General features: G+C 45.8%; 1 protein-coding gene across 1 annotated transcript; it reads left to right on the top strand.

Annotated features, from left to right (window-relative positions):
- The first annotated feature begins 29,751 nt into the window (after nucleotides 1-29,751).
- GTF2A1L (general transcription factor IIA subunit 1 like) lies at nucleotides 29,752-57,567 on the top strand. Its single transcript, XM_007064893.4, has 9 exons — nucleotides 29,752-29,883; nucleotides 32,639-32,740; nucleotides 33,078-33,201; nucleotides 39,748-39,803; nucleotides 41,317-41,410; nucleotides 46,073-46,668; nucleotides 51,595-51,879; nucleotides 53,498-53,587; nucleotides 56,627-57,567. Exons 1-9 carry the CDS (start codon nucleotides 29,863-29,865, stop codon nucleotides 56,732-56,734), a joined length of 1,476 nt encoding a protein of 491 aa, XP_007064955.2. The 5' UTR covers nucleotides 29,752-29,862; the 3' UTR covers nucleotides 56,735-57,567.
- The last annotated feature ends 14,289 nt before the right edge of the window (nucleotides 57,568-71,856 follow it).

Below are 71,856 nucleotides of genomic sequence, written 5' to 3'. Positions count from 1 at the left end.
AAAATTTCCATAAATCACTTAAATGTGAAGGTCTTGGCCATTGGGTTTCATTTGAATATATGGTATTGTCTATATTTGGGTAGGTTATGGGGGGTGGTGGTAAGGTTAATGGGGGAAGGGATGGTGGGGGTGATGGTTGTGGTAGCAAGGTGTTTTTCATATTAATTGTCTGGAAGCCAATTAGGGAGAGCAGTACATCCCCAGGGTACTTGCGCAACAGCGCATTGTGCGGCCCCCAGGAGAAACCCTAAATACCAAGTAACACCAAAATCCCAAGCAAAGAGTCCACAACTTCCTCCTTGTCAGTGTACAACACTCCGTCTCTTCCACCAGGGTCAGTTCTCAGTGTCTTTTGTGGTCAGGAATTCTTGTACCTTGGCTCCAGCAGAACAGATGTTCCTTTTCCTTTCTTGGAACGTCCCTGTTTTAGCATCATACAAGGGAGTAGTTACAGGCGTTGCAACCGGTTCTTCAAAGGGTCTTATTGGCGAACTGCTGGTGGCTTTGTGCATCCAAAAGAACATAACAGTATCATGAAAGTTCAGCAATAGTAGCAAGAACATAGTTACTCATAGGAACCAAACAGAAGGCATTAGCCATTTTTGCACCATGGCTGATTCCTTTATTCTGACCGCGGGGTTGGTCATGGCAATCGGGTGCCAGCAGGCTCTAGGCTCTCCACTGGACTTCTAAAGGCTTTATTCTGGCCTTTGATCTCTAGAGTCCCCTTTACCAGCAGGCCTGAAGCCTTAGCTGGCTATAAAGGCGAATCACTGGAAATATCACTTTCTCTTCCTGAGGTTGTACTAGGTTCCCTTTTGGGGCCTGAAGCAGGGTTGCCATCATGATCACTCCGGTTGTTTTTGGGAACTGGATCTGGCGGTTGAAAATCCTCAGCGTCTGGGTTCAAGGGTGGAGTTATTTTCTTGCAGTGGGAGGCGTGGATCCAGCTGACAAATCCCATGCACCTGACCGCTGTATGGGTGGTCAGTAGGATCTGGTAGGGGCCCTTCCAGCAAGGTTCTAAAGAAGTCTTTCTCTGAAAAACCTTAACATAAACCCAGTCTCCAGGCTGAAGGGGGTGGCATGGTGTGTCAGCTGGTTCCACCAGGGCACTTTGGACCTGTGAGTGGATAGACCTAACGCAATGAATTAGCGTCTGACAGTATGTTATAACAGTATCATCGTTTAGTTGCAGGTCCAATTGGCGAGGGAGTGGGGGAGGGGATGCTGGCGTATGCATAGGTCTGGCCTTAAGGATTTCATATGGGGACAGGCCATGTTTGCGTGTAGGTGTGCTCCTCATATACATGAGAGCAAGGGGTAGGGCATCAGGCCATTTAAGGCTGGTTTCAGTACAGATCTTAGAGATTTTGTTTTTTAGTTCTCCATTCTTGCTCTCAACTGCCCCTGCACTCTGGGGGTGATGGGCACAATGCAAGTGTTGGGTGATGTTAAGAGCCTTGCAAATCTGTTGCATGATTTGGCCTGTAAAATGGGTACCTCGGTCACTGTTAATAGAAAGAGGTAGACTAAACCGAGGAATAAAGTCTCTTAACAATTTTTTTGCTACGGTGAGGGAATCAGCCTTAACACAAGGGTAGGTCTCTACTCATCCAGAATACACAAACAAGAACATATTCATAAGAACAACACTTTGGCATATTGATAAAATCGCTTTGGATATTTACAAAAGGTCCCCACGGAGTCGGGTGCGCAGCGGGTTTTGTCTGAACTGGTCTTGTATTGTGGGCTAGGCAGGTCGGACAAGAATTGCAGTACTGCTGTGCCATAGTGGAGAAATTTGGGGCATACCAATGATGCAGTACTGAAGCGATCATCCCCCTTTTGCTCACATGCGCCAATCCATGGGACGCACGAGTGAGATAGGGGAGCACAGCCTTGGGGCCATCTGGGGAGTGCCAAAAGGCATCTGGATGCAAAGTACATCCATCCCGCCTCCATCTGTCCTTCTCTGGTTCTGGGGACAAATCTTGCATAAGAGCTAAATCGTGGAGAGAGGCAGGCATAGAGGGGAACTGTGAACTGAAGAAAATAAAATCAAATGGAGCTGGACACCCAGAAAGGGCCGCCTGTCTGGCAGTAGCATCTGCCAGTGCATTTCCTCTGGTAACATCATCATAAGGGTTCTGGGGAGCAGTACATTTTTACAATGGCAATGGCAGAAGGGAGTTGAAGGGCAGAGACAAGGGCATCAACAAAGGGCCCATTACTAATCTTTGCCCCCCCCCCGAAGCGAGAAATCCTCGGTGTTTCCACAGTCGCCCATAATCATGAACCACCCCAAAGGCATATCAAGAGTCTGTGTAGATGGTAACAGACTTGTCCTTGGTTAAAGTACAAGTATGGGTAAGGGCGACAAGTTCTGCGACTTGGGCTGAGTGTGCTCCCCTAAGGGAGTGGGCCTCCACATGCTTGTGTTGGGAACAAACAGCATAGCCAGCCACAAGTAGGCCTGCAGGATTTCTGAGGCAGGACCCATCTATATAGAATAGTAGATCAGGATTATGAAGCGGGGTATCCTTTAGATCAATTCTAGGAGTGGAGAGTTCTGCTGTCTCAGCTAAACAGTCATGGGGTTCTCCTTCAGCTGCTGTGGGAAGTAGGGAAGCGGGGTTAAGGACAGGTCAGCGAGTAAGAGTTACATTTGAAGCATTTAAAAGCAGCATTTCATATTTAGTTAGTCTGTAGTTAGAGAGATGCTGGGTTTTGCTTTTTAGAAGCAGGGTGGTCACAGCATGTGGGACGGCAACACATAAGGGGGAACCCAATACGAGAGTAGCAGAAGCCTCCACAAGGGAAGCGGCTGCAGCTACCGCCTGAAGACAAGGAGGGAGTCCAGCAGCCACAGGGTCCAAAGGTGAGCTATAATAAGCTACGGGGTGTCGTTTGTCACCATGAGTTTGAGTAAGGACCCTCAAGGCTTTTCCCTCCTTCTCGTGGCAATAGAGAGTGAAGGGCTTCTGGTAGTCAGGTTGGCCCAAGGGGGCCTGGTAAGAGCTTCCTTAATCCTAGTAAATGCTTCCTCGGCTTTTGGGGTCCATGGAAGAGGTTCAGGGAACTTATCAAGGGTTAATTCTTGCAGGGGCCTAAGAATAGCTGTATACCCAAGGATCTACTGTTGGCAATACCCGGCCATACTTAGGAAGCCATGCATTTGTTTCTTAGTGGTTGGTTTAGGGACCTGGAGGATGGCCTGTATTTGTGCAGAGGACAGGCTTCTCTCTCCAGCTGAATTATCATGTCCCAAATAGTGGACTTTGGGCAGACAGAGCTGCAGTTTGGATTTGGAGGCCTTATGACCCTTCTCAGCTAGAGCTTGCAATAGCGTAAGGGAATCAGTTTTGGAGGCCTCTAAAGATGGCGATGCCAACAGCAGGTCATCTACATACTGGACCAGAGTGGACTCCATTTTGAACTCAATGTCATCCAAATCCCTTCTGAGGATCTGCGAGAACAAGGTAGGCGATTTGGTGTAACCTTGGGGTAACCTCGTCCAAGTGTATTGACACCCTTGGTAGGTAAAAGCAAACAGGTATTGACTATCTCTGTGGACAGGGATAAAGAAGAAAGCTGAGCAGAGGTCAACAACCATGAAATAAAAGGCAGAGGGAGGAATATAGGAGAGAATAATTGCAGAGTTCGGGACAACTGGGTAGGTAGGGAGAAAGGCGGTATTGACAGCACAGAGATCCTGGACAAAGCACCAAGTCTGCTTGCCAGGTTTCCTTAAGGGTAAAATGGGGGTGTTACATTTACTGACTGTGGGAATAATAACTCCTTGCCTAATTAGGGAGGTAATTACTGGGTGGATTCCCTCCTCGACCTCCCTTGAGAGAGGGTATTGCTGAACTCTAGAAAGGGGTTTTGCTGGATCTAGGCGAATTTGAACCGGTCGGGCAGTCCTGATGCAGCCTACCTGGTTGGTATGCTCAGCCCACAAACAGGGAGGAACCTTGGCCAACAATTCCTGTTGCAACAAGGAAGGCCTGGGGTCGGTCTTCGCCTCTGGAGCACCCAATTGCAGGACTGCCAGGATCTCATTTTGACTGGGATCTGGGACATCCAAATACACACCATCTGGGGTGCAATAAATTGTACAATTTAATTTGCACAGCAAGTGTCTTCCCAAAAGATTAACAGGTGACCAGGGGCTGAGGAGGAAAGCATGGTGCTCAGACAGAGGACCGATAGAGGCAGTCAGAGGTGAGGAGACCGGATGGGGAATAGGAGTGTTGTTCACTCCTACTGCATTCACTATTTCTGAGGTTACTGGAAGGGAAGGGAAGGGAAGTCATTCGTGCAGAGGGTGGACCGCGAGGCACCGGTATCTAGCAGGCAAGAGGTAGGGGTGCCATTAATTATACAGTTTACATATGGTCCTGTCTGGTTTAAAGGGACAAGCAGAGCGATGATGTCACCCGTCTCCTGGCTATCCTAACGGCTTTGAGGGCACAAGGGAACAGAGGAAGAATATTGCGGTGCAAGGGCAGGGTCGATTGGTCGGTTAAAGCAATTGGGACAATTACTTTTCCAATGGCCCACCAGTCCACAACAGTAACAGGCATCATTGCCTTGCCCCTGAGTAGGGGGACAGTGGGGACCTCTGTTGGGTCTCCCTCCTCTTCCCCTTAATGGGCGGTTGTTGTGGGGTTTCTATATGTTCTGGATCAGGAGGGTCATTAATTTAGTTTCGATGTCATCCTTTTTCTTTTCTAACTGATGGGAGTAATGCTGGGAGGCTACCAAAATTTCATTAGGGTTTTTTCCCTCCCAATCCATGATACCAAGCTTTAAATGGTTTGCTAATTGTGGATTGAGTCCCTGGACAAAGGCTGCCACTATGGCTTGTTTGGGATCTTCCTCTGCGTTATCTATGCCAGAATATCTTTCAAAAACCCGCTTAAGGTGCTGCATGTAATCAGCAGGGTTTTCGCCTTTATTTTGTCTACAAGCACTAATTTTAGTCCAATCTGCCTTTTTTGGGCAGATTTTAAGAACTGCATCCAGCAGGTTGTTCTGGTCTGTATTTAAGTCCCTATTATGGCTTTGGTCATTGTTGGGCCACTGGGCCTCTTGTAGGAGGTGATTTAATGTTTCCCTGAGCACGGCCCCTCTCAGGAGTTGATTTAAATCTGCCCAATTAGGGTTGTAACAGCTTATGACTGTTCTCAATTCTTCTTGAAATTTGACAGGGTCTTCTCTTATTTCAGGAAATTTTTCAATCAAGTTAAACAAATCCGTGGGAGACCAAGGGGCATGTACGGTAACCAGGGTTGCCTGACCCGAAGCATCAACACCTGGGCCTGGGAGTTGGTGCAAGGGGAACACTGCTTCATGATGGGAAAACAGGGGCCGAGGGCTGGACATGAGGGGCCCCTGGGATCATAACTTCTGTTGTCTAGTATTCCATGTTGGCGGTCCGGATGAATTTTCCTGCAGTCCGTCTAATCGGTCATATGGGTATTGGACCTAGACTGCTGGGAGTGCGGTCTATAGGAGAACTTCCACCGAGACTGTCCCTACATGGACTGAAATTATGGACAAATCTGTGTAGTCGGCCAAAGGTTGACAGGGTGCAGAGAAGCTGCTGGTCCTTGTGTGAGTGGGAGAGATTGCAACAACTGCTTTAGTCGACTTGGGCTATAGTCAGGCAATCACCTCAGTCCCTGGAAAAATCATGGAGCAGGTCCTCAAGGAATCAATTCTGAAGCACTTAGAGGAGAGGAAAGTGATCAGGAACAGTCAGCATGGATTCACCAAGGGCAAGTCATGCCTGACTAATCTAATTGCCTTCTATGACGAGATAACTGGCTCTGTGGATGAAGGGAAAGCAGTGGACGTGTTGTTCCTTGACTTTAGCAAAGCTTTTGACACGGTCTCCCACAGTATTCTTGCCAGCAAGTTAAAGAAGTATGGGCTGGATGAATGGACTATAAGGTAGGTAGAAAGCTGGCTAGATTGTCGGGCTCAACGGGTAGTGATCAATGGCTCCATGTCTAGTTGGCAACCGCTATCAAGTGGAGTGCCCCAAGGGTCGGTCCTGGGGCCGATTTTGTTCAATATCTTCATAAATGATCTGGAGAATGGTGTGAATTGCTCCCTCAGCATGTTTGCAGATGACACTAAACTGGGAGGCGAGGTAAATACGCTGGAGGGTAGGGATAGGATACAGAGGGACCTAGACAAATTGGAGGATTGGGCCAAAAGAAATCTGATGAAGTTCAACAAGGACAAGTACAGAGTCCTGCACTTAGGACAGAAGAATCCAATGCACCGCTACAGACTAGGGACCGAATGGCTCGGCAGCAGTTCTGCAGAAAAGGATCTAGGGGTTACAGTGGACAAGAAGTCCATATGAGTCAACAGTGTGCCCTTGTTGCCAAGAAGGCCAATGGCATTTTGGGATGTATAAATAGGGGCATTGCCAGCAGATCGAGGGACGTGATCGTTCCCCTCTATTCGACACTGGTGAGGCCTTACCTGGAGTATTGTATCCAGTTTTGGGTCCCACACTACAAGAAGGATGTGGAAAAATTGGAAAGAGTCCAGCGGAGGGCAACAAAAATGATTAAGGGACTGGAACACATGACTTATGAGGAGAGGCTGAGGGAACTGGGGATGTTTAGTCTACGGAAGAGAAGAATAAGGGGGGATTTGATAGCTGCTTTCAACTACCTGAGAGGTGGTTCCAATGAGGATGGCTCTAGACTGTTCTCAGTGGTAGCAGATGACAGAACAAGGAGTAATGGTCTGAAGTAGCAGTGGGGGAGATTTAGGTTGGATATTAGGAAAAACTTTTTCACTCGGAGGGTGGTGAAACACTGGAATGCGTTACCTAGGGAGGTGGTGGAATCTCCTTCCTTAGAAGTTTTTAAGGTCAGGCTTGACAAAGCCCTGGCTGGGATGATTTAATTGGGGATTGGTCCTGCTTTGAGCAGGGGGCTGGACTAGATGACCTCCTGAGGTCCCTTCCATCCCTGATATTCTATGATTCTATGATCATCTGGGAGAGATTGACCCCTGACTTTATATCTTGACTTTAGCAAAGCTTTTGTTACTCTCTCCCACAGTATCCTTGTCAGCAAGTTAAAGAAGTATGGGCTGGATGTATGGACTATAAGGTGGATAGAAAGCTGGCTAGATCGTTGGGCTCAACAGATAGTGATCAACGGCTCGATGTCTAGTTGGCAGCAGGTATCAAGCGGAGTGCCCCAGAGGTCGGTCCTGGGGCCATTTTTGTTCAACATCTTTGTGATGTTGCACTCCCTAATGTTTTATGGAAATATGCTTATGAGTGTGAATATGATGTAACTGGAATATGCTTTATGCAAATGATCTCTTGTAAGGTATCTTTACAAAGCTTATGATCTACTGAGTGTGTTCATCCCATTTGTTTGCATGTATAATTTCTATGTCTGAAGTTAGGAGAATAAGATATAAACTAGTATTACTGATGTAAACATATTAAATGGAAGCCATTAAGGGTGCTTCATAATCAATGATCTGTAAATGGCTCTGTTTACTTGCAAACCTTCCTGGGTACTTGCAGGCCTGCCTTGGAAGAATGGAGGCTGGGGTCTTGCAGGACATGTGAACATGTCACCTGACACTGGAATCCATCTTCAACCTGGTTCTTTTCCAGTTAGAAGGAGGGACCCAGAGAGACAAAAGATTCTTGCCTTGTGCCAAAGCTATAAAAGGGGGTGGAACAGAACAAAGGGGGCTGCCAATCATGAGAACACCCCTGCTTTTCACCTAAGATGTTTGCTGGAACTAACAAGGACTATGCCAAGGGAAAGTATTGGGCCCAGATTAGGAAGGAGTCCAGGCTGTGAAAGGTTTCAGAGTGGTAGCCATATTAGTCTGTATCAGCAGAAAGAACGAGGAGTACTTGTGGCACCTTAAAGACTAACAAATTTATTTGAGCATAAGCTTTCGTGGGCTAAAGCCCACTTCATCAGATGCATCCAGTGGAAAATACAGTAGGAAGATATATATATACAGAGAACATGAAAAAATGGGGGTTGCCATACCAACTCTTAACGAGACCAATAACCTAAGATATTATCAGCAGGAGGAAAAAAACTTTTGTAGTGATATTCAGGATGGCCCATTTAAAACAGTTGACAAGAAGGTGTGAGTAACAGTAGGGGGAAAATTAGCATGGGGAAACAGTTTTTAGTTAGTGTAATGACTTATCCACTCCCAGTCTTTATTCAAGCTGTTTCTCGTTGGAGTCTGTTTTTGAAGCTTTTTGTTGAATAATTGCAACTTTTAGGTCTGTGAAAGAAGCTTATTGGAACATCTCTGAGGGTGAGATATTACCTGTAATCACAAAAAGAAAAGGAGTACTTGTGGCACCTTAGAGACTAATCAATTTATTTGATCATAAGCTTTCGTGAGTTACAGCTCACTTCATCGGATGCATAAAGTGGAAAATACAGTGAGGAGATTTATATACACACAGACAATGAAAAAATACACATTGTAAGGAGAGTGATCACTTAAGATGAGCTATTACCAGCAGGAGAGTGGGGTTGGGGGAGAGAAAACCTTTTGAAGTGGTAATCAAGGTGGGCCATTTCCAGCACATTCCAGGAGTTAACAAGAACGTCTGAGGAACAGTGGGGGGGCGGAGGGGGGGGGGAGGAATAAACAAGGGGAAATAGTTTTTACTTTGTATAATGACTCAATGACTCCCAGTCTCTATTAAAACCTAAGTTAATTGTATCCAATTTGCAAATTAATTCCAATTTAGCAGTCTCTCGTTGGAGTCTGTTTTCAAAGTTTTTTTGTTGAAGAATAGTCACTTTTAGATCAGAAATCGAGTGACCAGAGAGATTGAAGTGTTCTACGACTGGTTTATGAATGTTATAATTCTTGACATCTGATTTCCTATACCGAAAACGTCTTTCCCCCCAAAATCCTCCCCAAACCCTACACCCCCTTTCCTGGGGAAGGTTTGATAAAAATCCTCACCAATTTGCATAGGTGAACACAGACCCAAACCCTTGGATCTTAAGAACAATGAAAAAGCAATCAGGTTCTTAAAAGGAGAATTTTAATAGAAGAAAAAGTAAAAGAATCACCTCTGTAAAATCAGGATGGTAAATACCTTACAGGGTAATTTGATTCAAAACATAGAGAATCCCTCTAGGCAAAACCTTAAGTTACAAAAAGACACAAAAACAGGAATATCCATTCCATTCAGCACAGCTATTTTATCAGCCATTTTAACAAAACAGAATCTAACGCATATCTAGCTATATTACTTACTAAGTTCTAAGACTCCATTCCTGTTCTGTTCCCGGCAAAAGCATCACACAGACAGACAGAGCCTTTGTTTCTCCCCCCCCCCTCCAGCTTTGAAAGTATCTTGTCTCCTCATTGGTCATTTTGGTCAGGTGCAAGCGAGGTTATCCTAGCTTCTTAACCCTTTACAGGTGAAAGGGTTTTTCCTCTGGCCAGGAGGGATTTTAAAGGTGTTTACCCTTCCCTTTATATTTATGACAGTCCCTGTAACCTCAATAAGGATTCTTTAAAATACAGCCAGCTCTTCTGGACTCCTTTCCCCCTCATGTTATTCTCCCAGGGGATCCTGCCCATCAGTTCCCTGAGGTTCTCAAAGTCTGCTTTTCTGAAGTCCAGGGTCCGTTGTCTGCTGCTCTCCTTTCTTCCCTGTGTCAGGATCCTGAACTCGATCATCTCATGGTCACTGCCTCCCAGGTTCCCATCCACTTTTGCCTCCCCTACTAATTCTTCCCGGTTTGTGAGCAGCAGGTCAAGAAGAACTCTGCCCCAAGTTGGTTCCTCCAGCACTTGCACCAGGAAATTGTCCCCTGCACTTTCCAAAAACTTCCTGGATTGTCTCTGCACCGCTGTATTGCTCTCCCAGCAGATATCAGTGTGATTGAAGTCTCCCATGAGAACCAGGGCCTGCGATCTAGTAACTTCCGTTAGTTGCCGGAAGAAAGCCTCGTCCACCTCATCCCCCTGGTCCGGTGGTCTATAGCAGACTCCCATCACGACATCAGCCTTGTTGCTCACACTTCTAAACTTAATCCAGTCTAATAGTTTATGATACTATGATTCTGACCTCAAAGTCTCTGGGGACAAGATAGAGCTACAGGGTATCCATGGGGACACCCGAACCTACCCAAATGCCTGCGTAAGGCTTGAGGTCTACCCTTAGAGGAAGTGTTACAGGTCAGCGTGGTCCCCTGGCTCGCTTACCTGGTGGTATTAGGGTGAATTTGGCTGGCATTTGGGGAGATTCTACAGGACTTGGAACCATGTCACCAGATCCCCAAGAAAGGAACTACTCGGACACCCCTCAGGAGCTGACCCTGGGAAGGGCTGTCCAATCCCCTGAACTGGCCGTGGACTCCCACCTGGACATGGATCAACCAGTGGAAAATGCCCAAACAGACCTTGAGAGAGATGGAGATTTCCTACTGTAGCAAAGGGAGGACCTGACTTTGAGTTGAATCTGGGAACAGGCAGTGGTCCCAGATGCAGAAGAAGATGATGTGCCGAAACTCTCACAGGGGCCTCTGTTTGAGATCTGGAGAGACCTCATATATCGAGTGGTTAAGGACCCCCAAACACGAGAGGCTATCCACCAGCTTCTGGTTTCCCGGAGATTGTGCAGGAGTCTCCTGCATTTGGCCCATGTGACGCCCTGGGCGGAACACCTGGGTAGAGAAAAAACTCTCCAGGGGATAGTCTGCTGCTTTTTCTGGCTGGGCATCCACCAGGAGCTAAGGGACTATTCTGCCTCCAGCCCAAATGCCAGGGTGCCTGAGCTAAGGAGGTGCCCTGAGGCCCCCCCAAGACTCCTCCCTGTGGTAGGCATACTGTTTGAATGCGTTGGAATGGATCTTATTGGACCACTAGAGAAGAGCAAGACTGGGAACCATTTCATCTTGGTGGTTGTCAATTATGCAACACGGTACCCTGAGGCTGTCCCTCTCCTCATGGCCACGGTCCCGAACATTGCCACAGAGTTGGTGAAGATATTTGCTCAGGTGGGGATACCCAAGGAAATTTTAACTGAGCAAGGCATCAATGTGTCCTCCAAATTAATAGTGGAGTTGTGCCGCCTCCTACATATTCGAACACTCAGGACATCAGTATATCAGTATATCACCCCTAAATGGATGGGCTCGTTGAACGTTCCAATGGAACTCTGAAGTCCATCCTGTGCAAATTTGTAGAGGGTGACCCCCAACATTAGGATTCACTCCTGCCTGCCCTACTCTTTGCGGTACAGGAGGTCCCCCAAGCCTCTACCAGGTTCTCCCCTTTCGAGCTCCTCTATGAGAGGCAACCTAGAGGTACCTGTTGAGGGTAGACTGGGAGGCACAAGAGACATAAGTCCTGGAAACTACCCAGTATGTACTATGTCTCCTGGAGTGACTTGGCCTTGCGGGGGCCTTTGCTCGGGAGAACCTGATACAAGCCCAGCAAACCCAGGAGCGACAATACAACTGGGGAACTAAGGTACGCATCTTTGAGCTGGGAGACCGGGTGTTGCTTTTGTTGCCCTCTACAGAATTGAAACTTTTGGCCAAGTGGCAAGGCCCCTGTCAAGGTTCCTTCCCCACTCTGAACTCTAGGGTACAGATGTGGGGACCTGCATGAAAACCTCCTAAGCTTATTTTTACCAGCTTAGGTTAAAACTTCCCCAAGGTACAAACTATTTTACCTTTTGCCTTTGGACTTTCGCTGCCACCACCAAACGTCTAACACCGGTTACTGGGAACGAGTCCATTTGGAAACGTCTTTCCCCCCCAAATCCTCCCAAATCTTACACCCCAGTTCCTGGGGAAGGTTTGATAAAAATCCTCACCAATTTGCATAGGTGACCACAGACCCAAACCCTTGGAGCTTAAGAACAATGAAAAAGCATTCAGTTTCTTAAAAGAAGAATTTGAATAGAAGAAAAAGTAAAAAGAATCACCTCTATAAAATCAGGATGGGCAATCCTTACAGGGTAATTAGATTCAAAACATAGAGAATCCCTCTAGGCAAAACCTTAAGTTACAAAAAGACACAAAAACAGGAATATCCATTCCCTCCAGCACAGCTTATTTTCTCAGCCATTTAAAGAAATCAGAATCTAAGGCATATCTAGCTAGATTACTTACTAAGTTCTAAGACTCCATTCCTGTTCTGTCCCCGGCAAAAGCATCACACAGACAGAGAGAGAGGCTTTGTTTCTCCCTCCTCCCAGCTTTTGAAAGTATCTTGTCTCCTCATTGGTCATTTTGGTCAGGTGCCAGCGAGGTTATCTGAGCTTCTTAACCCTTTACAGGTGAAAGGATTCTTCCTCTGGCCAGGAGGGATTTTAAAGGTGTTTACCCTTCCCTTTATATTTATGACAGCCTCTGTCAAGGCTGATTCCTAAAGGGAGAGGGAAAGAATCCCCTAATTATCCTTCATGTGGGAACAAATGATACAGCTAGATTCTCGCTGGAAAGTATTAAGGTGGGTAAGTATTAAGTATTGAGTGGGAGTTTGAAAGGGGAGTTTGTCTTGTGGTGCTTGGTTAGGGTTTGTTTTTGCTGTGGGTGGTGGTGTTTTGGTGTGGTTTGTGTTTCCCAGATTAACAGGATTTAGGTGGGAAGGCTATGACAGATACAGAGGCAGCAGTGGGAGTGACCCATGTAGTGGAAGACACAATGAAGATGACTGGATGTGGAAGCTGTGGTATGTACATGATCCTGGAGGGGGTACCCGGTAAGAGTTTTGTCTGTATGAAATGCCGTCTGATAGAGCTGATGGAGGAAAAGATCTGAGGTTTGGAGATGCAGGTGGAAAGTCTGGTTGAGTTTAGGAAGGGGTTTGAGCAGATTATGGAGCAAAGACATGAGATATCTGAAGGGAATATCAGACTTGCAGATGGAAGCAGGACTGGGGAATCTGAGGGGAGACTGTATGAGGAAAGTGGTCAGTGGAAGCATGTGACTAAAAGAACCAGGCAGAGGAAAAGATGGGCTAGTGAAGGAGAAATAGAGCTTAAGAATAGGTTTGCAGAGTTGGAAAATGAAGAAGGGGCTGAGAAGGTAATCACTGAAGGTGGAAGGGCAAGGAAGAAGAGAAGAGCGGCTAGTCCTATAGGAAAAGGGGAAGAATCAATGGAGACTATACCAAATATGACCCCAGGAGGATACAGGATGGGTTGAAGAGGATTACAAGGGAGAATAGGAATGGAAAGAACTTGCAGCCCAGAGGGAACAGGGGATGATAGACTGGAGAATAGCACCATCATCAGGAAAAGGCAGGTCTATGTGATCGGGGACTCTTTACCGAGAAGAATAGACAGGCCTGTAACCAGAGCTGATCCAGAGAATAGAAGGGTATGCTGTCTTCCAGGTGCTAAGATACGGGATGTAGACCTGAGGTTGAAAAGGATCCTAAAGGGAGCAGGAAAGAATCCCCTAATTATTCTTCATGTGGGAACAAATGATACGGCTAGATTCTTGCTGGAAAGTTTTAAGGGAGACTATGCTAGGCTGGGGAAGACGCTTAAGGAAATCGAGGCTCAGGTAATCTTTAGTGGGATTCTGCCTGTTCCTAGAGAAGGGCAACAAAGGTGTGACAAGATTATGACTATCAATAGATGGCTTAGGCAGTGGTGCTATAAGGAGGGCTTTGGGATGTATGTGCACTGGGAGGCATTCATGGACAGAGGACAGCTCTTTCGGGATGGACTTCATCTGAGTAGGGAAGGAAACAGACTTCTAGGATGGTAGCTGGCACAACTGATTAAGAGAGCTTTAAACTAGGAATTCGGGGGAGATGGTTGGGAGATGTCCAGGTAATCTCCACGCCGGATTTTAGCATTGAGAGGGAAGAAAACGAAGTAAGAAAGGATACAGCCGTGGGTAGGAGAATGTATATAAGGAGGAAGGGCAGTGTGGATACCAGTCTAATAGGTTATACTGGCTGTAGAATGACTGTGCCTAATAGGGTACAGAATGTGAGTGAGGCCAAAAAGAGAAAATTAAGATGTTTGTACACCAATGCGAGGAGCCTAGATAACAAAATAGAGGAACTAGAGCTACTGGTGCAGGAAGTGAAACCAGATATTATAGGGATAACAGAAACATGGTGGAATAGTAGTCATGACTGGAGTACAGGTATTGATGGGTATGTACTGTTTAGGAAAGACAGAAATAAAGGTAAAGGTGGTGGAGTAGCATTGTATATCAATGATGAGGTAGAATGTAAAGAAATAAGAAGCGATGGAATGGATAAGACAGAGTCCGTCTGGGCAACAATTACATTGGGGAAGAAAACTATTACAGCCTCACCTGGGATAGTGCTTGGGGTGTGCTATAGACCGCCGGGATCTAATTTGGATGTGGATAGAGCCCTTTATAATGTTTTTAATAAAGTAAATACTAATGGAAACTGTGTGATAATGGGAGACTTTAACTTCCCAGATATAGACTGGAGGACAAGTGCTGGTAATAATAATAGGGCTCAGATTTTCCTAGATGCAATAGCTGATGGATTCCTTCATCAAGTTGTTGCTGAACCGACTAGAGGGGATGCCATTTTAGATTTGGTTTTGGTGAGTAGTGAGGACCTCATAGAAGAAATGGTTGTAGGGGATAATCTTGGTTCAAGTGATCATGAGCTAATTCAGTTCAAACTGAACGGAAGGATTAACAAAAATAAATCTGCGACTAGGGTTTTTTATTTCAAAAGGGCTGACTTTCAAAAATTAAGGAAATTAGTTAGTGAAGTGGATTGGACTGAAGAATTTATGGATCTAAAGGTAGAGGAGGCCTGGGATTACTTTAAATCAAAGCTGCAGAAGCTATCGGAAGCCTGCATCCCAAGAAAGGGGAAAAAATTCATAGGCAGGAGTTGTAGACCAAGCTGGATGAGCGAGCATCTCAGAGAGGTGATTAAGAAAAAGTAGAAAGCATACAGGGAGTGGAAGATGGGAGGGATCAGCAAGGAGAGCTACCTTATTGAGGTCAGAACATGTAGGGATAAAGTGAGACAGCTTAAAAGTCAAGTAGAGTTGGACCTTGCAAAGGGAATTAAAACCAATAGTAAAAGGTTCTATAGCCATATAAAGAAGAAGAAAACAAAGAAAGACAGTGGGACTGCTAAACACTGAGGATGGAGTGGAGGTCAAGGATAATCTAGGCATGGCCCAATATCTAAACAAATACTTTGCCTCAGTCTTTAATAAGGCTAAAGAGGATTTTAGGGATAATGGTAGCATGGCAAATGGGAATGAGGATATGGAGGTAGATATTACCATATCTGAGGTAGAAGCGAAACTCAAACAGCTTAATGGGACTAAATCGGGGGGCCCAGATAATCTTCATCCAAGAATAATAAAGGAATTGGCATCCGAAATTGCAAGTGCATTAGCAAGAATTTTTAATGAATCTGTACCCTCAGGGGTTGTACCGTATGATTGGAGAATTGCTAACATAGCTCCTATTTTTAAGAAAGGGAAAAAAAGTGATCCGGGTAACTATAGGCCTGTTAATTTGACATCTGTAGTAAACAAGGTCTTGGAAAAAATTCTGAAGGAGAAAGTATTTAAGGACATTGAAGTTAATGGTAAATGGGACAAAATACAACATGGTTTTACAAAAGGTAGATCATGCCAAACCAACCTGATCTCCTTCTTTGAGAACGTAACAGATTTTTTAGAGAAAGGAAACGCAGTGGATCTAATTTACCTAGATTTCAGTAAGGCGTTTGATACCGTGCCACATGGGGAATTATTAGTTAAATTGGAAAAGATGGGGATCAATATGAAAATTGAAAGGTGGATAAGGAATTGGTTAAAGGGGAGACTACAACGGGTCCTACTGAAAGGTGAACTGTCAGGCTGGAGGGAGGTTACCAGTGGAGTTCCTCAAGGATCAGTTTTGGGACCAATCTTATTTAATCTTTTTATTACTGACCTCGGCACAAAAAGTGGGAGTGTGCTAATAAAGTTTGCAGACGATACAAAGCTGGGAGGTAATGCCAATTTAGAGAAGGACAGGGATATCATATAGGAGGATCTGGATGACCTTGTAAATTGGAGTAATAGTAATAGGATGAAATTTAATAGTGAGAAGTGTAAGGTTATGCATTTAGGGATTAATAACAAGAATTTTAGTTATAAGCTGGGGACGCATCAATTAGAAGTAAGGGAGGAGGAGAAGGACCTTGGAGCATTGGTTGATCATAGGATGACTATGAGCCACCAATGTGATATCGCCGTGAAAAAAGGTAATGCGGTCTTGGGATGCATCAGGAGAGGTATTTCCAGTAGGGATAAGGAGGTTTTAGTACCGATATACAAGGCACTGGTGAGACCTCACCTGGAATACTGTGTGCAGTTCTGGTCTCCCATGTTTAAGAAGGATGAATTCATAGAATCATAGAATCATAGAATATCAGGGTTGGAAGGGACCTCAGGAGGTCATCTAGTCCAACCCCCTGCTCAAAGCAGGACCAATCCCCAGTTAAATCATCCCAGCCAGGGCTTTGTCAAGCCTGACCTTAAAAACTTCTAAGGAAGGAGATTCTACCACCTCCCTAGGTAACGCATTCCAGTGTTTCACCACCCTCCTAGTGAAAAAGTTTTTCCTAATATCCAACCTAAACCTCCCCCACTGCAACTTGAGACCATTACTCCTTATCCTGTCATCTTCTACCACTGAGAATAGTCTAGAACCATCCTCTTTGGAACCACCTCTCAGGTAGTTGAAAGCAGCTATCAAATCCCCCCTCATTCTTCTCTTCTGCAGACTAAACAATCCCAGTTCCCTCAGCCTCTCCTCATAAGTCATGTGTTCCAGACCCCTAATCATTTTTGTTGCCCTTCGCTGGACTCTCTCCAATTTTTCCACATCCTTCTTGTAGTGTGGGACCCAAAACTGGACAGAGTACTCCAGATGAGGCCTCACCAATGTCGAATAGAGGGGAACGATCACGTCCCTCGATCTGCTGGCTATGCCCCTACTTATACATCCCAAAATGCCATTGGCCTTCTTGGCAACAAGGGCACACTGTTGACTCATATCCAGCTTCTCGTCCACTGTAACCCCTAGGTCCTTTTCTGCAGAACTGCTGCCTAGCCATTCGGTCCCTAGTCTGTAGCGGTGCATTGGATTCTTCCGTCCTAAGTGCAGGACCCTGCACTTATCCTTGTTGAACCTCATCAGATTTCTTTTGGCCCAATCCTCCAATTTGTCTAGGTCCCTGCCCTCCAGCATATCCTATCCCTGCCCTCCAGCATATCTACCACTCCTCCTAGTTTAGTATCATCCGCAAATTTGCTGAGAGTGCAACCCACACCATCCTCCAGATCATTTATGAAGATATTGAACAAAACCAGCCCCAGGACTGACCCTTGGGGCACTCCACTTGATACCGGCTGCCATCTAGACATAGAGCCATTGACCAATACCCGTTGAGCCCGACAATCTAGCCAACTTTCTACCCACCTTATAGTGCATTCATCCAGCCCATACTTCTTTAACTTGCTGACAAGAATACTGTGGGAGACCGTGTCAAAAGCTTTGCTAAAGTCAAGAAACAATACATCCACTGCTTTCCCTTCATCCACAGAACCAGTAATCTCATCATAGAAGGCGATTAGATTAGTCAGGCATGACCTTCCCTTGGTGAATCCATGCTGACTGTTCCTGATCACTTTCCTCTCGTGTAAGTGCTTCAGGATTGATTCCTTGAGGACCTGCTCCATGATTTTTCCAGGGACTGAGGTGAGGCTGACTGGCCTGTAGTTCCCAGGATCCTCCTTCTTCCCTTTTTTAAAGATGGGCACTATATTAGCATTTTTCCAGTCGTCCGGGACTTCCCCCGATCACCATGAGTTTTCAAAGATAATGGCCAATGGCTCTGTAATCACAGCCGCCAACTCCTCTAGCACTCTCGGATGCAATGCATCCGGCCCCATGGACTTGTGCACGTCCAGCTTTTCTAAATAGTCCCTAACCACTTCTTTCTCCACAGAGGGCTGGCCACCTACTCCCCATGCTGTGTTGCCCAGTGCAGTAGTCTGGGAGCTGACCTTGTTCGTGAAGACAGAGGCAAAAAAAGCATTGAGTACATTAGCTTTTTCCACATCCTCTGTCACTAGGTTGCCTCCCTTATTCAGTAAGGGGCCCACACTTTCCTTGGCTTTCTTCTTGTTGCCAACATACCAGAAGAAACCCTTCTTGTTACTCTTAACATCTCTTGCTAGCTGCAGCTCCAGGTACGATTTGGCCCTCCTGATTTCATTCCTACATGCCTGAGCAACATTTTTATACTCTTCCCTGGTCATTTGTCCAGTCTTCCACATCTTGTAAGCTTCTTTTTTATGCTTAAGAGCCGCAAGGATTTCACTGTTAAGCCAAGCTGGTCGCCTGCCATATTTACTATTCTTTCGACACATCGGGATGGTTTGTCCCTGTAACCTCAATAGGGATTCTTTGAAATACAGCCAGCTCTCCTGGACTCCTTTCCCCCTCATGTTATTCCCCCAGGGGATCCTACCCATCAGTTCCCTGAGGGAGTCGAAGTCTGCTTTTCTGAAGTCCAGGGTCTGTATTCTGCTGCTTCCCTTTCTTCCCTGTGTCAGGATCCTGAACTGGACCAACTCATGGTCACGGCCTCCCAGATTCCCATCCACTTTTGCTTCCCCTACTAATTCTTCCCGGGTTGTGAGCAGCAGGTCAAGAAAAGCTCTCCCCCTAGTTGGCTTCTCCAGCACTTGCACCAGGAAATTGTCCCCTACATTTTCCAAAAACTTCCTGGATTGTCTATGCACCGCTGTAGTACTCTCCCAGCAGATATCAGGATGATTAAAGTCGCCCATGAGAACCAGGGTGTGCGATCTAGTAGCTTCTGTGAGTTGCCGGAAGAAAGCCTCATCCACCTCATCCCCCTGGTCCGGTGGTCTATAGCAGACTCCCACCACTACATCACTTTTGTTGCTCAGACTTCTAAACTTAATCCAGAGACACTCAGGTTTTTCTGCAGTTTCATACCGGAGCTCTGAGCAGTCATACTGCTCCCTTACATGCAGTGCTACTCCCCCACCTTTTCTGCCCTGCCTGTCTTTCCTGAACAGTTTATAACCATGCATGACAGTACTCCAGTCATGTGATTTATCCCACCAAGTCTCTGTTATTCCAATCACGTCATAATTCCTTCCCTTCACCAGAACCTCCAGTTCTCCCTGCTTGTTTCCAAGGCTTTGTGCATTTGTATATAGGCACTTGAGATAACCGGCTGATCGCCCCTCATTCTCAGTATGAAGTAGGAGCCCTCCCCTCACAGACGTTCCTGCCTGTTCTTCCTCCTGGTATCCTGCTTGCCCACTTACCTCAGGGCTTTAGTCTCCTTCCCCCGGTGAACCTAGTTTAAAGCCCTCCTCACTAGGTTAGCCAGCCTGCTCGCAAAGATGCTCTTCCCTCTCTTCGTTAGGTGGAGCCCATCTCTGCCCAGCACTCCTCCTTCATGGAACACCATCCCATGCATTCAAACTGGAACAGGTACAGAGAAGGGCTACTAGGATGATCTGAGGAATGGAAAACTTGTCCTTATGAAAGGAGACTCAAGGAGCTTGGCTTGTTTAGCCTAAGTAAAATAAGGTTGAGGGCAGATATGATTGCTCTCAATAAATATATCAGAGGGATAAATACCGGAGAGGGAGAGGAATTGTTTAAGCTCAGTACCAATGGGGACACAAGAACAAATGGATATAAACTGGTCATTGGGAAGTTTAGACTTGAAATTAGACGAAGGTTTCTAACCATCAGAGGAGTGAAGTTTTGAAATAGCATTCCAAGGAAAGCAGTGGGGGAAAAGATCTATCTGGCTTTAAGATTATCCTCGATAAGTTTATGGAGGAGATGGTATGATTGGATAACATGGTTTTGGTAATTAAATATTCATGGTAAATAGGCCTAATGGCCTATGATGAGATGCTAGATGGGGTGGGATCTGAGTTACCCAGGAAAGAATTTTCTGTAGTATCTGGCTGGTGAATCTTGCCCATATACTCAGGGTTTAGCTGATCGCCATATTTGGGATCGGGAAGGAATTTTCCTCCAGGGCAGATTAGAAGAGGCCCTGGAGGTTTTTTGCCTTCCTCTGTACATGGGGCACGGGTCACTTGCTGGAGGATACTCTGCTCCTTGAAGTCTTTAAACCACGATTTGAGGACTTCAATAGCTCAGACATAGGTGAGAGGTTTTTTGCAGGAGTGGGTGGGTGAAATTCTGTGGCCTGCGTTGTGCAGGAGGTCAGACTAGATGATCATAATGGTCCCTTCCGACCTTAGTATCTATGAATCTATGGATAAGACAGAGTCCGTCTGGGCAAAAATTACATTGGGGAAGAAAACTACTAGAGCCTCACCTGGATACTGCTTGGGGTGTGCTATAGACCGCCGGGATCTAATTTGGATGTGGATAGAGCCCTCTTTAATGTTTTTAATGAATTAAATACTAATGGAAACTGCGTGATAATGGGAGACTTTAACTTCCCAGATATAGACTGGAGGACAAGTGCTGGTAATAATAATAGGGCTCAGATTTTCCTAGATGTGATAGCTGATGGATTCCGTCATCAAGTAGTTGCTGACCTGACTAGAGGGGATGCCATTTTAGATTTGGTTTTGGTGAGTAGTGAGGACCTCATAGAAGAAATGGTTGTAGGGGACAATCTTGGTTCAAGTGATCATGAGCTAATTCAGTTCAAACTGAACGGAAGGATTAACAAAAATAAATCTGCGACTAGGGTTTTTTATTTCAAAAGGGCTGACTTTCAAAAATTAAGGAAATTAGTTAGGGAAGTGGATTGGACTGAAGAACTTATGGATCTAAAGGCAGGGGAGGCCTGGGATTACTTTAAATCAAAGCTGCAGAAGCTATCGGAAGCCTGCATCCCAAGAAAGGGGAAAAAATTCATAGTCAGGAGTTGTAGACCAAGCTGGATGAGCAAGCTTCTCAGAGAAATGATTAAGAAAAAGTAGAAAGCATACAGGGAGTGGAAGATGGGAGGGATCAGCAAGGAGAGGTACCTTATTGAGGTCAAAACAGGTAGGGATAAAGTGAGACAGGCTAAAAGTCAAGTAGAGTTGGACCTTGCAAAGGGAATTTAAAAACCAATAGTAAAAGGTTCTATAGCCATATAAAGAAGAAGAAAACAAAGAAAGAAGAAGTGGGACCGCTAAACACTGAGGATGGAGTGGAGGTCAAGGATAATCTAGGCATGGCCCAATATCTAAACAAATACTTTGCCTCAGTCTTTAATAAGGCTAAAGAGGATCTTAAGGATAATGGTAGTATGACAAATGGGAATGAGGATATGGAGGTAGATATTACCATATCTGAGGTAGAAGTGAAACTCGAACAGCTTAATGGGACTAAATCAGATAATCTTCATCCAAGAATAATAAAGGAATTGGCACCCGAAATTGCAAGCCCATTAGCAAGAATTTTTAATGAATCCGTAAACTCAGGGGTTGTGCCGTATGATTGGAGAATTGCTAACAGAGTTCCTATTTTTAAGAAAGGAAAAAAAAGTGATCCAGGTAACTACAGGCCTGTTAGTTTGACACCTGTAGTATCGCAGAATCATAGAATATCCGGGTTGGAAGAGACCTCAGGAGGTCATCTCGTCCAACCCCCTGCTCAAAGCAGGACCAATCCCCAATTTTTGCGCCAGATCACTAAATGGCCCCCTCAAGGATTGAACTCACAACTCTGGGTTTAGCAAGCCAATGCTCAAACTACTGAGCTATCCCTCCCCCCATGGAGTATGCAAGGTCTTGGAAAAAATTTTGAAGGAGAAAGTAGTTAAGGCCATTGAGGTCAATGGTAAATGGGACAAAATACAACATGGTTTTACAAAAGGTAGATCGTGCCAAACCAACCTGATCTCCTTCTTTGAGAAAGTAACAGATTTTTTAGACAAAGGAAACGCAGTGGATCTAATTTACCTAGATTTCAGTAAGGCATTTGATACTGCGTCACATGGGGAATTATTAGTTAAATTGGAAAAGATGGGGATCAATATGAAAATTGAAGGGTGGATAAGGAAATGGTTAACAGGGAGACTACAACAGGTCCTACTGAAAGGTGAACTGTCAGGCTGGAGGGAGGTTACCAGTGGAGTTCCTCAAAGATCAGTTTTGGGACCAATCTTATTTAATCTTTTTATTACTGACCTCGGCACAAAAAGTGGGAGTGTGCTAATAAAGTTTGTGGATGATAAAAAGCTAGGAGGTATTTCCAATTTAGAGAGAGAGCGGGATATCACACAGGAAGATTTGGATGACCTTGTAAACTGGAGTTATAGTAATAGGATGAAATTTAATAGTGAGAAATGTAAGGTTATGCATTTAGGGATTAATAACAAGAATTTTAGTTATAAGCTGGGGACGCATCAATTAGAAGTAAGAGAGGAGGAGAAGGACCTTGGAGTATTGGTTGATCATAGGATGACTATGAGCCACCAATGTGATATGGCCGTGAAAAAAGCTATGCGGTCTTGGGATGCATCAGGAGAGGTATTTCCAGTGGAGATAAGAAGGTTTTAGTACCATTATACAAGTCACTGGTGAGACCTCATCTGGAATACTGTGTGCAGTTCTGGTCTCCCATGTTTAAGAAGGATGAATTCAAACTGAAACAGGTACAGAGAAGGGCTACTAGGATGATCTGAGGAACGGAAAACCTGTCTTATGAAAGGAGATTCAAGGAGCTTGGCTTGTTTAGCCTAACTAAAAGAAGGTTGAGGGGAGATATGATTGCTCTCTATAAATATATCAGAGGGATAAATACCAGAGAGGGAGAGGAATTATTTAAGCTCAGTACCAATGTGGACACAAGAACAAATGGATATAAACTGGTCATTGGGAAGTTTAGACTTGAAATTAGACAAAGGTTTCTAACCATCAGAGGAGTGAAGTTTTGGAATAGCCTTCCAAGGGAAGCAGTGGGGGCAAAAGACCTATCTGGCTTTAAGATTAAACTCGAAAAGTTTATGGAGGGGAGGGTATGATGTGATAACATGATTTTGGCAATTAGTTGATCTTTAAATATTCATGGTAAATAGGCCAAATGGCCTCTGATGGAATGTTAGATGGGGTGGGATCTGAGTTACTACAGAGAATTCTTTCCTGGGTATCTGGCTGGTGAATCTTGCTCATATGCTCGGGGCTTAGCTGATTGCCATATTTGGGGTCGGGACGGAATTTTCCTCCAGGGCAGACTGGAAGAGGCCCTGGAGGTTTTTTGCCTTCCTCTGTAGCATGGGGCACGGGTCACTTGCTGGAGGAGTCTCTGCTCCTTGAAGTCTTTAAACCACGATTTGAGGACTTCAATAGTTCAGACATAGGTGAGAGGTTTTTCGCAGGAGTGGGTGGGTGAGATTCTGTGGCCTGCGTTGTGCAGGAGGTCAGACTAGATGATCATAATGGTCCCTTCTGACCTTAGTATCTTGAATCTATGAACCTATGATTCCCCACTCTGGCACATTGAGTGCAGAAGGTGGGCGCCCGCAAGGATTCTAAAAATTAATACTGGCTACTCCAGGCTTGTAATAAATTCTCAAGGTTACAGCTTTTTTCTGACCTTAGGTGGGTAGATGCTGCCACCACCCAAGTGCAAAAACCCCTTTGAAAACCCAGGAAGGCGCACTTGGGAATTCCTTCCTGTTGGGTACCCTCAAGCACTGTCACCCTCCCTCCGTGAAAGAGCTGAGAAGGAAAACAAAGGAAATCAGCCGTTGCCACCAGCTAATTAAACAACAGATTAACAAACATCTTAGGACACAAAAATCCAACCCTTTTCTTAAATAAAGGTTAATTTTATTTTAAAAAAAAAAGAACGAAAATACATTTGGAATTTAGGCTTTTTGCTAGATTTTAAAAAAACAATTATAAGAATTAAGCATCAAGATAGCTCTCTTGAGGTCTATCTTAAAGGTTACAAGCAAAACAAAAGCACCTGGGGTTAGCACAGAGGAGTCCACAAGCCATAAAGAAATAAGAGATAAACCTAATCCTAGACATTTCCTGATCTATTTACATATCTGGGGTTTCAAATGAGTAGTTTCTAGGTATGATCTAGTGATTTTTCGTACCTGGCCCAAAGCTTTTTACAGCATAGTTCCAGCCCTGTCTCTGCTCTCAAGGAGAACAACACAGACAGACAAAGGGGAAGTTTTTTCCCCCCAATTTTAAAAAGTTCTAGCCTTCCCATTGATCCTTTTGGTCAGGTGCCCAGTCCCTTCCTTTTACCTATGCAGGGAGACTTTTTAACCCTTAAGAGGTAAAACAAGTAGAGAAGAACTACCAAGAGGGATTTATAGCTATCTGGCTGGCTGGGTGTCCATAAAAGGGACCCCCCCACCATTTCATTTATCACAGCCCCTTCAAGGTGTCCCATCGTGTAGGACCCATGGACTAGGAGATCAGGTTGCCAGGCTGAAGGAAGGAAGTGAGCATGTACTGTGTGAACCTGTTGAAAGCCTGGATGAGCAGGGAGGCCTTGTTCATCACACTGTCACCCCCTGAACCAGAACTGGGGCTCCTAGTGGGGGAACCCCTGGACCCAAAACTGGTGGCCTCAGCCCCATGAAGCAGGAACAAGTACAGCACATCCTGCAGGGTTTTCAGGACATTCTATCTACCCACTCCAGACGGACCAACCTCATAAGCCACAACTTTGCAACAACTCCGGGGTAGAAAGTGAGGGATGACTACCAGCCTCTCTCCTGGAAGATGTGCGCTGCCACCCTCCAGGAACTCGACACAATGCTTAAGATCGGAGTAGTCAAAGAATCGCAGAGCGAATGGAGGAACCCAATCGTCTTGGTACCAAAACCAGGCAGGGCCATCTGATTTTGTATTGATTTCCGCAAGGTCAATGCCATCTCCTGGTTTAATGTGTACCTGATGCCACGTATCAAGGAACTTCTAGAGCACCTAGGGAGAGCCAAATATCTTTCAACCCTGGATTTAATGAAGGGTATTGGGAGATAACCCTGATGCCTAAATTCTGGGAGAAGACTCACGTTCCCATGCAATATGGCCACTTCCAGTTTATAACCCATGCCATTTGGGTTGCATGGAGCAGCTACCAGCTTCAAGAGGCTAATGAACAAGGTTTTACAACCCCACGACTGGTATGCGGCAGTTTATATAGATGACATTGTTATCAACAGAAGCAACTGAGAGGACAACCTTCAGCACCTTGCTAATGTCCTCAAGGCTGAGAGAGGGGGAAGGATTGCCTGCCAGGATCCCTCTTAAGGGAGAGGGTGTGTGATGGGGTGAGCATACTCCACACTGGGCTGGAAGGGGTTAACCACATACTATGAGTGGAGGAAGTCCTGCCCCTCAGATAGTACCAGGCATGCACCAAGTGCTATGCTAGTATAAAAGGGAGCAGCTCAACTCAGTCTGGAGAGGAAGGACCTTTGGTGAAGGCTCCAGCTGAGGAGCCATCCAGTTGAGGAGCCTGTGGGAGCTGGAGATCCTGAGATTTGGACTGGAGATTTGTAGCCAACAGAGCCCCAGGGAACTACCCACGCTGAGGAGCCCAAAGACCCTGATGCCCCATGGACTGCAGCTTCAGGAAGTGTGGTAATAAGTGACTCAGGGAGGGTGAGCAAATGGTATTTTCCACCCATGTAAACTCAACATGTTTCGGTGGGATTACCCACTGACTCAGTGGAGGAACACTCCGCCACTGGTAGGGCCCTGGTTTGGGGGCTGGTGGAGTTGTGTGGGCTCGGCCTCCCCTGCCTGGGCCACGCCACCCTGCCGGTGGTGGTGCTGGGGTATTGGCCACTAGTCCACACTTCCCTGTTTCTGAGGGCTGCTATACTGATTCCGGCCAGTAGGCTGCACTGCTGTGTATCTGAGGGCCGCTTATTGAGCCTGGCAGCTAAGCCACACTGCCCTGAAGGCAAGGGCTGCTGTATTGACTCTGGCTGCTAGACAACACTGCCCTGAAGGCAAGGGCCACTGTATTGACTCAGGCTGCTAGGGCACACAGCTGCGGACCCAAGGGCAACTGCTTTAGCTCTGACCCTTGGACCTCAGTGTGGAAAGGTCCAAGAAAGTTGGGTAGACAGTAATTGAGGTGTCCTCACATCCACTATCCACCCCAGCAGAGATGGGGTGTGCATACACTGCTCCAGATGCCATCACGCAGAAGTGTGCTGGCATGACAGCAGGGTTGCATTGCAGCATATCAGGGAGTGACAATGTCTCAGTACGATGCTATCAAGCAGGGCAGCAGTGACCATGAGATGGCTGAGTTCAGGATCCTCACAAAAGGAAGAAACGAGAGTAGCAAAATACATATCCTTAACTTCAGAAAAGCAGACTTTTACTCCCTTAGGGAACTTATGGGCAGGATCCCCTGGGAGGCTAATATGAGGGGGAAAGGAGTCCAGGAGAGCTAGCTGTATTTTAAAGAAGCCTTACTGAGGATGCAGGAACTAACCATCCGGATGTGCAGAAAGAATAGCAAATATTGCAGGCGACCAGCTTGCCTTAACAGTGAACTCTTTGGTGAGCTTAAACACAAAAAGGAAGCTTACAAGAAGTAGAAACTTAGACATATGACTAGGGAGGAGTATAAAAATATTGCTCGAGCATGCAGGGGTGTAATCAGGAAGGCCAAAACATAACTGGAGTTGCAGCTAGCAAGTGATGTGAAGGATAACAAGAAGGGTTTCTACAGGTGTCATAAACATACAGCTAAGGGTAGCCTAGAATTCCTCCTTACCTGTAAGGGGTTAAGAAGCTCAAATAACCTGGTTGGCACCTGACCAAAAGGACCAATGGGAAAGAAGATACTTTCAAATTGGGGGGAGGCTTTGTTTGTGCTCTTTGTTGTGTGTTCCCTGGGGAAGCAGAGAAGCATCAGGTCAGAAAACTCCTTCTAAAATCATCCTTTATGAGTCTCAATTATTGCAAAAAGAGTAAATAAATAAGGCAAGGCTTAGATTATCTTTTGTTTTAGCTTGTGAAATTCCCAGGTGCTAAGAGGGAGGTTTATCCCTGTTTTTTTGTAACTTTAAAGTTTTGCTGAGAGGGGAATCCTCTGTGTTTTGAATCTGATTACCCTGTAAAGTTATCTTCCATCCTGATTTTACAGAGGTGCTTCTTTTACTTTTGTTTCTTTATAATAAAGTTCTGTTTTTTAAGGCTTGGGGGGATATTTTAGGGAACAGGAACTCCAAGTGGTCCTTTTCCTGAATCTTTGTCTAACTCACTTGGTGGTGGCAGCAGTACCCATCCAAGGACAAGGAAGGATTTGTGCCTTGGGGAAGTTTTTAACCTAAGCTGGTAGAAATAAGCTTATGGAGTCTTTCATGTGGGTCCCCACATCTGCACCCTAGAGTTCAGAGTGGGGACGGAACCTTGACAACAGGTATGTTAGCAATAAGAAAAAGGTCAGGGAAAGTGTGGGACCCTTAATGAATGGGGGAGGCAACCTACTGACAGATGATGTAGAAAAAGCTGAAGTACTCAATGCTTTTTTTGCCTCAGTCTTCACAGTCAAGGTCGGCTCCCACACTGTTGTCCTGGGCAACACAGTATGGAGAGAAGGTAAGCAGCCCTGAGTGGTGAAAGAACAGGTTAAGGACTATTTAGAAAAGCTGGACATGCACAAGTCCATGGGTCCAGATCTAATGCATCCGAGGGTGCTGAGGGAATTGGCTGATGTGATTGCAGAGCCATTGGCCATTATCTTTGAAAACTTGAGGCGATCAGGGGAGGTCCCAGATGATTGGAAAAAGGCAAATATAGTGCCCATCTTTAAAAAAGGGAAGAAGGAGAACATGGGGAACTACAGACTGGTCAGCCTCACCTCAGTCCCTGGAACAATCATGGAGCAGGTCCTCAAGGAATCCGTTCTGAAGCATTTGGAGGAGAGGAAGGTGATCAGGAACAGTCAACATGGATTCACCAAGGGCAAGTCATGTCTGACCAACCTGATTGCCTTCTATGATGAGATAACTAGCACTGTGGATATGGGGAAAACAGTGGACATGATATATCATGACTTTAGCAAAGCTTTTGATACGGTCTCCCACAGTATTCTTGCCAGCAAGTTAAAAAAGTATGGATTGGATGAATGGACTATAAGGTGGATAGAAAGCTGGCTAGATTGTCGGGCTAAATAGATAGTGATCAACAGCTCGATGTCTAGTTTGCAGCCGATATCAAGGAATTCCCCAGGGGTCGGTTCTGGGGCCAGTTTTGTTCAACATCTTTATTAATGATATGGATGCTGGGGTGGATTGCACCCTCAGCAAGTTCGTGGATGACACTAAGCTGGGGAGAGAGGTAGATACAGTGGAGGGTAGGGATAGGATCCAGAGTGACCTAGAGAAATTGGAGGATTTGGCCAAAAGAAATCTGATGAGATTCAACAAGGACAGTGCAGAGTCCTGCACTTAGGACGGAAGAATCCCATGCACTGCTACAGGCTGGGGACTGACTGGCTACGCGGCAGTTCTGCAGAAAAGGACCTGGGGATTACAGTGGACGAGAAGTTGGATATGAGTCCGCAGTGTGCCCTTGTTGCCAAGAAGGCTAACGGCATATTGGGCTGCATTACTAGGAGCATTGCCAGCAGATCGAAGGAAGTGATTATTCCCCTCTATATTTGGCACTGGTGAGGCCACATCTGGAGTATTGCATCCAGTTTTGGGCCCCCCACTACAGAAAGGATGTGGACAAATTAGAGAGAGTCCAGCGGAGGGAAACGAAAATGATCAAGGGGCTGGGGCACATGACTTACAAGGAGAGGCTGAGGGAACTGGGCTTGTTTACTCTGCAGAAGAGGAGAGTGAGGGGGGATTTAATAGCAGCTTTCAACTATCTGAAGGGGGGTTCCAAAGAGGATGGAGCTCAGCTGTTCTCAGTGGTGGCAGATGACAGAACAAGGAGCAATGGTCGCAAGTTGCAGTGGGGGCGGTCTAGGTTGGATATTAGGAAACACTATTTCACTAGGAGGGTTGTGAACAATGTTCCCTCTAATTTTTGAAAGGCTGTGTGTGCAAAAAATTTCTTCTGTGCAAATTGTACTTCTGTGCAAATTTTTGTGCATGCAGTGTTTCGCTGTGCGCGCGGGGTTTAGGATCACGTGCACAGCTTAGAGGGAACAGTGGTTGTGAAGTACTGGAATTGGTTAGCTAGGGAGGTGGTGGAATCTCCATCCTTAGACGTTTTCAAGGCCTGGCTTGACAAAGCCATGGCTGGCATGATTTAATTGATGTTGGTCCTGCTTTGAGCAGGGGGTTGGACTAAATGACCTCCTGAGGTCTCTTCCAACCCTAATCTTCTATGATTCTGTGGTGTGACAGCAGGGTGTTATTGCAGTGTATCTGGGTGTGACAATGTCTCAGTGCAATGCCATCACGCAGGGGTGAGCTGGTGTGACAGCAGGGTCGTTTTGCAGTGCATCACAGCACAATGGTGACTATAAGACGTAGCAGTTGGTCTTGTAGCAATTTACCGTGCCTAGCCTGCTGGTTCAGGGTCCTGTTGCCAGTCACCACACAGGGTGACCCCCAGAGGGCGAGTAGCCAGCACTCTGCTCTAGGGCCATGGCCGCTGGTGGACAGCAGAGCGTCTTCACAGCCGTGCCCCGGGGCCTGGCTGAGCGGGGCTGCGGCATAGCCAGGCCGAGGCACCTCCGGGTCAGTTGCCATGGGAACCCAGCAGGGGGCGGCAGCGAGCAGCTGCACAGGACGTTACACGCTGAGCCGTGTGGTCCCAGCGCTTTTCTGGCGGCGGGGGGCGTGTCGCTTGCCGGCGCAGCTATGGCTCATGCAAACCCCGTGGTAAGGGCCGGGACCAGGGTGGTCTCCCGCCGAGGGGCAGGAGGGAAACGGGGCCGGAGGAGAAAAAGGAGCCGCTTGCCCAGGTCTGCCCGCAGTGTAATATTAGGGCTTTACAGGAACGTCCCAGGTGCCTTTTCCCTCTGCCCTGTGACAGGCCGGGCGCCCAGGGCCCTGCCCAGAGGGGCAGAGGGATTGAGGCCCCACCACCTAGATGCGAGCGGGGTCCACTTGGTGCACAGACGAAAGTGGGAAACGTTCAGTGTTTGGTCTGTGCCGCCGAGGCCATGCTGAGACGCTGCAAGCTCCTGCCCTACAGCAGCTCGGCGGAGACAGCAACCACGGAGCGCTGTGCGTAGAGCGCGCCTTTGCGACCTGAATTACCAAGAACTGGGCGCCAGATACTGCTTCTCCTCCCGTGTGATAGCATTAAAGACCTTCAGTTATTAACAAAACACCGAAGTGGTTTGTGCAATCAAGCAAAGGTCTATCAGACTGCGTTTTAATTTAGTGACTGCCTCAATTTGTTGTTCTTGTTGCCGAAATTAGAAACGGACTTTTAAAATATAATCTGGAGACTAGAGTTTAGTTTGAAAGCCCTGAAGCTTTCTTTCTAAAAACTGTTTTGTATGTGACTTAGTAAAAGCATTAACGGTGTGCTGTTGAGAGTTATTATATAGTTTTCAAGTAAACATGACCTACTTTGGATAAATATATATTATTTTCCTGAAATTAGTTAGCTGGTGCTAGGGAGAAATCTGAATCCTTCACTCAAACTTACGGTTTTGAGCTTCCTTTCTGAGCCCCCCACAGGAACATCCTTCCTGAGTGTTTGGAAAGCATCTAGCACATAGTGGGTGCTATCAGAAATAACTTTTGCCTCACTTTAACTTTAAGATGTGAGTACTCCCATTGAAGTCATGGAGATTTAAAGTTTTTAGGATTGAGGCCTTGATCATTTCCATGCTCCTTTTTATTTTGTTACGTGCACCCCCACTTCATCACTTCCCCAACACTGCATGTTTTTTACAGGAAAGCTAAAAACTCATTTCAAGACATGACAGTTATTGATCTATCTGACCTCATGGTGTGACAGTTGTATGTGTGAGATAAGAATGGAGCATGCTAATATACACGCTCTATGATAATTGTGATCATGTTGTAAGTACAGTATTTAGTTTTGGAACTGTGAGGTTACCACTTAGAATCCTGTTTGTAACATATATCAGAATAAGGTTTTTAACTTTTTGTAAGACTTTGCATAATAAAATGTAACTTGGTCAGTTTCCTTTGAGAATTAGGTCATTTGAAAGCAAAATATTTATTTTACAATAATTTAATCTCAGGATGTCTACTGAATTGGCAGGGGAAGGCCATTTGAGGTTCTTGACTATAATTGTGCAAGAACTGATTTTATTTTATTTTTTTCTATAGCTGATCTGTTGAAATGTGCTGTGGAATTTTTCCAAGATCTTTAATGTCACCTGCCTCTGCTGCCCCCCTGCCCCCTCCCACATGGCTATGTATGTTGTTGTTGTTGTGAGACAATTGTACACTTGGGCTGATTGCTTTTCTGCTAGAAGTCATTAGTTACTTCATAACAGCTTCATGCCCTCAAATATGTTTCACTTGAAAATCATCTTATTTCAAGCATCCTAATTTTACAGATAGTAGGTTTGCTTTTAAAAAAAAAATCTTAATGTTAAAAATAAACTTTGAAGATTTAGAATCCTAACACTTCAAAGGTTGGCTAAAGGTTCAGGTTCTAGCCTAATGTCCACACATGGCACACTTTGTAGTAATCAGTTTTCTGACTAAAACAGCTTTTAGCAATTGAGGGCCATGACCTTGCAATCAGATCCATATAGGTGAACCCTTCACCCTGCACAAAGCCCTGTTCTCCGTCTAAACTTAGGGATCTGGCTGTAGGATTGTGACCTAAAAGAGAAACTATTGGACTGAGCAGAGGGGCAAAAAATCTTCTCCAGGTCTGATTCTGATGACTTAAACTGATCAAGTCCATTGACTTCAGTGTAATTACCTTCAGATTACACTGGGTTTTTCTTCCTATTTTTATTGCAACTTTTGAAAATGTCACATTACAGTTTTCTTGTAATCTGGAACTATGGATTGATAACTGTATTGTTATAACATGAATTAGCAGCAAAATAGCTATTACAATCAACCATGAAGCAACAGTCTCCACTCTCTGTATTCAGCTCACAACTGAAGCTGCTTATGTCCTAGAAACTAGCCAAACTAGAAAGTGTGTGTTTTATTTTCTTCCTTATATTGTTAGTTTCTTCCTAGAGCTTCTTTGTGTCACTTTAGCCAGTGCTACTTTAATGGTCTTACACAGCAGATGCTAGCCTGAAATAGAGCATGCTAGTTTGAGAATATGTTGGAATTGTTGTCCTAATGATTTTAGGACTCTTACTGGGTGTTGATCTAAAAATAACTATAAACTAAAATACATCTAAAATTCAGGCCAAAATCCTAATTTTTCCTTTGGTATTTTACTGTTAGTTTTTAATTCTACAGTGCCATAAGTGATTTGGCCTATGTAGTTATCGCAGCAGTTGCATTGGCCAAAATCTTCAGCCACAAATGATACTGTCCCCTGGATCTGTTCATTTTATAATATGGCTCACAGAGCCATCTTACAAATCCTGCCTCTAGTTAGAGAGTCTGTACTTCATTTGGAGCTATAGCAAATGTCAGCCTGTGTTTTCAATTCTCTGAATTGTGTTTTATTCAGCCTAAACTCTACAGATCTATTATTGAAGATGTGATTGAAGGTGTCTGGGAACTCTTTGCAGAAGAAGGTGTGGAGGAACAGGTCTTGAAAGACTTGAAGCAGGTTTGTTGGATAATGATAAATAAAAGAAACAATCTTTTTCTTGGGATATCTTCTTCTATCTGTCTTTATTTTTGTAAGGCCCCATAGGATACAGGCTACCTTCCATCAAAATCAATGGGAGATACACATATCTTCAGAAACATGAATTGGACTCCCTGGAGTCCAAACCTGGTAATTATTCTTAACATTCTGCTGTTAAATGATTTCTTAGATTCAACCATTCAGTTTTCAGGATTATCCTGAATAGTTAAAGTGCCTGAAAACTTTAAATATATTCATGGATGAAAACTGATTTTGGCAACTTAATAATTGTTTCTTATTAACATCTTTTTCGCAGGTTTGGGAAGCTAAGGTGACTCAGTCTAAAGCGACAGAAGGCTTCTTCAAACATAGCCACTATTCACCCCAGTTCACCTTGCAGTTGCCACACAACTTACATCGCACACTGCAGACATCAACAGGTTGGATATTATTTGTGAGAGGCCAACAGTTGCAATTTAACAATAGTTCAATGTTTCAATAACCTCTTCATTTGAATTGTGCGTGATAGGCCAAATTCTGTTCTCTTTTACTTTGGTGTAGATCTAGAGTGACAGAGAAGCAGAATTTGGCCCACTAAGGGACAAATCCTGTTCTGGCACACTAATGTAAATCCAGATACTTGAGTTCAGTAGAGCTACTTCAGATTTGCACTGATGCACATGAGATCAGAAATGTAGCCTCTGTTCTCTAAGCCAGAAGTAAAACACTAAAATTTGTAGGTTAAAAAAAAAAAAGTGGAATAATTCTAATTCAGTTTTTGTTTTTTAATAGATTCTTCCAGTGTTGAATAATTCAAACTAAAAAGAGATACTTTGTAGGGCTGTCAAGCGATTAAAAAAATTAATTGCATGATTAAACAATAATAGAATACCACTTTGTTAGTCTCTAAGGTGCCACAAGTACTCCTTTTCTTTTTGCGAATACAGACTAACATGGCTGCTACTATGAAATCATTTGATTTAAATATTTTTGTATGTTTTCTACATTTTCAAATATACTTATTTCAATTACAACACAGAATACATAGTGTACAGTGCTCACTTTATATTTATTTTTGATTACAAATATTTGCACTGTAAAAAAACCCAACAAACAGAAATGGTATTTTTCAATTCACATAATACAAGTACTGTAGTGCAATTGCTTTATCATGAAAGTTGAACTTACAAATATAGAATTATGCACAAAAAAACTGCATTCAAAAATAACAAATGTAAAATTTTAGAGCCTACAAGTCCACTCAGTCCTACTTCTTCTTAAGCTAATCGCTCAGACAAACAAGTTTGATTACATTTGCAGGAAATAATACTGCCTGGTTCTTGTTTATAATGTCACCTGATAGCCAGAACAGGCATTCTCATGGCACTGTTATAACCGGAATCGCAAGATATTTACGTGCCAGATGCACTAAAGAGCCATATGTCCTTTCATGCTTCAACCACCATTCCAGGGGACATGTGTCCTTGCGGATGACGGGTTCTGCTTGATAAGAATCCAAAGCAGTGCGGACTGACACGTTCATTTTCATTATCTGAGTCAGATGTCACCAGCACAAGCTTGATTTTCTTTTTTGGTGTTTCGGGTTCTGTAGTTTCCGCACTGGAGTGTAAGACTTCTGAAAGCATGCTCTACATCTAGACCATATCAGATTTTGGAAGGCACTTCAGATTCTTAAATCTTGGGTCGAGTGCTATAGCTATCTTTAGAAATATCACATTGGTACCTTCTTGCGTTTTGTGAAATCTGCAGTGAAAGTGTTCTTAAAATGAACATGTGCTGGGTCATCATCCGAGACTGCTATAACATGAACTATATGGCAGAATGCATATAACAGAGCAGGGGACATACAATTCTGCCCCAAGGAGTTCAGTCACAAATTTAATTAACACATTTTTTTAACAAGCGTCATCAGCATGAAAGCATGTCCTCTGGAATGGTGGCCGAAGCATGAAGGAGAATATGAATGTTTAGTGTATCTGGCACATAAATACCTTGCAATGCTGCCTACAAAAGTGCCATGCAAATGCCTGTTCTCACCCTCTGGTGACATAGATAAGAAGTGGGCAGCATTATCTCCAGTAAATGTAAACATACTTGTTTGTCTTAGTAATTGGCTGAACAAGAAGTAGGACTGAGTGGACTTGTAGGCTCTGAAGTTTTACTTTTTTTTTTTGATTGCACGTATGTAACAAGAATCTACGTTTGTAAGTTGCACTTTCACGATAAAGAGATTGCATTACAGTACTTGTATGAGGTGAGTATACTATTTCTTTTGTTTATCATTTTACAGTGCAAATATTTGTAATAAAAATAATATACACTTTGATTTGTTATAACACAGAATATAATATATATGAAAATGTAGAAAAAAATCCAAAATATTTAATACATTTCAATTGGTATTCTATTGTTTAACAGTGCGATTAAAACTGCAGTTAATCATGATTAATTTTTTTAATTGCGGTTAATTTTTTGAGTTAATCGCGTGAGTTAACTGCAATTAATCAACAGCTCTAGTACTTTGTTTTAGGACCAGATCTTAGTCCTTTAAGTCCTTTTGCGCCATTCTGGTGGTTCCAAGAGTACTTAAAGCTGCCTAGATCAGCAACTGAGGGGTCCCCTACTGTGAGAGAGTATTGACAGTAGAGGCAGGGATCCAGTGGAAAAAATAGTATGTGAACTTGTAAGTCAAGATTGTATCATCATGTATACGCACAAGTGACCAATTTAAAGGTTGAATGGGCAACTTTGATTCTGGTATTTCCTAATTTTTTGAGTGTTTGATCGTGTAATCTTAATGTTTTATTAATGTTTGTAGATGTAATAATAAATATATAGGGATATAGTACTCCTGGACATTGAGTTCTGTCCCCAATGAGTTGCAGGCAACTTCATCATACAATCCTATTTATAAATGTATCAATTTATATATGCAAAGTACAGAGGCATTATTTATTTAACGTGGCCCAAGGGGATCGACTTCTAGATTCACTCACTATTGGAAGCATTGTCTTCTAACTTTTCCTGTAGAGGTGGGAAATACCTAGGGTAGAACAGGCTCCATTAAAGGTAACACAACTGTAAAAATGTATGGACTCTGTTTATGCTTTGAGTAGGATTTTCAAAAGTGGTCTGCAGTGGTCTAATTCTGTTCCTTTTATAGTCAGTGTTTTACCATTGACTATAATGGGAGCAGATAAACCAATGCTGTGTGCTCTTAAAAATCCCATCCTGCTTCAGCTGCTAGCACCACTGGAGCTGCACCAGTGCAGAAAATTGCTTACTATTTTTTCTAGTGTTGACAATGCAGTACATTCGATATGTTTATTCAGTCAGGTTAAAATGGTGGTATAATAAATAGAAATGCCAAACTTAATTCCTACAGTGCAACTCAAAAAAAACCCTTTTATTTTAACTCTTCAGTCTGCTTAACTCAGCGAGGTCTTGTGAATAACAGTACTTATAAATATTCTAGATTTATAAATTTCCAAAGTATAACAAAGACTTGCTGAAATATTAAATAATGGTAAATGTATTCAGCAGTGTTCAGGATTGTTCACTTAAAACATATTTATCACTCTAACACCAGATATAAAGTAATCTGTCTGTCTTCAATGTAGTTTATGTTGACAGAAGCTACAATTTTCAGAGTAGCAGCCGTATTAGTCTGTATTCGCAAAAAGAAAAGAAGTACTTGTGGCACCTTAGAGACTAACCAATTTATTTGAGCATAAGCTTTCGTGAGCTACAGCCCACTTCATTGGATGCATTCAGTGGAAAATACAGTGGGGAGATTTACATACATAGAGAACATGAAACAATGAGTGTTACCATACACACTGTAACGAGAGTGATAACTTAAGGTGAGCTATTACCAGCAGGAGAGCGGGGGGCGGGGGGGAATAACCTTTTGTAGTGATAATCAAGGTGGGCCATTTCCAGCAGTTTACAAGAAAGTCTGAGGAACAGTGGCAGGTGTGGGGGGGAAATAAACATGGGGAAATAGTTTTACTTTGTATAATGACCCATCCACTCCCAGTCTTTATTCAAGCCTAAGTTAATTGTATCCAGTTTGCAAATTAATTCCAATTCTGCAGTCTCTCGTTGGAGTCTGTTTTTGAAGTTTTTTGTTGAAGAATTGCAACTTTTAGGTCTGTAATCGAGTGACCAAAGAGATTGAAGTGTTCTCCGACTGGTTTTTTGAATGTTATAATTCTTGATGTCTCATTTGTGTCCATTTATTCTTTTACGTAGAGACTGTCCAGTTTGGCCAATGTACATGGCAGAGGGGCATTGCTGGCACATGATGGCATATATCACATTGGTAGATGTGCAGGTGAACAAGCCTCTGATAGTGTGGCTGATGTGATTAGGCCCTATGATGGTGTCCCCTTAATAGATATGTGGACACAGTTGGCAGTGGGATTTGTTGCAAGGGTAGGTTCCTGGGTTAATGGTTCTGTTGTGTGGTTGCTGGTGAGTATTTGCTTCAGGTTGGGGGGCTGTCTGTAAGCAAGGACTGGCCTGTCTCCCAAGATCTGTGAGAGTGATGGGTCATCCTTCAGGATAGGTTGTAGATCCTTGATGATGTGCTGGAGAGGTTTTAGTTGGGGGTTGAAGGTGATGGCTAGTGGCGTTCCGTTATTTTCTTTGTTGGGCCTGTCCTGTGGTAGGTGACTTCTGGGTACTCTTCGGGCTCTGTCAATCTGTTTCTTCACTTCAGCAGGTGGGTATTGTAGTTGTAAGAATGCTTGATAGAGATCTTGTAGGTGTTTTCCTCTGTCTGAGGGGTTGGAGCAAATGCGGTTGTATCGCAGAGCTTGGGTGAAGACAATGGATCGTGTGGTGTGGTCAGGGTGAAAGCTGGAGGCATGTAGGTAGGAATAGCGGTCAGTAGGTTTCCGGTATAGGGTGGTGTTTATGTGACCATCGCTTATTAGCACCGTAGTATCCAGGAAGTGGATCTCTTGTGTGGACTGGTCCAGGCTGAGGTTGATGGTGGGATGGAAATTGTTGAAATCATGGTGGAATTCCTCAAGGGCTTCTTTTCCATGGGTCCAGATGATGAAGATGTCCTCAATGTAGCGCAAGTAGAGTAGGGGCATTAGGGGACGAGAGCTGAGGAAGCGTTGTTCTAAGTCAGCCATAAAAACGTTGGCATACTGTGGGGCCATGCGGGTACCCATAGCAGTGCCTCTGATTTGAAGGTATACATTGTCCCCATATGTGAAATAGTTATGGGTGAGGACAAAGTCACAAAGTTCAGCCACCAGGTTTGCCGTGACATTATCGGGGATACTGTTCCTGATGGCTTGTAGTCCATCTTTGTGTGGAATGTTGGTGTAGAGGGCTTCTACGTCCATAGTGGCCAGGATGGTGTTTTCAGGAAGATCACTGATGGATTGTAGTTTCCTCAGGAAGTCAGTGGTGTCTCGAAGGTAGCTGGGAATGCAGGTAGCGTAGGGCCTGAAGAGGGAGTCTACATAGCCAGACAATCCTGCTGTCAGGGTGCCAATGCCTGAGATGATGGGGTGTCCAGGATTTCCAGGTTTATGGATCTTGGGTACCAGATAGAATACCCCAGGGCGGGGTTCCGGGCAGTGAGGAGCTGCCAAAATCTTAACAATGGGTTCCCTCCTCACCCCACGAGGGGGTCGTTGCCCACCCCCGCCCCCTGGGACTCCTGCCCCATCCAACCCCCCCACGTTCCTTGACACCTCCCCCAGGACCCCTGCCCCATCCACCCCTGTCCCCTGACTGCGCCCAGTACCGGGCAGGAGGGTCTCATGGGCCACTGTAGTGGTTGCCCACCTCACTCCTAAGAGCCAGAGGCACCAGCTGGGGGAGCGAGGTGGGGAGTACCTGGAGCACCCACGGGGAAAATTTGGTGGGTGCAGAGCACCCACTGGCAGCTCCCCGCCCGGCCCCAGCTCACCTCCGCTCCGCCTCCACCTCCTCCCCTGAACGCACCGCCCTGCTCTGCTTCTCCGTCCCCCCCAACCCCGCCCCCCCCGGCTTCCCGCGAATCAGCTGTTGGTGGGAAGCCGGGGAGGACTGAGAAGCAGGCCGCGGTTTCCCACTCAGGCCGAGGGAGGCGGAGTTGAGCTGGGGTGGGGAGCGGTTCCCCTGCGCGCCGCCCCCCCGCCCCGGGTTACCTGCTGCGGCGCGGGCAGCCCTCCTCGCTCCCCCCCCCCCCCCCCAAGCTCACCACCGCCTCCCTGGGCCTGAGCGGAAAGCCGCTGCTTGTTTCTCAGCCTGCCCCGGCTTCCCACGTGAACAGCTGATTCGCGGGAAGCCTTGGGGGACGCAGAAGCAGAGTGGGGCGGCGTGTTCAGAGGAGGAGGCGGAGCGGAGGTGAGGTGAGCTGGGGCCGGGGGTGGGGCGGGGAGCTGCCAGTGGGTGCTCTGCACCCACCAAATTTTCCCCTTGGGTGCTCCAGGGCTGGAGCACCTTTTGGAGTTGGCGCCTAAGGCGCCACTTTTGGCCGGTTAAATTTGGAAGCCCTTTTAGAACCGGTTGTCCCTTGCGGAACAACCAGTTCTAAAAGGGCTTCTAAATTTAACAACGGGTTCTTGCGAACCGGCTCCAGCTCACCACTGGTTCCAGGGGTGTGTCTGTGCGGATTTGTTCTTGTTCTTTTTCAAGGAGTTTCTTGAGCAAATGGTATAGTTTCTTTTGGTAACCCTCAGTGGGATCAGAGGGTAATGGCTTGTAGAAAGTGGTGTTGGAGAGCTGCCTAGCAGCGTCTTGTTCATAGTCCGACCTATTCATGATGACGAGAGCACCTCCTTTGTCAGCCTTTTTGATTATGATGTCAGAGTTGTTTCTGAGGCTGTGGATGGCATTGTGTTCTGCACGGCTGAGGTTATGGGGCAAGTGATGGGGCAAGAAGCTACAATGTGTATGAAATTGAATGCTTATTCTTTGGTGTGCCTATTTCAGTGTATCTTATTGTTTCTGTGTAGCTTCTTTAGTCATCCCTACTGGCAGAGGTATTCAACAATTCACAACAGCAGACCTGGTATGTAATTTTAATGCTATTTTATGTCTAACTTGACAATATTTAACACTCTAAATGAAAAAGTTAAGGCTCTTTGCATGTGTTAAAGGACTTAATGGGAGGCGGAAGTGAAATATTTTAGTATCTACATGCTCTAGATCGGGGTGGGCAGGATCCAGCCCATCAGGGCTTTGGATCCGGCCCACGGGATTGGCACTCCCCATGGGGCTAAAGCGGGCTCCCTGCCTGCCCTGGCCCCGCGCCGCTCCCGAGGCGGCCGGCACCAGGTCCCTGCTGCCCCGGGGGGGCAGAGGTCTCTGTGCGCTGCCCTCACCTGCAGGCACCGCCCCCTGCAGCTCCAATTGGCCGCCGCCACCCCAGAGCCACTGAAGGTAAGCAGCGCCGGGCCGGAGCCCGCACCCCAACCCCTTGGTCTGAGCCCCCTGCCGCACCCCTCCTGCACCCCAACCCCCTGCCCTGAGCCCTCTCCCGCATTCCCTCCTGCACCCCAACCCCCTGCCCTGAGCCCCCTCGTACACCCCGCACCCCCTCCTGCGCCCCAATCCCTTGCCCTGAGACCTTTCCTGCACCAGCCCCCCTCTCCGCACCCTCTGCCCCAGGCCTACATTCATGGCTCTGCATGCAGTTTCCCCACCCAGCTGTGGCCCATGGGCCAAAAAAATTTGCCCACCCCTGCTCTAGACAGCACGTGGGTAATTTTCAGTGCCTAATAGTACTTTTGATCATTTATTTTGTGCCTTACATGATGTACAGTAGACAAGAGGGAGGAGTCGTTGCTGGGTGTGTGCATTCAACATCCACAGAATCTAAGTGTTCATTTAAAGATTAAAAAAAAACCCATAAAATTTAGTCCTTATGGTTGTGATTAAAATCTTTCCAATCTAGCTGTCTGCAGAGACCGCTTCAGGGCAACCACCATTGCCAGAGGAGTAAAGGGGAGATGGGTGTTCCTGGCTGCTCTGCTATTAGAGCAACTGTTGAAAATTAGTGGAAGGGATGCTTGCCATTTTAAGAAGTTAGGTGTGTTGGTGGAGTGACACCCTGTGAAGCAGGGAGCCCTGGAAACAGGCTCAACTGCTCTAGTAAAGGGCTTTGTGGATGTGCATTGTGGTGGGGGGACAAGTTGATTTATTTGGGTGGTGGTAGGGCTGCCTCGTACTGCTAATATAGAAATGCAGGAGGCTGGATATTATGGGGGGAACGTAGCATACTGGTGCTTGAGGTGCAGAGTGAGGGGCTGCAAGGCGGAGTTTTCCCTAGAGAAGAAATAGGAGCTGGAAATGGAAGGGGCATATTGGGCAGGGAGCATGTAAATAGGACACTTCATTAAGCACTTCCTTACAAAACACTGCTCACCTTGCTGTAGCCTAAGGGTCAAAACCATTTTTCAGTAGGGATGATCATGTAACTTAGATTTCTTGAGCTTCGTTTTGCTAAGTGTGACTGCTAGGGCCTCAAAGGATAGAGCACAGAATGCAACTTAATTTCCCTAGTAAATCTGCTGTGTGTCTAGGATGCTTCACGAACCGGTGCAACTTTGACTCTCCCTTCGGGTATTGCTTATCCTATCCATGTACCTGCTGGAGTAACGCTACAGACTGCATCTGGTAAGATTAAGAAAAGCTGAACTCAAACACCAGTTATAGTACGTAGACTGTGTTGACCTGAATTTATGGGCTAGTTTATTATGGCTCGCCAATGATCTGACCAGATGATATTTAGGTTCTTTTCCCAATTCAGGCTACAGGGTGAGAACACGGAGTTTGACGTTGTGAGAGGACCCTCGGGTTGTATGGCAAGTACACTTACACTGAGGACAATACCAAATTGTTAAGATCTTTATTAAAATGAATGAAAGAATAATAAACCATATAAAACACAGAGTCACAAAGAAGTAATACAATTCTGTGACCCCTGGTGGTAACATCTCTATTCTAAAAGACTACTTAAACTAGCATACTCACATCCTTCCCTGAAGACCTGGTGGTGGAGACAGAAGACCAGCCTCATCTCTGGCATGCCCGATGAATTTGATGGTCCAGGCTTCCCAAGTTGGTAGGGATTAGGTTTGAGTGTTGAGTAGCTAAGCTATATTGCAAAGCTGAGCTGATAGCTTTATAGAAGACAGGAAAGAGCGACCCTCCTGCTTGGTTGTTTGCCCTTTTATAGGGTCCTGGCACTCCCTTAATCAAGGCCCAACCATGCCCAAATCTTATTTCCTCACCGAGATAAATCTTTGGGTACACTTACCCTATAGAGTGTTAGGATATAGATATTCAGGCCTGTCTGTAAAGGCCTATACTCTAAGAATTTAGGTGTATTCTTATCACTTGGCTAGTTCTGGAGGTATAAAAGAGAGAATCAAAATCACTGTCTGACTGTATAAGGCCTTTTTTCACTGTGACAGTCTGAGACCCTGTTCTTAGGTTGAGATCTCTGGCTAAGCAACAGAGGCAGCCATAAGCTGGGAAGCGACCGGTCACATCCTCACGTTCCAAACTAGTCACATTGAAATAAGGTGCTGTTGGGCTGTTAGGAATACAATCCTGTCCTGATAATGCCTATCGCCTCCAGAGAAAGGGAAGTGCCTAGAAAATGTAAAAGGAAACTTAGTTTGATAGCATCCTGTCTGGCAAGAACTCACTTATCAATAGCTGGGATGTGAAATCCTCACTTCTGTATTGTTCTATCACTGTAGTCCCCATTTCCCCATTGTTTGTCTGTATAATCTCTGTCTGGTTCTGTGATTGTTTCTGTCTGCTGTATAATTAATTTTGCTGGGTGTAAACTAATTAAGGTGGTGGGATATAATTGGTTAAATAATCATGTTACAATATGTTAGGATTGGTTAGTTAAATTTCAGTAAAATGATTGGTTAAGATATCATAGAATCATAGATAAGGTATCATAGTTAAGGTATAGCTAAGCAGAACTCAAGTTTTACTCTATAGTCTGCAGTCAATCAGGAAGTGGGTGGGTGTGTGGGTCGGTGGGGGAAATGGGAATGGGGGTGGGGAAATTGGAATCATGTTTAGCTAAGGGCAGGAATGGGAACAGGGCCACAGGTAAGGTTCTGTGGTGTCAGAGCTGGGAAGGGGGACACTAAGGAAGGAAACTGGAATCATGCTTGCTGGAAGTTCACCCCAATAAACATCAAATTGTTTGCACCTTTGGACTTTGGTACTGTTTGCTCCCTGTTCATGCGAAAAGGACCAGGGAAGTAAGTGGGTGAAGGAATAAGCCCCCTAACATAGAGTAACATATTATGACATATATTCATACATATTAATATTGATTATCTCATCCCCGAAACCATTACCCTTGGCCTAACTTATTACTTCCTTGTTCTGCGGTGTACCTTGCGGTTACCAGTCTGTTCCAGATCTATGGTAAACATATTCAGTTCTTTGTTTGGTTCCCCATTCAGTTCCCCAAAGTCAAAAGGGGTAACCAGTAGGCCATTTATCTATGCCAAAGGTTACAAACACTCATACTAACTTGCTCTTGCTAATCACACAGGATACAGGCCTGTAGGTTCCTTGCATTACAGCCAACTATTATGAATAACATATACAGGAATTCAGCATAAACAAAACCCAAGCAAATAATATAATCAATCAAACCAACGAAGGAAACACATTATGCAATATAGCAAGCTAGCAAACTGACTTTATGGGCTATAACTGTGTACAGATCTCAAAAGACTATCAGAAGTGCATGGGGTGTAAACTGGATGCCAGAGTAAAGCATAGGTGGATAAAACAAATTATCCTCTGGTCTTTTACTCTTTATGAACCTGTAGCTGCTTATAAAGTGACTGCTATTGACCAGTTACAGGGTCTCTGTTAAATCTGCAGCATGTAATAGTGCACCCCTGCAATGTTATTTAACATCATTCCCAGGTGATGCCATTCTCCTTGTTATACTGCTCCTGCTGTAGGTTCTCCTGTGTCAGCCCAGATGTGGGCATGTCCTCCTCCTGATTGAGGGAGATGTGAAAGCCAAGTAGTCTATTCAGTCTCCAGTAGGTCAAGACAGATTCTGCCTTGTCAGCGTGGATTTTCCTTAACTGCTTTGTTTGATCAATTTCCTCCATCCCCAGTCCCCACCCTTTTCTTTCTGACAGGGTTAAATAGTATAGCCTAGAAGACTGTGTGGAGAAATTAACCCTCTCCTTGCACTCACCAGAGCACTTTGAGGGGAAGGCAACCCTCAGTGGTGTAACCATGGGTGTAGTTTGCGGGGGGAGGAGGGGCACTGTCCCCCCAAACTGCAACTCTTGGGCAGGCATGGAATTTGCTCCCTCCCCCCCCGGCCTTGCAGCCCCATTGGCCTGACTGGAGCTGTCTCCCCAAATATAAGTCCAGCTACACCAGTGGGTGTAACCACTTTTCTCTTCCTCCATCAGATCTACCTATGTGTATTGAGTCCTATCTACTGACTTTGATGATACCCATACATTTTACCACTTCAGCCCTTTGGAAAACTTACTAAAGAGCCCACCAGTAAGGAAAAATATATTGGTAGTTCAGCCTCTAAGCCCAGGTGCTGAGATTCTTAGCAGAGCACTCTTTCCAAACACAGCTGGAAGTGGTGGTGGTTCTGTCTCCTGCCTCAGGCTATGTCTAAATATAAAATGCTAGTGACGCAGCTGCACTGCTTTTGCACTTTAATGTAGACACTACTTATGCTGATGGGAGGGCTTCTCCCCTCAGCATAGTAATCCACCTCCCTGAGAGGTGGTAGCTAGGTTGATGGAAGAATTCTTCTGTCTACCTAGTACTGTCTACATCAGGTGTTAGGCTGGTATAGCTATATCTTTTGGGGTGCAGATTTTTCACATCCCTGAGAGATGGCTATGCTGATGTAAATTCCTTGTGTAGACCAAGCCTTACTCTCTAAATAGCATGTGTTTGATTAGCTTGAAGCCTCCAGCTGTGTTCCCTGTAAACTGTGCGCTTGGGCGGCCTCGCAGGAGATATTCAGATGCTGCCCAGCCAATTAGCAGGGCGCGCACAGCCAGCAGCTGTGTTCAGGTGCCCCTCCCCACATGTTGCTCCATCCCGCAGCTGCTCTCGGTACCCTCCTGCTGGCTGTGCAGAGCGGGGCAGGGTGCGCGGGTGGGCGGAGGGTGCTGATGTCAGGGTGTCCCCCACCCCTGTACCCCATCTCTACAGAGCAGGGCAGAGGGGATAGCTTGGCTCAGGAGGACTTGGAGCTGCTAGGAGACTGAGTGCCCTTCTTAAAGACAGGTTTCAAAGTAGCAGCCATGTTAGTCTGTATTCACAAAAAGAAAAGTAGTACTTGTGGCACCTTAGAGACTAACAAATTTATTTGAGCATAAGCTGTATTTTCCACTGAATGCATCCGATGAAGTGAGCTGTAGCTCACGAAAGTTTATGCTCAAATAAATTTGTTAGCTTCTTAAAGAGACAGTGCACTTTTTGAGATTTAGCCAGCTCATAATCTGTCTCTCTCCCTCCCCCTCCTCCGCCCCCCCTCCTCTCCACTCCATTTCTGCAGAGCGGGGGAGGGGAGACAACAGGGCTCAGAACAGAGCAGGAGAGCTTTCAGTGAGCGTCTTAAAGAGACAGCACATGACTTTCCCCAGCACACACACACTGTCTGTGTGTGTGTCTCTCTCACACACATACTGTCCCTGTGTTTGTGTCTTTGTCACTCACACAGAAGCATGTGCTCTCTCACACACTCACCTCCCAACTCATACTTGTATTATTGTTGGTACTTCCTGCAAAGCACATATATTCTCTATAATGTTGTTCTTTCAAAGTGTGTTATTTTAATGTTTTGACTGGTCTATGCACTTCATAATTTTCATTTCTCTTACACTTAAATTTAATTATTTGAGAACTGAGTTCTAAAATGCCTAAATTGTCCAGTCTGGCATAATTTCCCCTATGGTAACTTTTTAAAAATATATATTACATCTAGGTTTTTTGTTTCTACTGGTGGTGCACATCCACACATACCTTGGTGCACATAACGAAATTTATTCCGCACATAGATGGAAAAAATTAGAGGGAACATTGCCCCCTGCCCTTGTGCTGCTGCAAAATAGGAGCCTTTTGATGGTTGTTCTGTATGGTGATTTCATACTGTTTTAAGGGCAATGTAAACAGTATAACTGAATTAAGTTGGGAATAGGCAGTTCTGGCATCTGAATTCTAACACTGATAACAGTAGGTCAGCATCAGCTTAACTCCCAACAGGTAGATTTAATAATCCACTGTTAATACTTCTCTCTATAGGGCACCTCTATAAGGTAAATATGCCTGTTATGGTTACACAGGCCCCAGGAGGTACCAGTATTCTGCAGCATCCTATTCAGCAAATATTTCAGCAGCTTGGGCAGCCTTCAGTACTGCAGGCCAGTATTGCCACTGTTGCACAGGTGAATGCGTCTTCTGTTCAGGCAACTGCTGAAAGACTACAAACCCAGGAAGCCCCACTCCAGCAGCCCACTGTACTGCAACAGAGGGGAGTGGAAACAAAACACTTGGAAAACTCTGCAAATGCTACTCTATTACAGCAACCTACTAGGAGTCAACAGCAAGTTACAAGTAATACAATTTTAAATCATCAGGCAAACTCAACAGAAAAATTCCAATACACCAACCTTCAAACAGCTGTGTTTACTTCAAAATCCTCTGAAATGGATTCTACCACTGAACCAAACAGTTCATTCAGCCTAACTCAATGTGTGCAAGACCAATTATCCACAGAGCTTCAAGATTCAGTACAGCAACAGGTGTCTGATGATATCATTGAGATGATTATTCTGGGCAATGGCTTGGATGCTAATACCCTTCTAAAAGAGCAGGACAGCATTTCTGTCACTGAAGAGGTAGGACCTTCATTGTTTAAAAATTTGTAGTGGACTTTAACTTGGTGAAAATAGCTGATGAAAGTAGATACTTATCTGAAGAATCAATATATTAAAGGGACACTATTAAAACAAATCTGTTTGTTACTAACAGCACTCTACATTTTAAAAATGGAAAACTTCAAGAATGTAACTTATAAGCAAATCGCATACATTACACTTCACTCCGTTTGGACAACACGAATGACCTATTCATTTTTACTTTCTGATTTTCATGCAAAAACATTGCTGAAATATTTAGGTTAAATGGGAATGTTCATACCAGTGACCTTTTTAAAAACTGCCATATCATTGTGACCTTGAAATCATAGGTCAGATCCAAGCCATGGTGGGCAAATTGCCTTTTGAATACAATTTGGCTAGCATATGAGGAGGAGTTCCTGTCAGCCTATGTACTCACATTCAAAATCCACAAATTATATTGTGATGTGAGTGAAAATTTAAAAGTGTATTTCCCTCAATTAAAAACAATCATTATTCAACTAATCCTGTGCAAATAATTTGTATTAGATAATTGATTTCATGAGTGAGCCTCTTTTATAATTTATGGAATGTCCACAAGCAGATTGTGGTTTTCTTGAATTTATTTGTTTGAACTGTCTAAATTGTGTACTCCACGGATTTATTACAAATATTTTAAATTCAAGCTGCTTAGTTGTGATTTGATCATGTAAGCCATGTGGTGTTGGTTTTATTCCTTGATCAGATGAAAGCAGAGGCTTTCCTGGTTAGAATGCTCCTGTGTGCAAATTTGAAATTTGCATTTGGCAACAACTGTTGCCAGGAAAACCCCAACCACTAAAATATTCAGAGTGCACAAATGTGGTCAAGGTAAATTCATTTAAAAATATGAACGAGGACTAATGGAGCACATTCTGCATTATTCAGCCAGCTCTAGATGGAACCTGGTTTGGAAACAAACTGATGAGGTCTAGAAGGTTTAGAAGAATGGTCAAAAAGAAGGATCCCAGGAGTACAGAATAATGCAATAATATTTCAGTGTGGTATCTTAGAAGTGTGTGGGTTTTTAATCTTTATTACGGTGTTAAATTCTGTGGGACATCCTAAATGATTCTAGATGATTGAAGGCTTGGAGCCCCCCTTATTAAGCTCTTAGAGTCATTTAGTACTAATGATTATAAGACCTATGCAACTGCGTTTTCAAAAATGATTAATGTCTCAATTTTTGAGTGACCAACTTGTCACTATTTAAGGGTCCTGATTTTTCAGAAAATGCAGAGTACCTGTCCTCTGAAGATCAGGCTCCTGTTAAGGTGTTTCATGTTAGGCTGTGAAAATTACTAGTTGTTTCTTAAAATCTTGGCCTTGGAATCCAGTTCTGGTATCACCGAAGGCTTCATTATTGTAAGAGTTCACAACCTGAATGGACATAACTTCAAGCTTGGGTTTCATGGCTCATGTCAGCAGAACCCTTCAATAAACAACCCATATAATTATTACACAGAAAAACAAAAACTGTTATAAGAACATTATTAAGGGTGCAAAGTCAAGACTCCAAAGCCAGAATGAAGGTTGTATATTCTAACCCTTTGTGCATATGCATTATGAGCATATGTGACCATGTAATTAAAAACTACTTTTTCTAGAGCAGTGGTCTGTAAACTTTTTTGATCGTGCACCCCTATCAGTAAAAATTTTTTGAGCATGCACCCCCAACATATGTATATTTATTTATGTATAAATTATATACATGTACTACTGTACTAATATTATGTAAATGATAAAACATACACAAAAAATAGAAATTAAAAAATGATGCAATAAAGATGAAATAAACAATATTTTTAAAAAAATTTATTTTATTAACAGTACTAAAACCCTTTTTGCTCTCATTATAAAAAATTAATAATAATATTTTTAGTGAGAGCAATGTGATTGAATATGCTTTATTATTTTTGAAGATCTTGGTTTAACACTTTGATAGAGCGGGTGCTCAGGGTGGGGTTAGGGTTAGGGTCTGGGGGGGAGTTAGGATGTGGGAGGGTGCTCAGGGCTGGGGCAGCTCCTGTTTGGTGCAGGTGGCTCTGTGCAGCGCAGCACCACCCCATGGTCACGATTCTGGGAGCTGCCCCCCCCCACGGCAGCCAGGGCCACCTGGAACGCAGGGGCTTTAGGGGCTTCAGGGCCCTGGCCTGCAGCTCTAAAGCCCCTTTTGGAATGCGGCCCTGAGAGCACGGGCCAGAGGACTCAGGAGGAGCAGGGGCAGCCGCGCAGCCAGAGGCTGGAGAGAAGCGGCACTTTCCCCTTCAAAGCACCCCTTCTTTCCGGCCGGCCATGAAGGGGAAAATGCTGCTTCTTTCCGGCCGCTGGCTGTGCGGCTGCCCCTGCTCCTCCACGGGCCGGAGGACTCGGGGCCGCCCCCCTTTCTTTTTTCCCTCCGGCAGCGCTTCTCCTGCTGCGCCCCCAATCAATAGTCTTGCGCACCCCACTTTGGAGACCACAGTTCTAGAGGACCCCTGCCTTATTCAGGGCACAGGATGGACAGTACTCCCTGAATGAGCAGTTGTACAATATTTTGTTTGAGCTTAGGTCACATTTTCAAGCTTTTCTCCACATCCATAAGCAATAAAAACGTGGACTTTTTGTTTTGCTTTTCAAGTGAAAAGTGAAATTCTAATGTATTGTGTAAAAAAAAAAAAAAAAAAAAAACAAACAAACAAACAAAAAAAAAACACCCCACTTTTTAAATAAAACACCAGATTTTGTGAGAATCATGCTAAGATTGCAATAGATAGTAAACCTGACTCCTGGGCTTTTGTTATGGTAGACTTTTTCAATACCTATGTTTTATAGATTGAATGACTTGAATAAAATTTCCTATTCAGACTATATTAAATATCCCTGAGTTGCATATATGACTTAGTTGTTCTGTCTCGGTGCTTTGAGGTCCTGATCCAAAACACATTGAAGTCAATAGCAGTCTTTCCAGTGACTTAACTGGCATTAGATCAAGCCCTAAATCTTTCAATTGTAGTCAGTTTCTACCTACCACTGTGGAATTTGGCCCACTGTGGTATAAATAAAGGACAGGGATGATTTAGTTGGGGTTGGTCCTGCTATGAGCAGGGGGTTGGACTAGATGACCTCCTGAGGTCTCTTCTAACCCTAATCTTCTATGATTCTATGACTTGTCTACATTTACAATGTTCCAGGGGCACAGCTGCACCATTGTAGCACTTTAGTGAAGATGCTACTGTGCTGACAGGAGACCTTCTCCTATCAGCGTAGTTAATCCACCTCCCTGAAAGGCAGTAGCTCTGTCTACACTGGGGGGTAGGTCAGTAATAACTGCGTCACTCAGGGGTATGGATTTTTCACCTCTCTGAGCAATGTAGTTCTACTGATGTAAGTTGCTATTGTAGACCAGTGGTTTTCAACCAGAGGTACACATACCCCTGGGGGTACGCAGAAGTCTTCCAGGGGATACTAGATATTTGCCTAGTTTTACAACAGGCTATATAAAAAGCACTAGCGAAATCAGTACAAACTAAAATTTCATACAGACGATGACTTGTTTATACTCCTCTATATACTATACACTGAAATGGAAGTACAATATTTATATTCCAGTTGATTTATTTTATAATTATATGGTAAAAATGAGAAAGTAAGCAATTCTTCAGTAATAGTGTGCTGTGACACTTTTTTGTATTTTTATGCCTGATTTTGTAAACAAGTAGTTTTTAAGTGAGCTGAAACTTGCGAGTACACAAGACAAATCAGACTCCTGAAAGGGGTACAGTAGTCTGGAAGCTTGAGAGCCACTGGTGTAGACCAAACTTAAGGCCACATCGACACTATAGACCTATATTGGTATCTCTCCACACCACTGAGTGACCCAGTTATACTGACCCTCTGTGTAGAGAGCGCTATATCAATGGGATAAGCTACGGCCTCTCAGGGAGGTGGATTAACTACGCTGATGGAAGAAGCTCTCCTGTTGGCATAGTAGCATCTTTACTAACGCACTTCAGCAATGCAGCTGCGCCGCTGTAGCTCTGTACGTGAAGACAAGCCCTAAGGTATTTGTTCCTGAACGTCATCAATGTTTTTGATGCACTGGATGCTTTGGTACCAAGGAATTGCCTATACATATACATCTGTTGTCGCTAGATGGTATTTTCTAATGGAAAAGTTGTCTGTCAGAAAATTTTCAATTAGTTGAAATGGAAATGTTCCATGAAGTGTTTTGTTTTTAACAAAACTTTATTTAGAAAAAAATTGAAACAAAGCATTTTGATGTTTTTATTTCAAAATGACTTTAATTAACAACTTTTTAAATTTTATCAGATATTAAAATATAGTAAACCCTAATTTAAAAATTATATAAAATATGAAAAAATCAAATTAAAACAATGAGATTTTAACTAAATGAAACATTTCAGTTGACCTGACCAGATTATTTTTGGAAATTATATTTTGCAAGAAATTTTTGGCATTGTTACTTTTATTTATTCTGAATCAGAATTATTTTTTTCCAAATGTCAGAATTTCCCTTAGAACAGAAATTCTGATTTTTGAACAGTTCTAATATCTATTTTTTTTAAAGGGAAATGTGCTTTGCATGTTAGAGACAGTATTTAAAAATCATGCCTGGAAAAATGGATTTCATATTATTGAACAAGTATTTGAAATGGGGTTCATTTCAGGAAAATGTATATGAGACCAAATTTTCAAAAGTGCTGAGCACTCATCATTGGGGCTAGACTTTTTTTTTAAAAAGAGCTCTACTCCCATTTAAACACCTAAATAAGGTGACAAGTTTTTCAATCTTTTAGTACCCAACAGATCTCCTAGAGAAGAATGGGTGTTGTAAAAAATCGGGCCTCTTGTCAAGCTCTCATTGAACCTTCTTATTCCTGTCAGATGGAACCTAATGTACTGATGGAATCTGACATACGGACAGAAAAGGATATCTGCAGAGACATTGAAGGGATCATTCAGCTAGATGGAATTGATGATGTTTTTCCTAAGGAGGAAATAGAAAGTACAAGAGATGTGGAAGAGAATGAATATATTGGTATTATTGATGCAGAGGATCTGAAAGTGTTGGAGGAAGAGGAGGAAGATGAAGAAGTTGACAGTATTTCAAATGCTGAATCCAACAGCAGCAGTGATACTGAAGAGCCCCAAATAGACATAATTGAGGAGGTAATTAGTTTAAACATTCTAAAGCAAGCCAGAGTAATGTGCCTATCTGCATGTTTGGTTGTTTAGATCCAGAATATCCACTGGTAGATTGAGGCAGAATACATGGTTAACCTGTGTTTTCAGAGCAGAATGTAATAGATATGGGGTGGTTTGAGAGCTTCTTGGGCAGATCATAAAAATAGGAGGAGTTGCTCTGATATCTGTTGCTTATTGGATGAATTAACATGCTTTTAATTACCAAAATTTGAGTCTACAAGTGAAATTTTGGCTTCACTGAAATCAAAGGGTCTTTTGCCATTGGTTTAAGTAGGGTCAGGATTTCATCCTGGGCCTCTATCCTGGGAAGCAGTGACTCTGGGAAAATATTTTGGGGTCATGGTAAATAATCATCTGAACATAAGTTCCCAGTGCAACACTGGGGCCAAAAGGGCTAATGTGATCCTTGGATGTATAAATGGAGGAATATAGAGTTTATATTAACTCTTTTTGGCACTAATACGACTGCTATGCTATTCTGATACCAACAATTAAAGTAGTATATTGATAAATTGGAGGGGGTTCAGCTAAGAGCCTCAAGAATTATTAAAGAATTGGAAAACATATATTTATAGTAATAGACTCCTGGAGCTCAATCTGTTTAGTTTAACCAAGAAAAGGTTAAGGGATGACTTGATCACAGTCTGTAAGTACTTATGTGGGAAACAATAGCCTTTCGATCTAGTATACGAGGCTATAACAAGATCCAACGGCTGGAGATTAAATCTAGACAAATTCAGACAGGAATTAACAGTGAGGGTAATTAATCATTGGAATAATTTAACAAGGGCTGTAGTGGATTCTCCATCACTCAAAATCCTTAGATCAAGACTGGATGTTTAAAAAAAAATGCTCAAATTCAAATTCAGCCAAGTTCTATGGCCTGCGTTACACAGGATGCCACATTAGATATGGGGTTCTCAAACTGGGGGTCGGGACCCCTGAGGGGGTTATGAGGTTATTACATGGGGTGTCACAATCTGTCAGTCTCCACCCCAAATCATGCTTTGCCTCCAGCATTTATAATGGTGTTAAATTAAAAACACTTTTTAATATATGTATAAGGGGGGTTGCACTCAGAGGCTTGCTGTGTGAAAGGGGTCACCAGAACAAAAGTTTGAGAACCACTGCACTGGATAATCACAATGGTCCCTTTTGGCCTTATAATCTATGAGTCCGAGGTTTCCATTGCTTCTAAAACACTAAACAAGATTGGAAGGGGGAATCAGGCAGTGCATGCTGCAGGTTGTCTGTTTCCCAGGAGACAGAGGACAGCTGAGGAATGCTTAGTCACAGAACAACTATATGTATTATATGACTTTTCTCCTTGAATCACCTTTCAGAGAGTCCTGCCTCCTGACAAATAGAAGTTGGTTTAGCATTCCAATTTCTGGGAGAGAAAGTGGAGTTAACTTTGTCAGCCTTGAGTGTTACTTGTAATTATAAATCTTAGTCATTTTTTTGGGAATATCAGTGTGAAGAAATGTCTTGTGCATAATGTCTTGTGTTACGTCAAGTATATTAGAATTTAAAAAAAGACAATAAGTAATGGTGTTTAAATGTGGTGACCTTTACTCTCCAGGACCCTTTAAATTCCGGTGATGATGTCAGTGAGCAGGACACACCAGACTTGTTTGACACAGATAACGTTATAGTTTGTCAGTATGACAAGGTACAGTATATAGCCCTGTTTTGTCCTTAAATATTCCAGAAAGTTTAAACGGTAATTTTAGTAAGAATTATTTTTGTGGATGGGTGTGTGGAGAATATCAGTTCTTTCATCAATATTTTAAATAATTTAATCATCTGTTCGTTGAAATGCACACAAAAAACAAAAGAATGTAAACTTATTTGCACTATTGTGTAGAAATTCATCTACAGTTTTCCTGTAAAAGGAGAAACTTCTTACAAGGGCTGTCAAAGGAGAAGGATTTCAAATCTAACATCATAAAGTGCAAAATAAAGTAGTGTGTGTGTGTGTGTTGTCTTCCTGCTTTCTGTTCCTGTTTTGTTTCTTGCTCCCTGAACTCAGTGCTGCTATTCCTATTTAAGGATGCGTGTGTGCGAACGTGTAGCCTTGGGGGTGTGCAGCTACTCAGGGCAAGCTGCTACATACCTGCTGTTTGGACTGTTGTGGTTTTTGTTCAGATTGTTGCTGACCTAACTTGTCCTTGGTTATTACAAGTTTTCATTGACAACTTACCTGTATGTTCTGCTTTGTGGTGTGGTGATGGTCTTGCGTTGTTTTTTGTGGTTTGGGATTGCTATTCTGCAGTGCATCAGAGTGTAATGGGTCCCAATCCTGCAAACACATGCACATCCTTAAATTTAGTGAGATGAATAATCCCAGTGACTTCAATAAAACTACTCATGAGAAAAGCTAAGTATGGATTGGGGCTTTTGAGTGAGCAGTAAGAAGAAGGGAAGTGTATGCTTCCTTATCTGGTAGTAAAATATTCCTAAAAGGATTTTAAAAACGTTTACCACAAATCCGTCTTTTCAAACAAGCAAAGCAATTAGTTCTTAATGAAGACAAATGGCCTGTCCTGTGTTATTGTTCAAAATAAAGTTCTTTCTGAGCTATTAGAGGTCAAACAAAACCTTTGGAACTCAGGTGGCTGCTTGTTTGGTTGTGTGTACCTGAAACTCAAACTGGAAAACCAGACTTTGTTAGAATTACATCTTATCTTGAAATCATGGAAAGTTTCAGCCTCAACAAATTTTATTTTTGTCAAATATGTGGCTTTTGGAAATAGAGGCCTACATTTTCCAAAGTGATTACTGATTTTAGGTGCCCAACTTGAAATGCCTTAAAGGAATCTCAGATTTAGAAAGCGATGAGCACTTGATCTTGGAAAATCAGGCCATTTAAGGTGTGACAAGTTGGGCACCAAAATCACTAGTCACTTCTGGAAAATTTAGGTGGTCAGAGTTTGCATATAGAAAGCTCATCTGAATCTGAACTACATTATTTGTATTGTAATGCTATGATATTTCTCCCTAAGATACTTAATAATACTATAAGTGCTGGAATTTTGAAACATTCCTCTCTAAAATTAAGATTTTGTATAGATGAATGGAAAATTTGGTCTGAAATATATTTATATCGATATGGAGCTTGACACCAGAGTTGCCGCGAAGGGATTTCATAACAGATGTGATTAGAATTTGAGAGCTATGGATTGGCATGAAAGTCTGAGCCTTTATTGCTTTTTTGTTTTTTTAATGCTATGAAATAATATGTTGGCTAGCTGGTATATTGGTTACTTTTCCCAAACAGACCAGTTTTACTGAAAACTTTTCTAATGGAGGGAGGAGTGATTGAAACCATGGTCTCTTTGGCCAAAAGGCAGAATATAATTATCTTGTAATTCTGTTACTAATTATCTTTCGGGCTATTAAACATAGTGGGAGGATAGAAGTGGGATGACTGTCATTCTAACATGTTCCAGCTCTTTGAAGAAAAAAAAACTTTTATCACAAATATCATTACCAGAAAATCAGGAGGCATTCTCTTTGTTTCCTGGGCTTGAAAACCAAATCAAGCTGCAAATCTGAGAAATCTATAAAACCATTTAATTCTGGGCCTTTCAAGATGAACTACAAAGATTTTGCATTGCACAGAGCTTTTTTTTATAGGTCTACAGTATGAAACCAAATATGTGTAGGTGTAAAATTATGAATACATTTGTACCTGCTTTGTGTGGAACATTGTGCTTTTTAGCCATATTTTTGGTTGCAGTATTATTTTGGTCTTGTTGTACTATCCTACAAAGTCCAGTACTGCATGCAAAATACAAAAATGCAATACACAGACATGGCTAGCTGCACCCACAAGTACAATACATACTCGTTCATAAGCCGAATATTTTTGGTAAAAAAGTGATGCATCAAAGAACGGGGGTCAGCTTAGTATAGAATCATAGAATATCAGGGTTGGAAGGGACCTCAGGAGGTCATCTAGTCCAACGCCCTGCTCAAAGCAGGACCAATCCCCAATTTTTGCCCCAAAACCCTAAATGGCCCCTTCAAGGATTGAACTCACAACCCTGGGTTTAGCAGGCCAATATGCAAACCACTGAGCTATCCCTAAACAGGTGTACACCAAAATTTGATGATTTTAAACTCTATGAAATCATTGAATTGAATATCTAATACATTGTCATTTTGTTTACCTGGAGCGTCTGCAGGCATGGAGCCCCTCAGTGGCCACTGGGAGTTGAGGGGCTCCGTGCCTGTGAATGCTCCAGGTAAACAAAATGTCCCGACCTGCCAGCGGCTCATCCTGACGGGCCGGGAGCCAAAGTTTGCCAGCCCCTGAAATATAGGGTCGGCTTATGAAAAGGTCATAAAGTTTTTACTATTTTTACCTATCCATCTTGGGAGGTCGGTTTATAAACGAACGGGCTAATGAACAACTATACATGGTGCTCATTTTCATTACTGGATACTCATGCAATCTAGGTGTCGATATCTGAAAATGTATCTCTTAATCTTTTCTCTGGCATGTCAGACTTTCACAGTACTCCATATCTGAGCTCTGCTCAGAGAAGCAGTTTTTTATGTATTCAGTGCTAACAAAGGTTAACCTCAATCCTTCAGCCCTACCCCCCTACCAGCTTTGTTTAATTCTTAGAAACCAGTCAGTTTCTGAAGATGTTCTAGTAACACACTTTTGAGGGCACTGATTCTCATTTTTTTTTTTTATCAGATTCATCGAAGTAAGAACAAATGGAAGTTCTATTTGAAAGATGGAGTAATGTGCTTTGGGGGTAAAGACTATGTGTTCGCAAAAGCCATTGGAGATGCGGAGTGGTAAATCCTCACTCGAGTAAGTGAGGTTTTTTGTTTTTTTTTTATTACAAAATATTACATAACCTCCAGTGAAGAGATACTGAACTTGCTATGTTTTACAATTTAAAAAAATTAAAATGAAACTGCATTTGTTGAATAGAATATATGAAATTGAAAATGAGTTTTGTTTCTAATAAATGCAAATTAAACTGTTCACTATTCTTATGTTTGTTTTTCTGATTTATATTATCTTTTTACTAAAAAAGTATAATCAGATTAATAGCTTTAATTAACAACTAATGTGTTGGATCTGTAAATGGAATAACAAGTAGCTATATTTATGTAACTTCAACTCCTTTGTTTTTGATAAGAGTTAAAATGCAATGATTTTTACAGTGTTAGATACATAATTCTTAGTGATTTATGTTAAAAGAAATAAGGTTGTGAATGTCTGAATTCACTGTAATATCTGTGTATGTTTATTTTGTTAAAAGATGTGAATGTGTTTTAGTTATACCTTTCCCCCCACCCCTCCTTTGCATCTGATCCTTCTGGTGAAGTGCATCTCGTCTGCCTTTAGTCTGAAGCTATCAGTGCAACCCAGACTATATGGGTAGAGGACCCTTGAGTTAACAAGACTTCAGCATTATTATCAGTTGTTGCATTTTCTTCAAATACGATATGTACTGAGGAGCAATAAATAGTCTCATTTAAAAAAAAGTGCCTTATTGTCATAATCTGTACTAAACCATTTAACTTTGCTTCTGTACATACTCATTTCATTCTGAACACACTAATAAACTGTGAGTGATATAAATTGACTGTGCCTAATAAAGAAGATACAATATCATCTCATACATATTTCTAGTCGTGAATTGTTCTTTTGGTCCTTCTTAAAAGTAAATAATGCTGTAATGGGAAATATGCATGACAAAGGGGAGTGGGGAACTGGATGCACCAGCTCAGGAAGGTGAAATCCTGACAAGGGCCCAGTTGCATTGCTCAAAGCTTTGCTTTATTCACCTAGAAACAATGATTGAACACCAATTTGCTACCCCTCAGGGTCTTGTATAGCCCTCCACAGGTGAGGCGTATTCACAGCCAGATCATGTCTCCTGCATGGCAGTTGTAATGAGCACCTTCCCTGACCTTGGGTCTCACCTGTCTGCTACTCTTGTAAGATGCCTGATATGTGATGTCTGCAAAGCACGTGACTAGGAGCAGACTTGTGACCAATAACTACATCTCCCAATGTTAAAGGGCCATAATAGGCTGCCTGGAGCATATGTGTATGTCTCAAAGCCCAGTATTCTGTTACACCACCCCACTGCACGTTTGCCCCTTTGCTTGAGTTTATTGTATTTTTCTGGAACCTGGTGCTGGAGCTGCTAAGTCTTATTGATCTGGATGATTTCCTTGTTCGTGTGGATGATGATGATTCTTCTAAGATGACTCAAGATCTCCTGATTACCATGGTAGTGTCTCATGCAGCTTTGGGCACAAAACTCACATGGCTAGCCATACTCTCTCTTACTTTTGAGAGGAGAAGGGTGAAGACTACACCATCACTGGGAGACAGTAGGAAGCACTGCCTCCATCTCCTTCTTACTCCTTCTGCCTTCTCCAGACGAGCTGTCAGCAGTAGTGAGCAGGATCTGTTTAAAACAGAATGATACTTCTGATACCAAGAAGAGTGAGCTACAACCTGGTAATAGGCCCCTCTCTTCCTCTCCTGTTTCTGCTGCCTCCTCATCCTGCTCTGAGCTTCTTAATGCAGACAGGAGATACCAGGGAGAATGGCAGGATCTCCACCCCTTGGGAGAGATTCAGATAGCTCACTGGGGTGTGCAGTGGTACTGGGAGGAGTGGGGAGGTTGAACAGTTGGAAGGGGAGACATGACAGGAAAAATCCTAGCTAGAGAATGGAGAGACCAAAACCCCAAACTTGGGAGATTTGAAGTGAGCTGACTTATTCCTGCTGCTGATGCACTTAATTTGTACTGTGTCCCCTTAGGGGAGGTAGAAGGTCACCACTGGGGGAATCTGTTTCTTCTAGTGGTCTGAGAGGCCAACTCTTAGGCCTCACAGAATGCCCCACCTGTTTAATCCAAGCTTTATCCGGCGTAAGGAGACTAGTGTTTAAGTTCTCTTTGACATATAAATTAGGAATATGCAACAAAATTCATGTGGTTACAGGAAATACATTCTGTGACAGGGTCAGGCCAGATGGCTACAGGAGAGTGATCCTGTTGGGATCCTGCTAAAGGACCTCCCCCAGTCTAAGGGGAGGATCCTCAAGGTCCAGGATCTCAATTAATTATGGGGGACAACTAAAGATATAACAGGAATTGGAGTGAGGTCACAGGGCTAAATGAAGGGAACTAGATGGGGACACCAAGCAGAGAACGCTGGACAGCACCCACTGCTCCTCGAAGGCATCAAGGTCCAGAGTGGCCTGGGGGATTAGCGGGGGGCTGGGAGCAGCCTGCTCCGCTTCCCTTGCCCTGACCCCAAGCCGTGTCACTCAGGGGAGGGGGCTTGGGGGAAGGGATCCCCCCCTGCACTCACTGGCAGCGGCGGGAAGCCGAGCAGCTGGGCTCTACTCCGCCAGCTCCCAGCCATGGCTCGCCGCTTCCTGCCGCCAGTGAGTTGTGGTGGGGGGAACCTTTCCCCAACCCTCCCACCCCCAGTGATGTCCCTGGGGCCGAGGAAAGGGAAGCGGAAAGGGCTGGGGCTGTGTCGCTCTGCTTCCCGCCGCTGGTGAGTGTGGAGGGCGATCTGGTGGCAGGAAGCGGAGTGTCATGGCTGGGAGCTGGCAGAGTAGAGCAGGATGGTGCTGGGCTGCTCTGCTTCCTGCTGCTGCAGGTGAGTGCAGGGTTGCTGGGGGAAGAGGCAGAATGGGGGTGGGCTGGGGCGGAGCAGGAGGAAGGGTAAGAGGTAGGGCGGAGGGAGTTGTCCAGGGCCCCCCATCCCCCTAGGGATGGCCCTGCCTCTTCCAGTCACTGGGACTGGTGCTGCTGCGTACGCAGCATGCAGCTGCCTAGGGCACCATAAAATTTGGGGCAATTTTGTGCCCCAAATTTCATGGTGCCCTATGCAGCTGCGTATGCCTAAGGATGGCCCTGGTGTTGTCCCCTGTCAGAAGGCAGGTGATGTGCTTCCTAGCCCTCGTCTTTTTCTCCAGGGCTTAGAAGAAGCAGAAGCCACAGTCCATCTCTCGAAGGAGGTGGATGCGGGATTGAACAAAGGCACCCCTGGCTCGATGGTCCTCGACAGCCCAGAGCTCCTCCCGCTTCTCCCGGCATGCTCCACAGAGGGATGGATCCTCAGGGCTGGCAGCCAGACACCTCTCCAGCTCTAAGACCTCCTATTCCAACTGCTCTATCGCCGCATCCCTCTGCTGGCTGGCGCCCTGGGTGTAGTCATGGCAGAAGAGCCAGGTGTGCACCTTCCCCAAGTCCCTCCACCGCCGTGCCGAAGGAAAGGAGCGTATCTGCCCTTGCGTGGCCAGCCAGAACTCCTGGAAGGATGCCATGAAGCCCACATCCTCCAACAACCTGTTATTAAAGTGCCAATAGGCCAGCCCTGGCCTCTCTGCACTGAGAGAGGCCATTATGGTCGCCAGATTGTGATCCGAGAACATGGCCGGCTGGATGCTGGAGAATTGGGCCCGTGAAAGGTGACAGCGTGATAAATAAATGCGGTCCAATCGGGAGTGGCGTGACCAATGGGCCTCCACCCAGAGAAAGGTGAACATTGACACCTTGTCCGGGTAGTGGTCACGCCAGACGTCCACCAGGGAGTGATGGTGGACAATCTCCTGGATGACGTCCGTGGTGGCTGGGCAGTGCTCGGTCGCCGAGTGGTCCCACTCCTTGAGGGTGGTGTTAAAGTCCCTGCCCAGGACCAGGCACTCATGAGGATCCAAGGAGCCGAGGAAGGCGGATGCCTGCTGAAAAAAATGCAGGCGCTCCGGGCCCAATGTCAGGGCATAAATGTTGACTAGATTGATCACCAGCCCCTCCATGCGGACCCGGAGGTGCAGCAGGCAGCCTGGCACAGCCTCGGCGACCCCCAGCACCTTGGGCCGTGGGTCAGGGGAGAATAGGGTAGCCACTCCAGCTGTACGAGCTGTGAGGTGGCTAAAATAGACCCTGTCCCCCCACTCTAGCCACCAAGTTGCTTCAGTGGCTGGATCTGTATGGGTCTCCTGCAGGAAAACCACTGAGTACCCCCCCTCCCAAAAGAAGGAGAGCACCTGGCACCTGCAGAGACCCAGCCTGCAGTCCTGGGTGTTTAGTGTAGCAAAGGTGATGGGTGCCATATGGAGGGCTGGAGCAGGGCGGATTCTCGCTTGCAGGGATGCTCGCAGCCCCCATTGGGTCATGCAGCAAACCGTGACCAACCCCATAGGTAAGCATAGAGTCACAGAAGCAGCCAGCCTCCTGGTCCCTTTACCCTCCCCCGGTAAGGCCCTCATGGCCCGGAGGATTTGATAGAAGTCTCCCCATCGTTGGAGAGCTGAACCTTGTTCTGGGACCCACGGGCGTCCTGGAGAAATTCCCGCAGCTTCCCTCTCAGCCTATCGGAGGCAGGGTCACTGGCCCCTGGCCATCCTCCAGTGGGGCCTCTGTCACAGCCCTGTGGCCTACCGAGACGGGCAGGAAGGGGGCAGACCCCAGCATGGCACCCAATGTACCGGTGCCACGCAGCCCACCTCAGACCCTGGCTCAATAGGGGACCTTGGAGGGAAAATAGAAGCCCCTGGGGGTTGGGACAGGGGAACATGAAGGCTGCTTCCTGGGGGTTGTCCACCAGCAAGGGGAATGAGACAACCCCAGGGGTGGCAGCAGCACGGGAGGTGGAGGGGAGTGGGGGGACAGGATCAGCATCTGGGGTGGGGGCAGGGTAGGGGTCAGGAGCGGGGGCAGCAGCAGAGTTGGAATCGGGGTCCCCGGCAGCCTAGCTACCGGGGAATGGCACCTCTCAGTTGGGCTCAGGGGTCTGGGGAGTGGGAAGGAGGCCCTTTGTGATGCCAGACTCGTGCTCCATAGGGGGTGTTGCAGCCACAGCATCAGTAGGTGAACAATCAACAGTGGGGCCCTCACCCGGGAAGGAGGTCGGCTGCCCTGCATCAGCGAGGGATACCCCTGGTAACTCTGGTCCTGGCTGCATGGCACTGTGGGACTCAGCGGCCGTTAACGGGGTGCCATCTGTGGCTGGGCTGATGGAAGAGTCCAGGGGTTCCTCAGAGGTGGGAACGGAAGCAGCGGTTAGGGGGAGGGAGCATGGGGAAAGGGGAGCCGGGGTGAAGTCATCCAGATTGAGGCCCACTGGCAGAGGGTCATCCTCCCCCTGGGTGACTGGGGTCAGAACCAGGGTCTTGGTTTCCTCTAAGATGGAGGGGAAATCACCACCCACCACCCCAGGGACCTCTTTGCCGGCACCCGAAGCGACGCTCACCTTGGGGCTTGCAGGGGCCTTAGGTGGCAAGGGGGCAGGAGGGGCTCCATCGGGCCCCCGCCCTGAGGAGGGACTCCTGAGGAGGGGCAGTGCTACCCTCCATTGCTGCCACGTTGTCCCTAGCCAGCACCGGTGGATGGAATTCACCCTGGGTCAAGACAGAAGGCTTGGTGGCCCCCTTCCTGGTCTTCCGGGGGGCTTCCTCATCAGATGGGAGGAGTGGGGCTCGAGCCTTCCGCTTGCCCTGCTTCCCCTGTACTAGGACCCAGCCCTCCATGGTGTCATCTGTGGACTGGTTAACAGGGGTCGGGTCGGGGGGCAAGGGCAATGGCACAGGGACTCAGGGAGGTAGCGGTGGGGTGGCACAAGGGAGGGAAGACTCTTCCTGGGGCAGGCCCTCCCATGCCCAGCGGTACCTCCACCGTACCCTCCTTCACAGATCCTGCCAGACTACATGTATCGAAGGCGGGGCTCTCCCACTCATCTGGGTGCACTGTGGGAGGCGCCCCAAGCACCTGAGAGGGAGCAGTGGTGGACCGGGGAGGACAATGTGTGGTTCCATGCTCTGGGCAGCCAGGGGCACCCGCGATGATGGGGCCGGTGCCCTGCTGGGGCTCAGGGGTCCCAGATGCTCCTCTGTGCCGGGCCAAGGGTCAGTCCCTCCGGACATGCCCTATCGCCCAGCAGAGGTAGCACTGGGCTTCCCAGGGGAATAATGCACCTGGTAGCGGTCCCCCTAGTAGGGGATCAGAAGGGACCCCTTGAGCGCCTCTCCATCACGCACAGCTGACAGCAGTTGAAGCTGCATCTGCCGGTGGAATGAGAGGACATGACAGAGGGTGCGGTCTTTGCAGCCCAATGAGAGAGGGCTGACTATGGAGAGGGGTTTAACCAGGGTAGAGAGGCAAGGTAGCAGGGCAGCATTAGGGAGGATGTCCTAGCGGGAGCTGTACCAGGTGGTTTGGCAGTGGTGGTTGAGGAGGGAGCCACAGGGGACAATGGGGGGGGGGCAGGTGGAGGAAGGGTAGTGGGGGCTGCCCGAGGGGTCCCATCCGCCTTTTCCCCCACCATAAAGAACAGGGATGGAGGAGAAACACTGGAGGGGGAGGAGGAAAAAGGGGGAACAGGTTGACCACTCCTCCCCACTAGGCTGTAGTGTAGGCAGAAAAGGAAGGGAAGAAGGGAAGGGGTGAACGGGGGGGATGGAAGATGGGATTCTGGCTCCTCTAACTGCACTAGGGGAGAGGGGGTTACAATAGAATCTGGGGGAGTACAGTGACAAAGGGGTTCAAACTGAAACAAGGGAGGGGCACAAGCGCATGGGAGGTGGCATGGGCGCATGGAGGAGCTAATCAGGGCAGGGGAACAGCGGTGGGGGGTGCAGGGAACAACCAGGCTGGAGGTAGGACAGCGAAACCAAGGGGCGAGCTTCAGAGGCTGGGGCAGGGCAAACAAGCAAACAGAACTGCAGAGGGAAAAGGGCAGGGCAGGCAAACAAACTGAAGCTGCTGAGGGGCTGGGGCAAAGAGGGGGAGCAAAAGGCTGTAAGGGGTGAGTGGGGCAGGTAGTAAGGGAAAGGTGGGGGTCTGCCTTGGGGGAGAGTCAGTCCAAAGGCTGGGGGGGAGGGAGGGACGTGCGCCCACGTGCACTTGCAAAGAGTCTTTGGGCTGGCTGCTGCTTCAGGTCCAAGTGGTGGAAACAGGGCGTGGCAAGCAAAGCAAGCAGCTGAGTCCTGGAGGCAGGAGCTGAGGCCGATGGTAAGTGGCCAGTGGAGGTGGTGGCGAGGGTAGCAGTGGGGGAAGGAGGGACACGGATGGACCAGGGACAGGCTCCCTGCCACACCTCCTATGTCCCCACAAACACAGTCAAGACCCCACCACAAGAGCACAGTTTGAAAGTTACTCAGTCTTGGAGGCCCCCTCCACGGTGGTCTGTAGAGTCTCTGCGCACTCCCCCAGCAGCAGATGGTCCTTTTCGTCCTCCTCCTCAAGGCTCCAGCAGCTCCCAGGCAGCAAACACAGCAGCAGTGGCTCCAGCAGGCAGTCCGGTGGCCAGGCAGGAGGGATCCTTCTCAGATGGTAGTGGTGGTAGGGCCCACAGCAGCAGCAGCAACGGCTGGGGCAGGGATCCCTCACACCCCTCTTCTGGGGAGCGGGCCAGCAGGCCCCCGCATTGGACTGCAGCAGGAGCAACCAAGGTGTGTGTGGGGGTCCGCCAGCCAGCCAGCAACCAGGTAGCAGAGAAGGGGGGCAGTGTCTGGCCCAGCCAGGGGAGCAGCTGGAGTAGCAAGAGCAGCAGTCCTCTCCCTCCTTCCTCCCTCTAAGCCAGACGGCTACAGAGAGTGATCCTATTGGGATCCAGGAAGTGCTAAAGGACCCCCCCCCCCACCCTTCAGCCTAAGGGGAGGATCCACAGGACCTGGAAGCCAAGTGATTCCAGGGGACAACTAATGAAATAACAGGGACAGGAGTGCAGTCAAAGGGTCTAAATTTAATTGACCCAGAGATCCAAGTGACGATTCAACCCTTCAAGTCAAACTCTTTTGACTTGCCTACAGCCAAGTTGCCAGTCCAGAACAAGGGCTGGTCAGGAACGTGGACTTTTGCAGTCTACAATGATTATCCCATCCCCATGCTGTTGGGGGAAGACTTGGCCAATCATGTGACACTAGCCAAGAGGGTGGGAATGGTCACCCGCAGCCAGGCTAAGCAAGCTGTCACACCTAGCTCTATTCTGGAAACTTCTACCAGGACCCGGTCAGAGGTGATGGAACAGGACCCCATGCTAACGTCAGCAACAGCAGTAGTGGATCCAGTCACAGAACTGAAACTGGCGGAACAACCAGCACCAGAATCAGTGCCAGCACTGAATCCAGTGCTTGCAACCCCAACACCAGAGGGACCCACCGAACTTGCGCTGGCAGCAGCAGATAACCCTACACAAGAGGCTCAGCCGGGGCCTGAAACCCAACATAGTGCACCAGCGGAGAGCGGTTCACAGTCAATGGAAACAGCCCCACCACCTGCATCGCTTCCAGGGGGACCAAGCCTAGGTCCACAATCCAATGAGGAACTGATGTCTCCAGCATCAAGGGAACAGTTCCAGACCGAACAGGAAGCAGATGAAAGCCTCCAGAGAGCTTGGACAGCGGCACGGAGAAACCCACTGCCTCTCAGCTCTTCTAATCGATACAGGTTTGTTGTAGAAAGAGGACTTTTATACAAGGAAACTCTTTCTTGTGGACACCAGAAAGACTGGGATCCTCAGAGACAGTTGGTAGTTCCAACTAAGTACCGGGTAAAGCTATTAAGCTTAGCCCATAGTCATCCTAGTGGTCATGATGGGGTGAACAGAACCAAAGACCATTTGGGAAAGTCATTCCACTGGGAGGGAATGGGCAAGCATGTTTCTACCTATGTCTGGTCTTGTGAGGTGTGCCAAAGAATGGGAAAACCTCAAGACCAGGTCAAAGCCCCTCTCCAGCCACTCCCCATCATTGAGGTTCCATTTCAGCAAGTAGCTGTGGATATTCTGGGTCCTTTTCTGAAAAAGACACCCAGAGGAAAGCAGTACATACTGACTTTCATGGATTTAGCCACCCGATGGCCGGAAGCAGTAGCTCTAAGCAACACCAGGGCCAAAAGTGTGTGCCAGGCACTAACAGACATTTTTGCCAGGGTAGGTTGGCCCTCCAACATCCTCACAGATGCAGGAACTAATTCCTGGCAGGAACTATGGAAAGCCTTTGGGAAGCTCATGGGGTGAATCACTTGGTTGCCACCCCTTACCATCATCAAACAAATGGCCTGGTGGAAAAGTTTAATGGAACTTTGGGGGCCATGATAAGTAAATTCATAAATGAGCCCTCCAATGATTGGGACCTAGTGTTGCAGCAGTTGCTCTTTGCCTACAGAGCTGTACCCCATCCCAGTTTAGGGTTTTCACCATTTGAACTTGTATATGGCCACGAGGTTAAGGGGCCATTACAGTTGGTGAAGCAGCAATGGTAGGGGTTTACACCTTCTCCAGGAACTAACATTCTGGACTTTGTAACCAACCTACAAAATACCCTCCGAACCTCTTTAGCCCTTGCTAAAGAAAACCTACAGGATGCTCAAAAAGAGCAAAAAGCCTGGTATGATAAACATGCCAGAGAGCATTCCTTCAAAGTAGGGGACCAGGTCATGGTCTTAAAGGCGCTCGAGGCCCATAAAATGGAAGCATCGTGGGAAGGGCCATTCACGGTCCAAGAGCACCTGGGAGCTGTTAATTATCTCATAGCATTCCCCACCTCCAACCGAAAGCCTAAGAGGTACCATATTAATTCTCTAAAGCCCTTTTATTCCAGAGAATTAAAGGTTTGTCAGTTTACAGCCCAGGGAGGAGATGACGCTGAGTGGCTTGAAGGTGTCTACTACGAAGGGAAAAGTGCTGGTGGCATGGAAGAGGTGAACCTCTCCATGACCCTTGGGAGTATGCAGCGACAGCAGATCAAGGAGCTGTGCACTAGCTATGTGCCAACATTCTCAGCCACCCCAGGACTGACTGAACGGGCATACCACTCCATTGACACAGGTAATGCTCACCCAATTAAAGCCGAACCTTACCAGGTGTCTCCTCAAGCTAAAACTGCTATAGAACGGGAGATCCAGGATATGCTACAGATGGGTGTAATCCGCCCCTCTGGCAGTGCATGGGCATCTCCAGTGGTTCTAGTTCCCAAACCAGATGGGAAGATACGTTTTTGCGTGGACTACCATAAGCTAAATGCTGTAACTCGCCCCGACAACTATCCAATGCCATGCACAGATGAACTATCAGAGAAACTGGGATGGGCCCAATTCATCTCTACCTTGGACTTAACCAAGGGGTACTAGCAGGTACCGCTAAATGAATCCGCCAAGGAAAGGTCAGCCTTCACCACACATGTCAGGCTGTATGAATTTAATGTGCTCCCTTTCGGGCTGCGGAATGCACCCACCACCTTCCAAAGACTTGTAGATGGTCTCCTAGCGGGATTAGGAGAATATGCTGTCACCTACCTCGATGATGTGGCCATATTTTCCGATTCCTGGGCAGAACACCTGGAACATCTACAAAAAGTCTTCGAGCGCATAAGGGAGGCAGGACTGACTGTTAAGGCTAAGAGGTGTCAAATAGGCCTAAACAGAGTGACTTACCTTGGACACCAGGTGGGTGAAGGAACTATCAACCCCCTACAGGCCAAAGTGGATGCTATCCAAAAGTGGCCTGTCCCAAAGTCAAAGAAACAGGTCCAATCCTTCTTAGGCTTGGCCGGATATTACAGGCGATTTGTACTGCAATACAGCAAGATCACTGCGCCACTGACAGACCTAACCAAAAACAAACAGCCAAATGCAGTTCAGTGGACTGAAGAGTGTCAGAAGGCCTTTAATCAGCTTAAAGCGACACTCCTGTCTGACCCTGTGCTAACGGCTCCAGACTTTGACAAACCGTTCCTAGTAACCACAGATGCGTCCGAGCGTGGTGTGGGAGCGGTCTTAATGCAGGAAGGACCGAATCAAGAATTCCATCCTGTCGTGTTTCTCAGCAAGAAGCTGTCTGAGAGGGAAAGCTACTGGTCAATCAGTGAAAAGGAATGTTACCCCATTGTGTATGCTCTGGAAAAGCTACGCCCATATGTTTGGGGACGGCGTTTCCATCTGCAAACTGACCATGCTGCGCTACAGTGGCTTCATACTGCCATGGGAAATAACAAAAAACTTATTCGGTGGAGTTTAGCTCTCCAAGATTTTGATTTCGACATACAACACAACACATCTCAGGAGCTTCTAACAAAGTGGCTGATGCCTCTCCCATGAAAGTTTCCCAGAATCAACTGGTTAAAATCGTCCTTGAGATGTGGAAAATATTGTTAGTCTTTATACACTTGGTAGTATATTTAGAGGTGCATGTGTCTCATTAACTCTGTTTTCTCCTGGAGCTCCAGGAAGAAATCACAGCCAGTGTTTCAACCTATCTGATTTGGGGGGCGAGTCATAAATATAAAGGGAAGGGTTACCACCTTTCTGTATACAGTGCTATAAAATCCCTCCTGGCCAGAGGCAAAACCCTTTCACCTGTAAAGAGTTAAGAAGCTAAGATAACCTCGCTGGCACCTGACCAAAATGACCAATGAGGAGACAAGATACTTTCAAAGCTGGAAGTGCGGGGGGCGGGGGGGACAGACGGACGACAAAGGGTCTTGTCTGTCTGTTTGATGCTTTTGCCAGGAACCGTTCAGGAATGCAGCTCAGAACTCCTGTAAAAAGTTAGTAAGTAATCTAGCAAGAAATGTGTTAGATTTCCTTTTGTTTAATGGCTGGTAAAATAGGCTGTGCTGAATGGAATATATATTCCTGTTTTTGTGTCGTTTTGTAACTTAAGGTTTTGCCTAGAGGGATTCTGTGTTTTGAATCTGATTACCCTTTAAGGTATTTACCATCCTGATTTTACAGAGGTGATTCTTTTACCTTTTCTTTAATTAAAATTCTTCTTTTAAGAACCTGGTCGATTTTTCATTGTTCTTAAGATCCAAGGAATTGGGTCTGTGTTCACCTGTACAAATTGGTGAGGATTTTTATCAAGCCTTCCCCAGGAAAGGGGGTGTAGGGCTTGGGGGGATATTTTGGGGGGAATATGTCTCCAAGTGGGCTCTTTCCCTGTTCTTTGTTTAACAAGCTTGGTGGTGGAAGTATAGGTTTCAAGGACAAGGCAAAGCTTGTACCTTGGGGAAGTTTTTAACCTAAGCTGGTAAGAATAAGCTTAGGGGGTCTTTCATGCAGGTCCCCACATCTGTACCCTAGAGTTCAGAGTGGGGAAGGAACTTTGACAGGGTCAAACAAAGGGAACCTGATGGGGACACCAAGCAGAGAACCCCGGACAGCGCCCACTGCTCCTCGATGGCGTCAAGGGAGCCAGAGGAACTCTGCCCGGATGCATGAACAGACGGAGGATTGGAAATAGGCCCCACAGTCACAGGAGTCTCCATCAGCCAACCTCCTCTCCCTGGTTTTATAGATGGCCATTTTAGCCAGGGCCAGGAGGAGCAGTTTGACCAGGAGGACCCATGGATTTGTGGGGCCACAGAGAGTGCATAGAAAAGGAGGTGAGGGGAAAAGTGTAGCAAGAAACGTAACAAAATATTTGTGAGGAGCCGGAATAGGGGCTGCAACCTGGCGCACTCCAAGTAAACGTGCGCCAGGGTCTCCCTCACGCCGCAGAAGGGGCAGGTGTCTGGGACGGGGGTAAACCGTGCCAAATACATGCCTGTGCTCACGGCCCAGTGAAGAAGCCGCCAACTGATATCCCCGGCGGGCCTTGGGACCAGGGTAGAGTATAGGCTGGTCCACCGGGGTTCCTCACCCTCTAAAGGTGGCAGGAGGTCCCGCCACTTTGTGTCAGGGCAAGATGCGAAGGTGAGGAAGTGAAGGGTGTGGAGCACAAGCATGTATAGATGTTTCCTTGGCATGGTCTGGAAATGAACTGGCTGCAAGTCATGTAGCTGGCTCACAGTGAAGGGGCAGGGGGGCCTGTTGGGTCCATGGGGCAGGGGCCCGATGAAAAGGTCCGGAGAGCCTGGGGTGGAGGGTGGGCGGGGTGTGCCCTTTTGTAGGATCCGGTCGAGGTAGACCCGAGCAGCAGGCGGTAAAGTGGCCCTCACCTCCTGACGTACGTGCCAGGGAGTACGAGGTCTGGAAAGCCCCATGCGCTGAGTGAGTATCAGGGGATCCAGCCAGTCTCCCCGGTCGTAGTCCAGGAGGTCTCTGACTCTGGTGACTTCTGCCAGGACCAACCTCCGGTGCACCGAGCTGGACTCCGCCACCTGCACACGAAGCTGGGGGTTGTGCAGCAGGGGCTCCGCGAGGAGATCTTCCACCACAGTGGCTACCATGGACCTGGTCGTGGAGAACGGTTTCCAGGTCCGGAGCAGGTCCTGGTAGAAGACCCGCAGCCCGGAGAGGTCTCGCAGAAGACCTCTCAGATGGAGATAAAGGAGCTGCCAGTGGGTATCGGAGCCCTCGGAAGCGGCACAGGAAGGCGTGTGCCAGTACTCTCGATGTTGGGCTACCTGCACCATAAAGGAGCCTCTGCAGGGCCTGGAGGTAGAAGACATGGACCTGAGTGCGTAGGCACTTCAGGGCCTTCCCTCCCACTTCGAGAGGCAGGTGGAGGACCCCTGCAGAGACCCAGTGCACTCTTGGCCAAAAGAACTCCAGAATCGCTGTCCGGAGGTTGGCCGGGACCAGGGTGTTGAGCCAGTGCCAGAGCAGGGACAGGACTAGTTGATTAAGAACTAATGCTCTTCCTCGAAGGGAGAGGCACCAGAGTAGTCCTGTCCATTTCCGGAGCCATTCAATCACCTTGCCCTCTAAACCGTGCCAGTTCTCCGGCAGAGACGGATGTGTGGCAGAAAGGTAAACGCCGAGATAGAGCAGCGGACCCGTGCTCCACCGGATGGCCTGAAGCGCGGGTGGGAGGGAGCTCACCTGCCACCCATCCCCGCTACAGGAGAGTGATCGAAGGTAGAGACAGGAGCCTCAGATTAAGCAGGTCCCTTTTCCCTGGGTAAGATAACAGGCAGTTCCAGAACAATCAGGAACTTACTAGATCCAATTAAAGCAGGCAAGCTAATTAGGACACCTGGAGCCAATTAGGAATCTACTAGAACCAATTGAGGCAGGCAGGCTAATCAGGGCATCTGGTTAAAAAAAGACCTCCCTTCAGTTGGTCTGGTGCACTCAAGGAGCTGGGAGCAAGAGGGTATGCTTCTGGAGGACTGTGGAGTACAAGCATTATCAAGCATCAGGAGGAAGGTCCTGTGGTGACGATAAAGAAGGTGCTGGAGGAGACCATGGGGAAGTAGCCCAGGGAGTTGTAGCTGTCACACAGCTGGTTCAGAAGACATTGCAGACAGCTGCTATCCACAGGGCCCTGGGCTGGAACCCAGATTAGAGAGCGGGCCCAGGTTCCCCTCATCCCGCCAACTCCCCATTTGACACGGAAGGCATTGACCTGGACTGAGAGTCACATCAGAGGGGAAGGTCTAATTTGGAGAAGGGATCTGGTCTGTCCCCAACACACTAGGCAGGACAACAGCGACTGCAGGGATTGTTCTCCTCCTTCTCCCCCAGGTTGGCCAGTGATGAGGTTAGTTAAGTGAATGGCTGGTTTAAGCCATGAGCAAAAGTGGCCAAACTGAGGGCTGCCATGAACCTCTGAGGTGAGCAAATCCATCAGAAAGTGCAGGACCCACCAAAGCAGAGGAGGAACTTTGTCACAATTCCCAAATAATTTTTTTAAAATACACATTCAGGGAAGCTATGCAGGGGTGGGTTAAATCTCTTACTGTATGAATCCTCCTACTTATATGCATGAACATATAGTCTTGTCAAGTTCAATACATCCATCTGAATGTATCTGAGTAGTTCTGACCTTGTTCTGCCGACATTTCAAGAGGGGAATTGTAATGGCATAGATGAGCATATGTAATGGAAAGATGAGCACATTACCCTGTTCTCTAATGTGCTTACATCCATACACACACAGAAAGGTTAGCACAAAATTGATAAAACTCTGAGTTCAGAAACAATAAGCAATAGAATTGGGAAAGCAAAACTATGGTTGAGAAAGCATTTGCATTATAAGCCACTGTTTTCAGGC

This window comes from Chelonia mydas, chromosome 3 (genome assembly GCF_015237465.2).
Source record: "Chelonia mydas isolate rCheMyd1 chromosome 3, rCheMyd1.pri.v2, whole genome shotgun sequence".
NCBI lineage: Eukaryota > Metazoa > Chordata > Testudines > Cheloniidae > Chelonia > Chelonia mydas.
This window is presented reverse-complemented; position numbering and strand designations above follow the sequence as displayed.

Excerpts from the sequence above, each read along its gene's own strand:
- GTF2A1L (XM_007064893.4), top strand. The coding sequence starts at position 29,863 with ATGGCTCATGCAAACCCCGTG. Across the intron at positions 41,411-46,072 it reads AACGCTACAGACTGCATCTG|GGCACCTCTATAAGGTAAAT; the intron begins GTAAGATTAAGA and ends TTCTCTCTATAG. Across the intron at positions 51,880-53,497 it reads AAATAGACATAATTGAGGAG|GACCCTTTAAATTCCGGTGA; the intron begins GTAATTAGTTTA and ends TTTACTCTCCAG.